The sequence below is a fragment of the Myxocyprinus asiaticus genome, chromosome 12 (genome assembly GCF_019703515.2).
Source record: "Myxocyprinus asiaticus isolate MX2 ecotype Aquarium Trade chromosome 12, UBuf_Myxa_2, whole genome shotgun sequence".
Lineage (NCBI taxonomy): Eukaryota > Metazoa > Chordata > Actinopteri > Cypriniformes > Catostomidae > Myxocyprinus > Myxocyprinus asiaticus.
In genome coordinates, this window is record NC_059355.1 from 15,036,549 (window position 1) to 15,108,637 (window position 72,089).

At 38.8% G+C, this 72,089-nt stretch overlaps 1 protein-coding gene across 6 annotated transcripts; it reads right to left on the reverse strand.

Moving 5' to 3' along the window:
- Window positions 1-5,809: 5,809 nt before the first annotated feature.
- On the reverse strand, window positions 5,810-53,275 carry LOC127449057 (activin receptor type-2A-like). 6 transcript variants are annotated; one of them, XM_051712165.1, is made up of 13 exons: window positions 52,995-53,275; window positions 52,461-52,580; window positions 36,067-36,274; window positions 29,365-29,468; window positions 28,691-28,845; window positions 24,587-24,610; window positions 22,476-22,619; window positions 20,866-21,009; window positions 18,893-19,038; window positions 18,676-18,790; window positions 15,338-15,476; window positions 15,121-15,251; window positions 12,560-12,932 (listed from the first exon to the last, which is right to left on the reverse strand). In XM_051712165.1, the coding sequence occupies exons 2-13, from the start codon at window positions 52,513-52,515 to the stop codon at window positions 12,615-12,617; spliced, it is 1,683 nt and encodes a 560-aa protein (XP_051568125.1). In that variant the 5' UTR covers window positions 52,516-52,580; window positions 52,995-53,275; the 3' UTR covers window positions 12,560-12,614. The 6 variants fall into 6 exon arrangements, with proteins under 6 accessions (XP_051568128.1, XP_051568129.1, XP_051568125.1 ...); XM_051712164.1 differs by having other exon boundaries at window positions 52,990-53,275; XM_051712163.1 differs by having other exon boundaries at window positions 52,697-53,275.
- Window positions 53,276-72,089: the final 18,814 nt, after the last annotated feature.

The window sequence follows — 72,089 nt, forward strand, 5'->3', positions numbered from 1 at the left end:
CAAGTATGTTTTAATTTTTAATTGCGAATGATTCAGCTGTCAATTGCCTAAATAGACAGTTGTCTTTCAAGGCAGCATCATACCTGGAACCTCAATTCACTAATTTAGAACACTGTACACAGGCAGCAACTCTGTTTGGCTTGATTTAATATATATATATATATATATGTATATGTATAATGTTAGCATGTTGCTAATCTAACAGCGCGAGACTCTAACAAGCAGAAAATGCATTTCGCACAAGTTATTTTAGTTTAATATTTTTATTATAAATTTAACATTTATACTGTCTGTTTAGTGTTCAGTGTTTTGTAAACTCCCATTTTTATAATGTAGAAAATATTTAACATGTAGTTTGTCTTAATGATAAATTTGATTAACAATAATATATGTTTTAAACTGCCTTTACGTTACACCTATGATATCTTAACATGCTGTGTACGTACATTTTAATATTACAATATTTAAAATATAGTAAGGTAATAATATATTTTATATATATACACACACACACACACACACACACACACACACACACAGTTGAAGTCAGAAGTTTACATACACTTAGGCTTAAGTCATTAAAACTCTTTTTTTTTTTTTTTTTTTAACCACTCCACAGATTTCAAATTAGTCGTTTAGGACATCTACTTTGTGCAGGACACAAGTAATTTTTCCAACAATTGTTTACAGACAGATTTTAATAACTTTTAATTGACTATATCACAATTCCAGTGGGTCAGAAGTTTACATACACTAAGTTAACTGTGCCTTTAAGCAACTTGGAAAATTCCAGAAAAAGATGTCAAGCCTTTAGACAATTAGCCAATTAGGCTAATTGTGGATGTATTTTAAGGCCTACTTTCAAACTCATTGCCCCTTTGCTTGACATCATGGTAAAGTCAAAAGAAATCAGCCAAGACCTCAGAAAAAAATTGTGGACCTCCACAAGTCTGGTACATCCTTGGGAGCAATTTCCAAAAGCCTGAAGGTACCACGTTCAACAATACAAACAATAGTACGCAAGTATAAACTCCATGGGACTATGCATCCATCACACCGCTCAGGAAGGAGACGCATGCTGTGTCCTAGAAATGAACGTAGTTTGGCGCGAAAAGTGCAAATCAATCCCAGAACAACAGCAAAAGACCTTGTGAAGATGCTGGAGGAAACAGGTAGACAAGTATCTATATCCACAGTAAACGAGTCCTATATCGACATAACCTGAAAGGCTGCTCAGCAAGGAAGAAGCCACTGCTCCAAAACTGCTATAAAAAAGCCTGACTACAGTTTTCAAGTGCACATGGGGACAGAGATCTTACTTTTTGGAGAAATGTCCTCGGGTCTGATGAATCAAAAATGTAACTGTTTGGCCATAATAACCATCATTATGTTTGGAGGAAAAAGGGTGAGGCTTGCAAGCCAAAGAACACCATCCCAACTGTGAAGCATGAGGGTGGCAGCATCATGTTGTGGGGGTGCTTTGGGGCTGCTAAGAGGGACTGATGCACTTCACAAAATAGATGGCATCACGAGGAAGGAAAATTATGTTGATATATTGTAGCAACATCTCATGACATCAGCCAGGAAATTAAAGCTCGGTCGCAAAAGGGTTTTCCAAATGGACAATGACCCCAAGCATACCTCCAAAGTTGTTGCAAAATGGCTTAAGGACGACAATGTCAAGGTATTAGAGTGGCCGTCACAAAGCCCTGACCTCAATCCGATAGAAAATTTGTTGGCAGAACTGAAAAATTGTGTGCGAGCAAGGAGACTTATAAACCTGACTCAGTTACACCAGTTCTGTCTGGAGGAATGGGCCAAAATTGTGAGACCGGGTTTTGGACCATTGTTACTCTCCGGGATGGCTACAAATCCCTCCCCCGCCCACCATTTGGCAAATCGGACCACCTTCTGTTCTTCTTCTGCCCGCTAACAGGCAGAAATTGAAACCGGAAGCACTCGCCCTCAGAACGATCCAGTGCTGGTCAGACCAATCATATTCTATGCTAAAGGACTATTTTTATCACGGGGACTGGGAGATGTTCCCGTCCGCCTCTGATGACAACATCGAGGTCTACGCTGATATCGTAACGAGTTTCATCTGGAAATGCACAGATGTAGTGCCGACCAAAACAATACGGATCTACCCTAACCAGAAACCGTGGATTAATTGCGATGTTCGTGCTGCACTTAATGCGCGGACCTCCGCTTTTAATTCCGGGAACGCGGAGGAGCATAAACAAGCCGGGGGGGTACAGTTTATTTTTATTGTATAGTCTTCTTATTTTGTGTATACTGTATATTGTATATTATTTTTTGTATACAGTCTTATTTTGTGTATATTGTATATTATTAGGTGTATATTGTGTTGTGTAAATCAGATGTTTATTGTAATTGTCATACTTCTATGTTGCTTGGAACTGCACCCAAGACTTTCACCCACCGTTGCACTTGTGTATAGGGTTGAGTGACAATAAAGGGATTTGATTTGATTGAGAAGCTTGTGGAAGGCTACCCAAAATGTTTAACCCAAGTTAAACAATTTAAAGGCAATGCTACCAAATACTAACAAAGTGTATGTAAACTTCTGACCCACTGGGAATGTGATGAAAGAAAGAAAAGCCGAAAGAAATAATTCTCTCTACTATTATTCTGACATTTCACATTCTTAAAATAAAGTAGTGATCACAACTGACCTAAGACATGGAATGTTTTCTACAATTAAATGTCAGGAATTGTGAAAAACTGAGTTTAAATGTATTTGGCTAAGGTGTATGTAAACCTCTGACTTCAACTGTGTGTGTGTATGTATGTATGTGTGTATATATATATATATATATATAATGTGTATATATATATACACACACACACACACACACACACACACACACATTACATTTTGTAAAGAAAATGTGAGTGGTGCTTGTCCGTGATTGGCCAAAGTTAAGTGCTGAAGTTTAAAATTTACGGTTAGCAATTTTATCAGATCAACGAAAGATAAAGGAATATAAAGAAAACGTTTATATTTATAAAAGAACAGCTTAATCACAAAAGTCATGAGTGAATTTGGGCCTGTAGACAGTAATACAAAGATTTTTATAAAATACACATCAGTACAACCTTATAGGAATCATTTCTTTATAAAGGACTGTTTTTGTTTAGTGACACCGAAAAAGAACAGAGCAACATCATGCTATTCTATTACTTTAAAACCAACAGTCATATTTACATTATTTGCTGTATGATGCAGGGGAATTATGGATTGATTTTAAAGCTTTTACAAGCAAAATCCACATTTCACCCAACAGTTGATGTTTTTCGTAACACATTCAGGGCAAAAACAACCTGTGTCTGTTTTCACAGTACTGCGAGTTTGTCACATTAATGAAATAAATATAAGTTTTGACTCCATATGCTACAGTTGTAATTGCTGCTGCATGTTGGTTGCATAATTGAGCAGAATCCTGCCTCCCTGAATACTGCTGTAGTGTTTCACAAAGAAAAATAAAGTTTATAGCAACAAAAGAATTGTACATTATATTGATTTCACAGCCCTGGAAAACAAGATTGTATGTGCAGAGTTTTATTAAAGGGGTCATATTACCACAGTTTTTTTCTCTTATGTTCATTTATGTTAGTTAAAGGATTCTTGGACCAAATACAGTTGTAATTTAGTAAGTCCTTTTATTTTTGGACTGAAAGGACATTTTGAGTTATTGAAGTTTCAGTTTTTTTTTTTTTTAAGTACAATGAACTCTCAAAAAGATCAAGGAACATTTTATATTGCATGATGTGACCCCTTTAAATGTTCTGTGAAAGAGCAAAAATGAGATTATACAGTTGAGATCAAGAAATGAACCAGAAATATTAATAAAGGCAGCAACACTTTAACAGTTACAGCTAGTGTGTTCTTGAAGCTGCTTTTCTTGCCTCTGTAGCAGCTGTTCAGAATTGGATGAAAGCACAAGAAATCAAAATGAGGTATAGCTGTTTAGGGAGGTTTATGATTATTTCAGCATAATTCCTTAATAAACCATTTGTGTGATTCAGCTGCTGTGTGGCAGACATTCAGAACTGTGTCGTATTGGCTTCAGGGCTGGGCAGCATTCACAACTGAACTGAGAATGCCTTTTAATTCAGTTCCTGAATTTGAATTGAGGTAGAAAACAGGATGCAGAATGAGGTGTTAAATTTGAAGTAGAATTAAAATGGGACAAAAGTTGAAGAAATGGTGTATGTAGTTTCAAAAAGAAAAATTCTCTCCAAAATTAACCATTAACATGTTATCATACAACACATAAGATGATTTTAATAATTAAAATGGCACCTTTAGAAATGTGTAACAATATTAGGGCTGTCAATCGATAAATATTTTTAATTGAATTACATGCCGATTAATTAATCCATTAATTGCAATTAATTGTGTAAATCATCATTTGCTGAGAAAGGCCCCCCAAATAAAGAAAATTCATATAAATAATGCATAATTCAAATATGTATAAATATAATATGTGGGGCCTATAATATAATATATAATATAATAAATATATAATATTAATTAAAAATCAGTTTGAAATAAATTGCATAATTGTGGCAGATGAATGAAGCATTGAGTAGACAAGACAAAAAGTGGTTTAAGGACTCAATATATTGTGTTTTTTCTCATTTCATTGAACAAGCCTACAGTTAATCGACAGCCCTAATATATATATTCTTTCATTTCATAGACTTAACACTTATTTTTGGTCTAATTTACTCAAATCTAAGATCTATTTGAATCAATAGATACAAGTTTCAATGTTAATATTTATTTTTATAAAGACATTTGAAAACAGTGTGGTGGACATTTTGTGGGGCTTATTTTAGAACTAGTTTAGAGAAATATGTAAAGTTGTTGAAAAAAATTTATTCCACATTTCTTAATTCTACATTAGGAATATGAAGTAAACATTAATTATGTAAATATATACTGTACGTATATATACACACCGATCAGCCACAACATTAAAACCACCTGCCTAATATTGTGTGGGTTCCCCTCATGCTGTCAAAACAGCATCAGCCCACATCTAAGAACAGCATTCTGAGATTCTATTCTTCTCACAACAATTGTACAGAGTGGTTACTGAGTTACTGTGGACTTTGTCAGTTCGAACCAGTCTGGCCATTCTCTGTTGACCTCTCTCATCAACAAGGCTTTTCTATCCGCAGAACTGCCGCTCACTGGATGTTTTTTGTTTTTGGCACCATTCTAAGTAAATTCTAGAGACTGTTGTTTGTGAAAATCCCAGGAGATCAGCAGTTATAGAAATACTCAAACCACCCCATCTGGCACCAACAATAATGCCACGGTCCAAATCATTGAGATAAATTTTTTTTCCCCCATTCTGATGGTTGATGTGAACATTAACTGAAGCTCCTGACCCGTATCTGCATGATGCACTGCACTGCTGCCACACGATTGGCTGATTAGATAATCGCATGGATGATTGTTGGTGCCAGATGGGCTGGTTTGAGTATTTCTGTAACTGCTGATCTCCTGGGATTTTCACACACAACAGTCTCTAGAATTTATTCAGAATGGTGCCAAAAACATCCAGTGAGGGGCAGTTCTGCAGATGGAAACGCCTTGTGGATGAGAGAGATCAACAGAGAACGGCCAAACTGGTTCGAACTGTAGTCTACGGTAACACAGATAACTGCTCTGTACAATTGTGGTGAGAAGAATATCATCCCAGAATGCTATTCTGAGATGCGGGTTGGCGCTCTTTTGGCAGCACGAGGGGACCCATACACAATATTTGGCAGGTGGTTTTAATGTTGTGGCTGAGCGCTGTATATATATATATATATATATATATATATATATATATATGTTTTCATTGTAATTATAGCTATGTTGCAAAACATTAGTTTAAATTTGTCAAATTACGTTGAATTGCAATTCAGTAAATTCTTCGTGTCATTCCAATTCAAAGTCCTGTGGGGTGTGGCTAATTCAATTTAAAATCACACTCTTGATTGGAAAGTGAGCAATTCTTAAATTCGGAATTTTGCCCAGCCCTGATTGGCATAACTGTAAAGATTTGCAGAACCAAATGCAGTCCCGAATAGTTTTGCCCTTTTTATACTAAAATAACATGAATGTTTTTTGTTTTTTCTTAGTTTCAGTTGTTTCTTAGAAAAAGTCTTTCTTTTATGCATAAGAAAGTTTTGGTGCAAACAGAGATGTCCACTACATGTTTTAACTCTCGGCTCTTGAGTTCCTCTGTGCATTTGAAACGTTTCTCCTCTTGTTTTGCATGTAAGGAGTCATTTGAAGTCTGTTTTGTTTCTGTATCAGTCAAGCGCTGCATTTCAATTGGCTGAGAGAACAGCATCATAGGCTGGACTCTTTGGGGGGGAAATCCAGGTTGGTAACCATGGTGATAACAGAGAGGATGTCGTCAGGGGCAATGAGGTTGGTGTTGCGTTGCATTGAGATAATGCGTTCCTCCACACAGCCGGCAGACAGACGCGCCTCGGCTTCATGGTCCCAACACTCTTCTATCGTCTCACAGAGCGTCGCCAAACCCTGAAATATTGCACAGACATAAAGCACATATTTGATAAAATGCAGCATTTTATATGTGCTGGCTGAACACAGTAAACAAGAATAAACATCCAAAATAAACACCATGCCACATCACCAGCCATTTCCTACTACTGTATATATTTATTGCATGGCTCTCTGGAATACTTGATTCAGATTGATCAAAAGTACCATCCTGCGGTCTGATATTAACTAATATCTGTATATTAAGTGATATCAGACCAGTAATATCTATCTATCTATCTATCTATATCTATATATATATATATATATATATATACACACACACACACACTCTACCAGTCAAAACTTTTGAAACACTTGACTGAAATGTTTCTCATGATCTTAAAAATCTTTTGATCTGAAGGCGTATGCTTAAATGTTTGAAATTTGTTTTGTAGACAAAAATATAATTGTGCCACCATATTAATTTATTTCATTATAAAACTATTTATTGAAATTGATGACTTGGACCAAATAATAAAGAAAAGCAGCCAATAAGTGCCCAACATAGATGGGAACTCCTTCAATACTGTTTAAAAAGCATCCCAAGGTGATACCTCAAGAAGTTGGTTGAGAAAATGTCAAGAGTACATGTCTGCAAATTCTAGGCAAAGGGTGACTACTTTGAAGATGCTAAAATATAACACAGTTTTGATTTATTTTGGATTTTGTTTAGTCAAAACATAATTCCCATAGTTCCATTTATGTTATTCCATAGTTTTGATGACTTTACTATTATTCTAAAATGTGAAGAAAAAAAAATTATAATAGTGACACACTACCGGTCAAAAGTTTTGAAACACTTACTCATTCTTTATTATAATTTTTTTTTCACATTTTAGAATAATAGTAAAGTCATATATATACATACGGTGGTATGAAAAAGTGTTTGCCCCCTTCCTGATTTCTTATTTTTTTGCATGTTTGTCACACTTAAATGTTTCAGATCATCAAACAAGTTTAAATATTAGTCAAAGATAACACAAGTAAACACAAAATGCAGTTTTTAAATGAAGGTTGTTATTATTAAGGGAAAACAAAATCCAAACCTACATGGCCCTGTGTGAAAAAGTGTTTGCCCCACCTGTTAAAACATAACTGTGGTTTATCACACCTGAGTTCAATTTCTCTAGCCACACCCAGGCCTGATTACTGCCACACCTGTTCTCAATCAAGAAATCACTTAAATAGGACCTGCCTGACAAAGTGAAGTAGACCAAAAGATCTTCAAAAGCTAGACATCATGCCGAGATCCAAAGAAATTCAGGAACAAATGAGAAAGAAAGTAATTGAGATCTATCAGTCTGGAAAAGGTTATAAAGCCATTTCTAAAGCTTTGGGACTCCAGAGAACCACGGTGAGAGCCATTATCCACAAATGGCGAAAACATGGAACAGTGGTGAACCTTCCCAGGAGTGGCCGGCCAACCAAAATGACCCCAAGAGTGCAGCGATGACTCATCCAAGAGGTCACAAAAGACCCCACAACAACATCCAAAGAACTGCAGGCCTCACTTGCCTCAGTTAAGGTCAGTGTTCATGACTCCACCATAAGAAAGAGACTGGACAAAAATGGCCTGCATGGCAGAGTTCCAAGATGAAAACCACTGTTGAGCAAAAAGAACATTAAGGCTCGTCTCATTTTTGCCAGAAAACATCTTGATGATCCCCAAGACTTTTGGGAAAATACTCTGTGGACTGACGAGACAAAAGTTGAACTTTTTGGAAGGTGTGTGTCCCATTACATCTGGCGTAAAAGTAACACCACATTTCAGAAAAAGAACATCATACCAACAGTAAAATATGGTGGTGGTAGTGTGATGGTTTGGGGCTGTTTTGCTGCTTCAGGACCTGGAAGACTTGCTGTGATAAATGGAACCATGAATTCTGCTGTCTACCAAAAAATCCTGAAGGAGAATGTCCGGCCATCTGTTCGTTACCTCAAGCTGAAGCGAACTTGGGGTCTGCAGCAGGACAATGATCCAAAACACACCAGCAAGTCCACCTCTGAATGGCTGAAGAAAAACAAAATGAAGACTATGGAGTGGCCTAGTCAAAGTCCTGACCTGAATCCTATTGAGATGCTGTGGCATGACCTTAAAAAGGCAGTTCATGCTCGAAAACCCTCCAATGTGGCTGAATTACAACAATTCTGCAAAGATGAGTGGGCCAAAATTCCTCCACAGCGCTGTAAAAGACTCATTGCAAGTTATCGCAAACGCTTGATTGCAGTTGTTGCTGCTAAGGGTAGCCCAACCAGTTATTAGGTTTAGGGGGCAATCACTTTTTCACACAGGGCCATGTAGGTTTGGATTTTGTTTTCCCTTAATAATAACAACCTTCATTTAAAAACTGCATTTTGTGTTTACTTGTGTTATCTTTGACTAATATTTAAACTTGTTTGATGATCTGAAACATTTAAGTGTGACAAACATGCAAAAAAATAAGAAATCAGGAAGGGGGTAAACACTTTTTCACACCACTGTGTATGTATATGTATATATAATATATATATAAAAGAAACACAAGGGGGACATACACAATATTAGGCAGACGGTTTTAATGTTGTGGCTAATCGGTGTGTATATATATATATATATATATATACAGGTGCATCTCAATAAATTAGAATGTCGTGGAAAAGTTCATTTATTTCAGTAATTCAACTCAAATTGTGAAACTCGTGTATTAAATAAATTCAGTGCACACAGACTGAAGTAGTTTAAGTCTTTGGTTCTTTTAATTGTGATGATTTTGGCTCACATTTAACAAAAACCCACCAATTCACTATTTCAAAAAATTAGAATATGGTGACATGCCAATCAGTTAATCAACTCAAAACACCTGCAAAGGTTTCCTGAGCCTTCAAAATGGTCTCTCAGTTTGGTTCACTAGGCTACACAATCATGGGGAAGACTGCTGATCTGACAGTTGTCCAGAAGACAATCATTGACACCCTTCACAAGGAGGGTAAGCCACAAACATTCATTGCCAAAGAAGCTGGCTGTTCACAGAGTGCTATATCCAAGCATGTTAACAGAAAGTTGAGTGGAAGGAAAAAGTGTGGAAGAAAAAGATGCACAACCAACCGAGAGAACCGCAGCCTTATGATTGTCAAGCAAAATCGATTCAAGAATTTGGGTGAACTTCACAAGGAATGGACTGAGGCTGGGGTCAAGGCATCAAGAGCCACCACACACAGACGTGTCAAGGAATTTGGCTACAGTTGTCGTATTCCTCTTGTTAAGCCACTCCTGAACCACAGTCAACGTCAGAGGCGTCTTACCTGGGCTAAGGAGAAGAAGAACTGGACTGTTGCCCAGTGGTCCAAAGTCCTCTTTTCAGATGAGAGCAAGTTTTGTATTTCATTTGGAAACCAAGGTCCTAGAGTCTGGAGGAAGGGTGGAGAAGCTCATAGCCCAAGTTGCTTGAAGTCCAGTGTTAAGTTTCCACAGTCTGTGATGATTTGGGGTGCAATGTCATCTGCTGGTGTTGGTCCATTGTGTTTTTTGAAAACCAAAGTCACTGCACCCGTTTACCAAGAAATTTTAGAGCACTTCATGCTTCCTTCTGCTGACCAGCTTTTTAAAGATGCTGATTTCATTTTCCAGCAGGATTTGGCACCTGCCCACACTGCCAAAAGCACCAAAAGTTGGTTAAATGACCATGATGTTGGTGTGCTTGACTGGCCAGCAAACTCACCAGACCTGAACCCCATAGAGAATCTATGGGGTATTGTCAAGAGGAAAATGAGAAACAAGAGACCAAAAAATGCAGATGAGCTGAAGGCCACTGTCAAAGAAACCTGGGCTTCCATACCACCTCAGCAGTGCCACAAACTGATCACCTCCATGCCACGCCGAATTGAGGCAGTAATAAAGCAAAAGGAGCCCCTACCAAGTATTGAGTACATATAGAGTAAATGAACATACTTTCCAGAAGGCCAGCAATTCACTAAAAATGTTTTTTTTATTGGTCTTATGATGTATTCTAATTTTTTGAGATAGTGAATTGGTGGGTTTTTGTTAAATGTGAGCCAAAATCATCACAATTAAAAGAACCAAAGACTTAAACTACTTCAGTCTGTGTGCATTGAATTTATTTAATACACGAGTTTCACAATTTGAGTTGAATTACTGAAATAAATGAACTTTTCCACGACATTCTAATTTATTGAGATGCACCTGTATATATTATACACACACACACACACACACACACACACACAACAGTTAGTTCCAGTCCTCAAATCTGATTGGATGGGAGACATTCCATGAGTACTGATGTCTCAGAACATCAGCACTCAGACGCATCACTGTTTGTATCACTCCACTTGTGTTCAAATCTGATTGGATGGGAGACGTTCCATGAGTACTGATGTCTCAGAACATCAGCACTCAGACGCATCACTGTTTGTATCACTCCACTTGTGTTCAAATCTGATTGGACGGGAGACGTTCCATGAGTACTGATGTTTCAGAACATCAGCACTCAGACGCTTCACTGTTTGTATCACTCCGCTCGTGTTCAAATCTGATTGGACGGGAGACGTTCCATGAGTACTGATGTTTCAGAACATCAGCACTCAGATGCTTCACTGTTTGTATCACTCTGCTTCTGTTCATGCCATTCTAAACTAAATTGTAAGAGCAGTGCAGACGTGTAAAGAGCTAGATGTGTCTCTTTACATATATTTTTGTGACATTGTAATTTTAGCCAGCAGGTGGAGACAAAAAAAAAAAAAATGTTTGTGTGTAAATGCTGAAGTGACATGCATTTAGTCACCGGCAGCGCTGTCACTCAGTTAGTTAGTCAGTCAGTCAGTCAGTATTTTCATTAATCGGCACTCTGTGATTTCCCAGATTACTACTACACTACTAAAGTTGGGAAATAGTTTTAAACTAACAACTTCAGCATTAAGGCTCATCACAGCTGAGATACACAACAGACTGATTAATTACACAAACTCAAGGCGCTTACCCCTTGCCGGAGTTTTCACATTGGAGAGGACATACTGTTCAAAATGGTGGAGGACATTGCGGTTTCTATAGTGAATGACTCTTGCACACATGGCTACCACTAAATAGGGAGGAATACCCCTGCTTTAATGGCTATTTTTCCACAAAGAAAATAGGATGCATTTGACAAAAATAAAATTATCTTCAGAAAGTTGACTAACACACTTCAGCAGCTCTGCTTGGGAATGGCAACAGATGCAGGTGATCGCACATGCTCTCTCTCTCTCTCTCTCTCTCTCTCTCTCTCTCTCTCACTCACACACACACACACACACACACACATCCATCCTTGTTTCTCCAATAACTTGTTAGCAACAGCCTAAGCCGTGATACTAGTCCTAAAGTGACATTTTTGAGAGGCTTGGTCTCATCATTTGGTTTGAACCAGCAACGGCAGATTCTGATATGTCGCATAACATGCACAAATTTACTTGTTAATTGAACTGTTGTATATAAGCAATATCACACTCGCAATCGTGCTATATGGCCCTAAATCAGCACTCGGCCTGCGGCTGAATCACAGCAGTGCTGATGTAGGGCCATATCACACTCTTGCTCGTGTGATATTGCTTTTATATATATATATATATATATATATATATATATATATATATATATATATATATATATATACACTGTGTATATATATATACACACATTAACTTTTATTTACATTTAATAAAGATATATAAATTTACTAACATTTGCTACATACATACAGTGCCTGAATTCTTCTATTTTTGTATATTTTTCATGCTAATTTGTTTTAGATCTTCAAACGAGATACAAAACAAAGGCAACCTGAGTAAACACAAAATACAGTTTTCAATTTTTTTTTTATTGAAGCAAAAAAGTTATACAACACCTATATCACCCACGTTAAAACTAACTGCCACCTTAAACTTAATAGCTGGTTGTGCCACCTTTTGCAGCAACAACTGCAACCAAATACTTCCGATAACTGGAGATCAGTCTTTCGCAATGCTGTAGTGGAATTTTGGCCTACTCTTTTTGGCAGAACTGCTTTAGTTCAGCCACACTGGAGAGTTTTCGAGCATGAACTGCCCGTTCAAGGTCCTGCCACAGCATCTCAATCAGGTTCAAGTCAGGACTTTGACTAGACCACTCCAAAACTTTAATTTTGCTTCTTTTGAGCCATTCAGAGGTGGACTTACTCCTATGCTTTGGATCATTGTCTTGCTGCATAATCCAGTTGCGCCTGAGCTTCAACTCACGGACTGATGACCGGACATTCTCCTTTAGGATTTTCTGGTAGAGAGCAGAATTCATCTTTCCCTCAATTATTAAGTCACCCTGGCCCTGAAGAAGCAAAGCATCCCCACACATCACACTACCACCACCATGCTTGACCGTAGAACTAATATATATATATATTAGTACTGTCGAAGTTAACTCATTATTAATGCGTTAAAGCAAAATTCTCAAAATGCCACAACATTTTTAATGCCGTTAACGTGTAATATGACCCTTTGAATAAACCGTAGTTTATGAGAAGTGAGTCAATTCATGCAAACGCCACTAATGTCACAAGCACTGACCGTCGGGAAAATAGATGGTGGGAGACATTATGCTGAGACCAGCACCAAGCATTTTATCTATGTAGTACAGCATAGTGATGGGAAGATCGGATAATTTTACTGACTTGAATCTTTGAGTCTTTTTCAAGTCATATAGTTCATTTCATCCATTTGAGCAGAATTAAATTAAAATGTTACATTTTCAATAGCCAAATCCCCCCAACACGTCTACTTACGCAAACTTTGATTATAGTCCCAATAAGGAAAAATGTATAATGCAGCCAAGGACAAATTATGAGAGACAAATGATTAGTTTACCTCTGGATTGAATCTTCTTGTCTGAGTCGTTCGTTCTTTTGTCATGTGACAGCCATATGTGAGAAGAGGCAAACTAATCATTTCTGTTTCGTGTGTGTGCGATGCATAGTGTATACGGCTGTCACATGACAAAAGAACAAACGACTTGGACCAAAAGAGTTGAAAGGTGAACTAATAATTTCTGTTTCCTGTAAAGCACCTATGCGGTTTTCACGTAACAAACGAACGGAGGTTGCGCAATGCACATGCATGGTCAACACAAAATGAACGAATCACTCTCTGAGACTACTCGTTCTTCTGAGTCTAAATGAATGAATCGTTCATGAACGACCCATCACTAGTACAGCGGTAGAACATGCCCGCAAAGCACAGATAGAGCTCCTAACATTGTAACATCATTGCAGCGGCAAGACAGCTGCCATTTGAACACCAGCCTTGCACTGTGAGGTGCGGTGCGAGCGCAAGGCAAAAGTTGCGAGGCGCGGTGCGAGCGCGAAGTGAAAGTGTGAGCGCGAGGCGGTCGTCTGTGTTCCGCGACTACTACCGGGTCCATGAATAACATATAACATGTGAGTAAGGACAGCCAGTGGAGTTTCTGGTGCCCCCCTAGGGAGTTGGTGCCTTACGCAGACTGTGTAATATGCGTATAGGGAGCGGCAGTACTGAATACTGACTAACGGAAACCCTGCTGCTGTCTCCAAGGTTCTGTCACAGCGTCTCTGTTTGATAGTGCACTAGCCAATGCAGAAGTTGGAGTTATTGCTGGAAACCAGCAGGTAATCTACACTGTCATTAACCCATTTAATCCCACCGGTAACAATTGTGACCGGGGTCTAAAAGGAGTTTTTGATGTATTTTGCACAGAGTTGTGAATTGTAAATGACAGTGTAGACTTTTTTGCATGTCCATAAAAAGAAGCAAGTAAATCCTGCCATAATACACTTACAACTATCATATTTTGTACATACTTTGAATTGAGTTGTGCTGTGTTCATTTTCTTTTGTTCAGCTCTGTTGGTGGGGTAGGTTTTGTGTGGATGACTGAAAAATACATCTGGATGAAGCATATTTTGTCCACTCGTGTTTATAAAGATATTGCGATTAATCGGGATTAACGGAAATAAATTTTTATGCGATTAATCGCGATTAAATATTTGAATCGTTTGACAGCCCTAATATATATATATTTTTTTACATTAATTAATTAATTTAATTAATTTTAATTTTCTTTATTTATCACACATTATACATTTGCACATATACAGTGAAATTCTTCTTTTTCACATATCCCAGCTAGGCTGGGGTCAGAGTGCAGGGTTAGCCATGATACGGCGCCCCTGGAGCAGATAGGGTCAAGGGCCTTGCTCAAGGGCCCAACAGTGGCATCTTGGTGGTGCTGGGGCTTGAACCCCCAACCTTCTGATCAGTAACCCAGAGCCTTAACCGCTGAGCCACCACTGCCCCTATACAGTATATACTGTGTTTTAATTAATTTTAATTAACTTTAATGTGTGTGTGTGTGTGTGTGTGTGTGTGTGTGTGTGTATATATATATATATATATATATTATATATAAATACCGTATGTGTGTACATATACAGTATATAGTGAGTTTCTCTGAGAGTACGCCTTTTGTTTGTGTGTGTATAGTACCGTATGTTTGAGCCAGTGTTCTCTAAATGTCGGTCTGAGTTTCTTGTGCACGACGACTTCCTGCATGTCCTCGAGTGACGGATGAAGCCCCGCCTCCTCTTCAAACGGCAGTGAGAACTTGTCCACTGGCCCTGCGACACAAACACACGGATCACACCTAAACACACGCACACTCGTGACAGTACACACTGAAGTGTGGTTAATGAGTATTTGTTACCATCGGCCGCTGTACAGCGTGTGGCGAGTTCCCACAGCACCAGACCCACAGCGTACATGTCGATTCTGAGAAACGCATCACGCTGGAAACTAATCGCCCCTTCTAACACTTCCGGAGCCATGTAGCGCCGCGTGCCCACCTTTAAAACACAACAACACTGTGAGTTCCTGCCAGTGTTACAAATTATCACCACCAGCCTCATCAACTTTAAATTAGTTTACTATTAGACTAAACCGTATAGAATTCCCATACTTTTCTTGTGTTACGTTGATGATTTTACTATTATAATTCTAAATATTTATGGTAATGCTTAAAATACCAACATGTGTGGATTTGTTTTTGATGACATTAGGTAACACTGGCTATATAAAAAAATAATATCTTACAAAAATATACACTACCTTTAACTAGGGCTGGGCGATGTGGCTCCAAATATTATTTCTAAATTTTTTTCAGCCTACTGACGATATTCAAAATATATCTTTGGTAAGACTTTACAATAAGGTTCAATTTGTTAATGCATTAGGTATCATGAACAAACAATGAACAATTAATTTTTAACATCCTTTATTAATCTTTGTCAATGTTAGTTTACAAAAATACAATTGTTTATTGTTAGTTCATGTTAACAAATGGAATCTTATTGTAAAGTGTCACCATATCTCACTGATATTGATTTGACCGTTTACAGTGTTTCTCATTACAGAATCTGGTAAAACGCAGCCGTCTCCTCCATTTCTGTGATACTGTGTTCTGTTTTTCGATTTGTATAACTTGTAGCAATTACAATTGTTTGGAATAGCGAGAATTGTGAACCTGCAGCACTTTTCACAATGCGTGTGAAGTGCTCTGAGAATGCTGAAAAAAGCATTTTATCATGAGCCCCGCGTGTGCGCACAGAACAGGGCGCCACCCATTTACTCTGAAGCACACACTAATTCAATTAATTTGCACCCTTTTGCTGTTTAATAATCGAACATTACCATATCACGATTTTGGTGTTATTTTGTTTAATTGTGCAGCCCTGAAGGATTGTGAAATTAATTTAATCTCTTTAGTAAACATAGTTGCCAAACAAAAAGATAATTAAAATGATTGCGATGATATTGTGAATATTCAGTATATCGGCCAGCACTACCTTTAACTGTTAAGGCCAATGCAATTTGGTTCTTTTTACATGACGTCACAACCGTGAAGTCAGAGCTTTTATTGAATTCCGAGTTTACAACTAGTAATTAGAGGTGAACATTTTGTACAAGACGGACTCTCGTAATTATGGTAATTCCATAATTATGGCAACAATATGAACGCATCATCACATACAGTTGAAGTCAGAAGTTTACATACACTTAGGATGAAGTCATTAAAACTCATTTTTTAACATGATTATCTCAAATATTAACTCATTACATATTAGCAAACTATAGTTTTGACAATGCTTTGTGCATGGCACGAGTAATTTTTCCAATTGTTTACAGACAGATTGTTTCACTTTTAATTGACTATATCACAATTCCAGTGGGTCAGAAGTTTACATACTCTACGTTAACTGTGCCTTTAAGCAGCTTGGAAAATTCCAGAAAAAGATGTCAAGTCTTTTTGCAATCAGCCAATTAGCTTCTGATAGGCTAATTGGAGTCAATTGGAGGTGTACCTGTGGATGTATTTTAAGGCCTACCTTCAAACTCAGTGCCTCTTTGCTTGACATGTTAAAATCAAAAGAAATCAGCCAAGACCTCAGAAAAAAAAAAAGTGGACCTCCACAAGTCTGGTTCATCCTTGGGAGCAATTTCCAAATGCCTGAAGGTACAACGTTCATCTGTACAAACAATAGTACGAAAGTATAAACACCATGGGACCACGCAGCCATCATACCGCTCAGGAAGGAGACATATTCTGTCTCCTAGAGATGAACGTAGTTTGGTGCGAAAAGTGCAAATCAATCCCAGAACAACAGCAAGGGACCTTGTGAAAATGTTGGAGGAAACAGGTAGACAAGTATTGAAATCCACAGTAAATCAAGTAAGGGCTGCTCAACAAGGAAGAAGCCACTGCTCCAAAACCACCATAAAAAAGCCAGACTACAGTTTGCAAGTGCACATGGGGACAAAGATCTTACTTTTTGGAGAAATGTCCTCTGGTCTGATGTATCTAAAATTGAACTGTTTGGCCATAATGACCATTGTTATGTTTGGTGGAAAAAGGGTGAGGCTTGCAAGCCAAAGTACACCATCCCAACCGTGAAGAATGGGGGTGGCAGTATCATGTTGTGGGGGTGCTTTGCTGCAGGAGGGACTGGTGTACTTCACAAAATAGATGGCTTCATGAGGAAGGAAAATTATGTGGATATATTGAAGCATCATCTCAAGACATCAGCCAGGAAGTTAAAGCTTGGTCGCAAATGGGTCTTCCAAATGGACAATGACCCCAAGCATACCTCCAAAGTTGTGGCAAAATGGCTTAAGGACAACAAAGTCAAGGTATTGGAGTGGCCATCGCAAAGCCCTGACCTCAATCTGATAGAAAATGTGTGGGCAGAACTGAAAAAATATGTGTGAGCAAGGAGGCCTACAAACCTGACTCGGTTACACCAGTTCTGTCTGGAGGAATGTACCAAAACTTATTGTGAGAAGCTTGTAGAAGGCTACCCAAAACATTTGACCCAAGTTATACAATTTAAAGGCAATGCTACCAAATACTAACAAAGTGTATGTAAACTTCTGACCCACTGGGTATGTGATGAAAGAAATAATAGCTGAAATAAATAATTCTCTCTACTATTATTTCACATTCTTAAAATAAATTAGTGATCCTAACTGACCTAAGACAGGGAATGTTTTCTACGATTTGTATTGTAAAAAGGAATTGTAAAAAACTGAGTTTAAATGTATTTGGCTAAGGTGTTTGTAAACTTCTGACTTCAGCTGTATCTAGTAACATTTTATAACAACAGCTGTAAAAATGTGTAACTAACAGTACTCTTTATTATTGTTTTTTTTTTTTTTAAACACCATGCCAGCTTCTATGGCTATTTTTTATAATGAAATCAGGTTAAAATATAATAATAATTTTAATAGTAGTTTTGGGTAAAAAACAAACAAAAAAACAACTAATTTGAAAGATATTTAAAATAGATTTTGAAAGAAAACTTGAGGAATACACCAGTCCAAAAAAAAAAAAAATTATTATACTACTAAATATTCCTATATCACAAACTATGTATTGAGCAATGTATTGTCAGATGAATTATATCTTAGATTAAAGCATGTGAATGACTGGAATATTTGTTTGCTTTGCTCTTGTTGTGAAACGACTTTCAAAACAAGAGTATTCCTCACCTGTCCGTGTGTGTCACCTGTCGATTTTCCTGCTTCAAATTTGAGCGCCAGGCCGAAGTCAGCAATACAGGTGGTTAAATCACTTTTCAACAACACATTTTTACTCTTGATATCCCTAAGAGAGAGAGAGAGAGCCTTAACCATGTGTCAACAAATAAGTGAAGACCACTAGATCACAACTGAAGACAGACTGTATTAACAGCCAATAGGATTGTACCTGTGTGCAATGGCAGGCTTGTGTCCATCCTTCAGATTGGGTACGTCCTCGTGTAAATACGCTAACCCGCGCACAAACGTCTGAGCGATCAGACACAGCTCATTCCAGGACACTACATTCGCCTTCAGGAAATCTGTCAATGAACCCTGAATAAACACAAAAATAACAGTAACACCTCAAACTGTGTGAATGGCTTATGTTTGGAATAACATAAACTCAGCAAAAAAAGAAACGTCCCTTTTTCAGGACACTGTATTTTAAAGATAATTTTGTACAAATCCAAATAACTTTACATATCTTTATTATAAAGTTTTTAAACAATGTTTTCCATGCTTGTTCAATGAACCATAAACAATTATTGAACATGCACCTGTGGAACGGTAGTCAAGACACTAACAGCTTACAGGCGGTAGGCAATTAAGGTCACAGTTATAAAAACTTAGGACACTAAAAAGACCTTTCTACTGACTCTAAAAAACACCAAAAGAAAGACGCCCAGGGTCCCTGCTCATCCGCGTGAACGTGCCTTAGGCATGCTGCATGGAGGTATGAGGACTGCAGATGTGGCCAGGGCAATAAATTACAATGTCTGTACTGTGAGACGCCTAAGACAGCGCTACAGGGAGACAGGAAGGACAGCTGATCATCCTCGCAGTGGCAGACCACGTGTAACAACACCTGCACAGGATCAGTACATCCGAATATCACACCTGCGGGACAGGTACAGGATGGCAACAACAACTGCCTGAGTTACACAAGGAATGCACAATTCCTCCATCAGTGCTCAGACTGTCTGCAATAGGCTGAGAGAGGCTGGACTAATGGCTTGTAGGCCTGTTGTAAGGCAGGTCCTTACCAGACATCACCGGCAATAACGTCGCCTATGGGCACAAACCCACCTTCGCTGGACCAGACAGGACTGGCAAAAAGTGCTCTTCACTGACGAGTCGCGGTTTTGTCTCACCAAGGGTGATGGTCGGACTCTCGTTTTTCGTCGAAGGAATGAGCGTTACACCAAGGCCTGTACTCTGGAGTGGGATCGATATGGAGGTGGAGGGTCCATCATGGTCTGGGGCGGTGTGTCACAGCATCATCGGACTGAGCTTGTTGTCATTGCAGGCAATCTCAACGCTGTGCGTTACAGGGAAGATATCCTCCTCCCTCATGTGGTACCCTTCCTGCAGGCTCATCCTGACATGACCCTCCAGCATAACAATGCCACCAGCCATACTGCATACGTTCTGTGTGTGATTTCCTACAAGACAGGAATGTCAGTGTTCTGCCATGGCCAGCGAAGAGCCCGGATCTCAATCCCATTGAGCATGTCTGAGACCTGTTGGATCGGAGGGTGAGGGCTAGGGCCATTCCCCCCAGAAATGTCTGGGAACTTGAAAGTGCCTTGGTGGAAGAGTGGGGTAACATCTCACAGCAAGAACTGGCAAATCTGGTGTAGTCCATGAGGAGGAAATGCACTGCAGTACTTAATGCAGCTGGTAGCCACACCAGATACTGACTGTTACTTTTCAGGGACACATTATTCCATTTCTGTTAGTCACATGTCTGTAAAACTTGTTCAGTTTATGTCTTAGTTGTTGAATCTTTTTATGTTCATACAAATATTTACACGTTAAGTTTGCTGAAAATAAAAACAGTTGAAAGTGAGAGGACATTTCTTTTTTACTGAGTTTACTCTACCATTTCTCATACTATTTTTGCACTATAATGCTGTGCACAGAATGGACACGCATTCCATGCATGAAATACCCTAATGAAATAAAAACAAAAAGTGTTGTTTTATAGAGCGAGACACAGTATTCCACAATGCTTGGCAATGTTTGGAATGGAATAAGCCTACTGTATACTGCTCAGTATACACTGAATACTGCCAATTATACACGTTATGCAACACTAAACATTTTAAAGAGTAGTATGTTACATTGTTTGAGTGAGTGTGTGTGTGTGCATTTCTGTACCTTCTCATGATAAGCTGTGATAAGCCAGAGTTCAATATCGACTCCATTCCCTCTTTTTTCTGCTCCGATGAAATGCAGGACGTTTTCATGTTTCATTCCACTCGCACTATAAATCTCATATTCATTCTGCCACGACTGCTTATTCTGTGAGAGATCACAATCAAACATGTGTAAATTTACATTTATTAAGTTCCAGCACTAAACTCTGATTGGATGGGCCACATTCAATGCTGTTGCAAAACAGTCGCTATATGCATACCCATGACCACACAGTTCAATTATGTTGGCTTGACAAAGCCAACATACTGTTACTCTACAAACTTGAAAAAATGTTTAGGGTTTTTTCAAAATCCCTTAACCGAAACCAAAATTTCTAAGATTGACGACTCCTAGCGCTTTAATGCTACATCCACCAAACTTGGTACAGACCTTCAGAATGTTCTGGAATAGTGTGCTACATCTTTTCTATCTGATCAGACTTACAGTTTTCACACAAAGTACGATCGACAATCTGAATAATTCCATAGAATTACATTGACGGAACGTTCAAACAGGCCCAAGGAATGCTTGTTAATTCAAACTCCAACTATCAAAAATTTAAATGTAAACAAACCCACAAAAGGTTTGATCTGCTTTAAATTGCTCTTTCTCTCTCTCTTTCTCTCTCTCTCTCTCTCTATCTGACTATGTGACAAACTTTTAAAACTAGTTTAAACTTCCAAACAAGGCTTTGTCAAGCCAACATCAAAGTTTTTCTAGTTCTATATTAATGAGCAAAGTTGCTAAGAAGCTTGTCAATTGTAAACAACCTCCACTTACACTAATGAACTACATGAAATGGGGGAATGATGGTTTATTGTATAATAATAATTATAATAAACACATGTAATTACTTATTGAACACTGGTGTGTATCTTTGTTACTACCACCATTTGATAAAATAACACACTGCTTAAATTTGTTGCATACATGCCTTAAACGGATAGTTCACCCAAAAATGGTCTCATCCACATGTTGTTCTAAATCAATATGACTTTCTTTCTTCCATGGAACACAAAACGAGACAAGGTTTATTAGCCATATATTTTAAGTAATTAGTAACTCCTGTCTGTCATGCTTTAAAAAGAACAAAAATAATACCACAAAACTATTGTAAAAGTAATCGATATGACTTATGCACTATATTCCAAATATTCATTGTGACAATATAAAGTATATAGGTTGATATTAATTTTCAAATCAAATCCTTAATAAAGTGCTGAAATCAAATATGGAGCCAATGTCGATAACAAACCTCAACATACCTGGCTTCAGAAGAATTGGAATACAGTGAATATTTATTTTTGTACCTTTTCCAAGCTTTTGTCCTTTTTAAAGATAAAAAAAGAAATAAAAAACTTTTATGTTCTATGGAAGGAAAGGCATATGGGTTTGGAACAACATGAGGGTGACCAAATCATGAAAGATTCTTTTCATTTTTAGGTGAACTATCCCTTTAATTCTGGTACAATGTTAGGCATATGCTATAATTGCTTTACAATTAATCTGTAAAAACTCATATGCTGAAGCTGTGACAAAAGTAAATGTGTTTTAAAAAATATCTCTGGTACCTGAACAGGGAAGATTTTGACAGCCACGTGTTCGTTCAGTAATTGTGCTTTCCAAACACAGCCGAAACGCCCCCTAGCCTTCACCTCCAGCAGCTGCAGCGGCTTCTGACCCAGTAAGGGGGAGGGAGGTGTCAGACAAGGATCCTTAACACAAGGAAACAATAAACAAAAAATTCAGAACACAGATTAATACTTTATATTTACTAGAGGTAGTACGACATATCGGTTTAACCAATTAAACTATGCCGATAGTTGCCGATATACTGTAAATATTTTTTTATTCTTCAGTGTTCCACAGTGTTGATTCTACAGTATATAACTGGCTGCTAAAGGTGAAATAAAAATTCAATTTCAAAATAAGAGTCTGTGGCTTTTTTTAAAGTTAAAATTCCTTCATTTTTTTCTGCTTATTATTGGTCATTTTTGTTGCACAATTAATTGCATCTGGGATTTTATTCATTTTAGACTCTTGAAGTGTATATATACAGATCAGCCACAACATTAAAACCACTGACAGGTAAAGGAATAACATTTATTATTTCGTTACAATGGCACCTGTCAAGGGGTGGGATATATTAGGCAGCAAGTGAACAGTCAGTTGTTGAATTTCATGTGTTGGAAGCAGGAAAAATGGGCAAGCGTAAGGATCAAGGCGACTTTGACAAGGGCCAAATTGTGATGGCAAGACAACTGGGTCAGAGCATCTCCAAAACGGCAGGTCTTGTGGGGTGTTCCCAGTATGCAGTGGTACCTACCAAAAGTGGTCCAAGGAAGGACAACCGGTGAACCAGCGATAGGGTCATGGGCACCCAAGGCTCATGGATGCACGTGGGACCGAAGGCTAGCCCATCTGGTCCGATCCCACAGAAGAGCTACTGTAGCACAAATTACGAAAAACTTAATGCTGGCCATGATAGAAAGGTGTCAGAACACAGTGCATCGCAGCTTGCTGTTTAGAAGCAGACCGGTCAGAGTACCCATGCTGACCCCTGTCCACCGCCTACAATGGGCACGTGTGCATCAAAACTGGGCCATGGAGCAATGGAAGAAGGTGGCCTGGTCTGATGAATCACGTTTTCTTTTAGATCACGTGGACAGCCGGGTGCATGTGCGTCCTTTACCTGGGGAAGCATGATGCACCATGTGAAGAAGGCAGGCCGATGGAGGAAGTGTTATGCTCTGGGCAATGTTCTGCTGGAAAACCTTGGGTCCAGGCATTCATGTGTATGTTACTTTAACATGTACCTCCTTCCTAAAGACTGTTGCAGACCACGTACACCCCTTCATGGCAAAGGTATTCCCTGATGGCAGTGGCCTCTTTCAGCAGGATAATGCACCCTGCCACTCTGCAAACATTGTTCAGGAATGGTTTGAGGAACATGACAAAGAGTTCAAGGTGTTGACTTGGCCTCCAAATTCCCCAGATCTCAATCCGATTGAGCATCTATGGGATGTGCTAGACAAACAAGTCCGATCCATGGAGGCCCCACCTCACAACTTACAGGACTTAAAGGATCTGCTGCTAACGTCTTGGTGCCGGATACCACAGGACACCTTCAGAGGTCTTGTGGAGTTCATGCCTCAACGGGTCAGAGCTGTTTTGGTGGCACAAGGGGGACCTACATGATATTAGTCAGGTGGATTTAACATTGTGGCTGATTGGTGTATCTGTGTTCATCATAATAAGGTAAGACTAAGAAATTTTCTTGCCATTCAATAAATAATTTATAAAAACTATTGTCTGATTAATCGGTTATCATCTTTTCCACCAGCTTAGTTATTGGTATTAGCAAAATCCACTACCAGTCGACCTCAAATATTTACATGTATTAGTTTGATGCTGTCTGTGACACAACCCCAACAAAAAATTCTAATAATTTTAAGACACAGCCTTTAACACACAAACATTGTTCTGACAAACACAGTTGTAATGCAGGAGAACTGAAATATTCATTCATGCGAGGTTAAGTGAATGACTTATGTGCAACAGAAGATGGCTGCATATACAAAACAACATCAAGCTACATCTCAATAACTCATTAAAAGAGGAGGATAATGAAAGAAATCCGATGACCATGAGAGAGATTTTCCTAAGTGAATAAAACTCTTACCTCTATCATGATATGAAAGGTGTGCTAGCAAAAGAGCAAGAGAAAGAATTTACATTTTCTAGCCAAAGCGGAACAAACAAACACTGTGGTGTGAATATGAAGGGATTAAAACCATCCCAAAATGAAAATGAGAGAGAGAAATATTGATATGCTGCATGAGCTGGTTTGGACACACATACACTTGGCATGCAGCTCCAAACAATCAAACCAAGGAACAGATCACTGTCACTTTCCAAAATGCTGAACAGCAATGAAAATGATATTAGAGCAAAGATTATCAAAGATAATTATTAATTATTAAAATCAATAGGACATTGAATAGAATCAACATTAGCTTTTTAATCCTATAAATCAACAATCATCAAAGAAAACCATCAATTATCAAATTCAATAGAATATTAGTTATTATCAAAGATAATTATTAATTAATAAAATCAATAGAACATTGATTTGAATTAACATTAGCTTATTGATCCTTCAAATCAACAATCATCAAAGATAATTGTCAAATAACAAAATCAACAGAAAATTCATTTAGATTAATATCGCCGTGGCACCACCCTGGAATCAGGGACTAATAACCAGACAGTAAAGCAGTCTCACTATAGGATTGTTCTCTTAGGAAAATCGACGTCCGGAGAACATCGGCATTCAAAAGGTAAACAATGAAGGCTTGAATCTGAGCACTGACATCCCCTGCCAGCCGCTGACACTGGTGCATGCAGAACAATACCAAAACACTTCTCTTTAAAGTATAACAAAGTTTATTGATGCAGTAATATCAATTAATAATCAATACAATTCAGTCAATAAACTTCCGACTTCCAACTACAAACTAAACAGTAACATGATTAGCCTATAATACATGAGAGGAAGGTATATGTGTGTGTGTGTGTGTGTGTGTGTGTGTGTGTGTGTGTGTGTGCGTGTGTGTGTGTTTGAACGGCTCATAATCCTTCCGTTGCAGTCGTTGGTTCTTTAATGGATAAACTCAGTGTGTCGGTCTCACCCGCGATGGCGGATAGGCACAAACAATCCAACGTGGTTGGACAACAACACAGCAAATCTCATTCGTGGTAACAGTATATTACAGTAATACCTTGAGTATTATTAGCAGCAATGAGTGGACTCAGCAGTCCATAAACTGCACAAGCAATAATGATACACAAGAATAACACACTATAATAATCTCTGCCCAGATGTAAACCTCTTACTTGGTCATGTGAAGACGCGGGTAGAATGTGTGTTCGTCCGTCGTTTGACTCCAACTTGGTTCCTCGAAGCTCGAGTGATGACGGGAGACGGCAGTACGGCAGCTGATTCTCAGCGGGTCGGCGGAGAAAACCAGCGAAGTCACCTCGGTTGAAAAGGGAAGAGAAATCTTCTTTCTTCACTTCTGCAGGCAAATGGGTGAGACCCGGATTGCTCGGCGGTCTCCTTCGGATCCTTTAGCAAGCTCGGTGGAACACACCGAAATCTAAACTCGTCCAACGAAATGGAGATCGTATGGCCAAAGTTTCAGGTATGTATGTTACTTCCTTGAGTAACGAGGCTACACCTGGGATCAGCAGGGCTACATCTAGATGCGGCACATACTGTCGCTGGAAGCAACGGCCAGAAAGATCTCTGAGGTTTTTATACTCCCGATGATGTCATGGTTGAGGGACGCGTTCTGTCATGCGCCTCATCCAACAGGAGTTGAGAGTTCGATCCTTCAGAATTTCACACATAGGTGTAAAGTGAGCAAGGCGTCATGGGATCTGCAGTCTGTTTTGGACTCCCTTTGTTTGATTTTGGCATGGTTGTTGTTATCAGGCTTTATGACTGTATGTAGGCCTCAGTCAGGCTTTATGACTTTATGTAGGCCTGCTTGGTCTCATATCTGAATAAATGAGGCCCAACACCATATAATTAAACATAACACTATTACTGGGCTGGCCTACAGTCAACAGAAATCCATTTTACAATTCATCAGTCTGTCCAAGGAAGATTTTCTCACAGGAAACATTCTTGCATTCCGTCTGTTCACATACATCCGTTTTTGAAGTGTCTCACTGTGGTTGCGTTGCATTTTTAACATCTCTAGCCATAAACACCATGATTTTAGGAAGCTGGGTCAAGTTATACGTAGCTTGAAACCTTTAAATAGCGTGTCATGAGACCCCCTCACTCTCTTAGATCAGATGTTGGTTTGTTACCTGTACAGCTGCACGTTGCACTGACTGCCCTCTGCTGACTGAGACTCGCAAAAAAATAAAGGTGCCACTTTCAGCTTGAATTGCTCCATTGGAAGAAAAATTTCTTATTAACGTGGCGTGATTAATTGCGTAAATTGTTTTAACATGTTTTTTTTTTTTATAATTAATTGCACTGATTAAGTGTGTTAAATTGACAGCCTTAAGCCCTATTCACATAGGATTAGTTTTATTTGGGGACGTGGGTTAATGTAATAGTTGCCAAAGCTTCTCAGTCATTTTAATCCCGTGCGAATTGGTCAAGTCAGTCATTTTTCCGGACTTTTAATGGAGTGCACGTTCCCGAGCCAGTAAAAATTACAGCATGTTTTACCTACTATAATACGGCCTGTAAAAATAACCCCTGGTAATATTAAACTGTGCAAATTGAAATGTTGGTAAAAAGCCCATAAATCTGCACTTTCCAGCCCTTGAGCACTTTAAATATCTCTGTTCCTTAAATTCTCCGAGTGTCTAAAGTGGATATTGGTCAAGAGAAGACCCCAGAAAATGTAAGACGCGCCTCACAACTTCAGATAACACTGACTGTTGCATTTGACTGAACATGTTTTTCTCAAGCATTTTATGATGTCAAGAGTTAATTTACTCATGTTAAAAGAAAAAAGAAACGAGCATATTTTCTAGTGGTTAGGATAATTAGAAAGGTAAACAAGCACATAATTTTTTTATGATTTGAGCAGAGTGAGTGCAGGAAACTGTGTTAAGCCCCGCATTTTGGAGTGTAATATAAGATTACAGGTTTGTTAGTGTCACCAGCTCTATTGTATTTAGCCAGATATTTCAATATATATCTTCTTATAATCACAGATACAGTATATGATCATGTTAAATATTTCCTGCATAATTAATCAGCACAGTATACATGTGCTAATAGGTCAGTTACGCATGACAGCAGTGTGTTAATGGAGTAGACACATCTATCTCTGTGATTTTAAAAGACATCGCTCATCCCATGCGCATCAACAGTAAACATAACGTCCGCAGTAATAATTACTTTACAGACATATGTTCAGAAAACTAAACACATCTGAATAGTGCTTTTAAAAACATTAATATAAACTGTATATACAGCTTTAGAAATTAACTTGATTCGTGCCACTTTGAACTACATATGAAATCGCTTGCAGAGAATGTCTTGTTTTGCTCTGACTGCTGGCACTTCACACGTAATTGATACTTCATCCGAATCGTCCAAATTTAAAGAAAAATGTACGTATGCGTTAAATATTTTAAATTAATCGTATGTGTTATTGCGTGAATTATTCTTTAAATTACGACAATTCGTATTAAGTACAATTTACGTGTGCAGTGCCAGCTCTGAGAGCTAAACAAGACACTCTCTGCAAGCGCTTTTCATTTGGAGTTCAAAGCGAATCATGTACTGTAAATGCAGCTTCACGATTGCTGTAAAAAAAAAGTGGATAGCCACTACTAATATTGTGGAGGATGAGGGTTTAAGATATTTAATGCCCATTGCAATGAAAATGCAAACTACAGGGACTAGATATTTCAATTAGTCAACCTCCAACTTAGATTTTGGGAAATGTTTAATGTTATTGGTTCTATTTTAGTGCATTTATATTTTTATACTGTGGAATGTTTTGTTTGGAAATTGTTAACAAAACATTATTGTTACATATTCTTTTCTTTTCTTAGAAGGAAATATTTTTTTTTTTTTTTTTTTACAGGAAAAGAAGTATACAGAGAAAAATTCCAGTACTTTCAAAATCAGTGATTAATCATGATTAACTATATATGATTAAATATATATATTTCTCTTGAAATTCACACAACTGATACATATTCATTCATTGATTAGGAAGGTTGAACACACAGTGTTTGTAGATACCTGTGACGGTACGAGTAGAGGCGGGTACGACAGCTTCAGATGACGATACATCCAGAACGAGATGAAGAGAACGACAGTGACAGCCATGATGGGAATCAGAGAGTATAGCAGTGTGGGAAACAACTCCGGCTGAGGGGTCACAGGGTTTGATGTGGCTGCAGAGAGACAGTAAGACATTTGATCTTCAGATCTTTTATTCAGCAACTCTACAATTCAACACTCAAGATCACAGATTTAAAGTGCCTTGTGTTCTATTACAGCTAGACATTCTTGTACTGTCAGATAATCCCAGTAGTATGTAGTTAGACACTATCGAAAGAGGCCAGATTCACACATGCCGAGTCTGTAGTGTGTAAGCAGCGCACAGTGTAACTGCAACAGCAGGTTATTTACATGAGGAGGGCCATCACATTTACATCTAAATGAAACTTAATTTACACAGAACCTCTAACTGTAGCTATAAAATGCTTAAATCGTCTGGATTCAGGGAAAATTTAATGAATATAAAGTGTTTGTGTGCCATTGTATGCGAGTAATAAAAGCCTCTATTGTAAAAGTTTGTGTTGATAAATAGATTTATAATGAATTTTCACTATCTGTAAAACCTGAGACGCCTTGAGCTTCAATATGTTTTAAGTGTTGCATTAAAGTGTGTTAAAGTGTGTGTAACTCACTCTCAACTGTGTCTGGACTGTAGAGAAACTTTTCGTTGCACATGTTTCCCTCACAGCAGCAGAAGAAGACCTCAAGATTCTGTTTATGCTCCACACACTCACTACTGCAGAGACAGAAATTAAAAGTGAACATCTCAAAACCCTGAGACACATGCAAAGAAACAATGTACCATAACACTCTTAAAAATGTAAAAGTTTTGAAACAAAAAAACTCTGCAATCAATCCTGACTGACAACCGTTAATTATTTGTTTTAAAATAGATTAGAGGGGTCGTGTATGCTGTGTTCATTCATTTTTTTTGTTTCGTAATTGAAAAACAACATATTTATAGCAAGTTTTGGTAGCTTAACAAGCGATAGAGAAGAAATGTTAATGTCCTTGTAATTGAAAAACTGACTAATTTATCAACAGAGCTGTTTCATGTTGAATTCTTATTGTCATGAACATGACTGAGACAAGACAGATGACAGGGCAGGTTGACCAAGTGCACTCCATCCACACGTGCAAATCAAATATTGAAGCTGTATTTTTATTTTATACCCATGCGCAATACAGATGAAAAATTAAGCTGATTTTTTTTTTTTTTTTTTTTTTTTTTTTAACACACCAAATTATCAAAAAACAAGCTTTTTTAAAAATAATTATTTATAATGTACACCAATATTATAAGCATGGTTTGTACACAAAAAATATTCTAGCCTATTTTTAAGATTTACACATTTCAACTTCATAAAAAATTCCATTAAAAAAAAAAAATAAATAAAAATAAAATTAGGGCTGGGTATTGATACAGATTTCCAAATTCAATTCGATTCCGATTCACAAGCTCTTGATTCGATTAGATTCTGATTCGATTCAATATTGAATCATATGGGTTTACTTAAGTTATAATGTTCCTTTTGCTTACATATAAAATTAATTGTCTCCCAGCTAATGCTGTTAATTTATTCATTTACAGGGGACCTTTTAACTAGGTACATTAGGAAAATATTAATTTTTCTAATTATATTTTATAATTTTTTCAACATTTTGGTGACATTTTGGCTTTTTACAAATAAATGTATTCAATCAGTAAGTAAGATGCTTTATTTCATATGTTATTTTTGTTACATATTTATTGTTAAATTGCATAATTTGTACTATTTGCAAGTATTTAATATTTACATTACATTACATGATTTGTTGAACACGTGCTAAAACTGGTACCGTCTCTAACAAAAAATGGCATTTATGTAAATAGTGCCTTCAAATGAGCACATTAACGAGAGAGGACTCGAATGGCTTTACCTCATCTGTGCGATGCATGATTAGAATTAAACAGTTTTTTTTTCTTTTTTTTTCAAAAACTGACAGTAAAGAACAGAAAAGGCATTAAAAGAGACATTATTCAATTACAAATTGGTTACATGAGACATTATTCAATGACAAATTGGTTACATGGATCACGTCTTGGACACACATTACACGGAACAACTTTTACTCTCAACTCGCTGTGAAAGGATCTCACTGCTGAATACTACACTACACAATTACTGGTGAGTGAAATGTAAACCTTTACCAGTCAGTTGCCAAATATATTCACTTTAGTTGCATAGCGCGAAATTTGGTTGCAAATGCAAGTGATTTCCTCTTACTTTAGTAGAGGGTTGCGCATTGAGTGAAAGATCAATCTTGGGATTTAAGAATCGATATCAAGATCGTTCAAATGAAGATTGTGATTAATCGGAAAAACAATAGTTGTACCCACCCCTACATTAAATATTACATCTTTTTGGAAGATTACTCAATTCAATTTGATAGAATTTTGTTATATAATGGAAATGTGTAAAATTATTCTTTGAGTGTATTTAATTTTTTAATTTAATGAACGCAACATACACAGACCTTGCAGGGGCTACAGTATATCATGGATTTTTTAAATATATATATATATATATATATATATATATATATATATATATATATATATATATATCCCCCTGAGTTTCACTAATTACGTTAAAGTTTCTCGCACCCAAAAGTCATAATTTTGTTTAAATGACAATTTTCCACACTCTTTCTGAACTTTACAAATAAACAGGCTGTTTTTTGCTGCTGTGTCTTTAAGACTTCTATGTAAATGTCCTCTTCACATGTGAAATGAGTAACAGCGTTTTCCTGCATTCACACATGAGCTGCAGGTTTCCTCTTGGGTTTAATAAAGTTTGGAGCTGCCTTTTCAATGACAGCTGCATTAATTTGTGACAGATTCATAAAACAATCTGTGCTCAAACGGTTCAGATCAGACTGAAATGATCAGGGATCTTGTTAAACGTCTCCGTTACACACGTAACCTCGGTTCCCTGAGACGAAGGGAATGAGACACTGCATGCTAACGCATATGGGGAGTGTCCTTCCACACGACCTAGTTAAAACCCCTCTACAATAACACCAATATTTGAGTATTGGCTATGGTGTTTGAGCCCTGCCTTTTCAGGTGCGAAGCTGTCCGCTATAAAAGCAGGTGCACAAACACCATTCCTCAGAACTTTCTGACTGAGGGACAAGGAGCGCATCGCCCGCACCTCAGAAGAACTCTGAGTCTTGTAGTGCAGCCAATGTCTCAATGTCTCATTCCCTTAGTCTCAGGGTACCGAGGTTATGTATGTAACCGAGATGTTCCCTTACGACTCAGTACACTTGACATTGCGTGCTAATGCATACGGGGAACAGAATCCCATCACGCCGCACTACATGACATAACCTTCCAGAGAGGAAACATGACACTGCAGTCCTGCGGGACAGCGACCGACATGAGTATGCCGCAAGTGAGTGACCCTCATGTTGGGCCAGGAGGGGAGTACTCAGAATTAATTTATGAACTATAGTCATATAGTTTGAATTAACCCCTTCACGAACCCAGTTGGGAAGAGAGGTTATTTATAATGAAAGTGCTTGTGACTTTATGGTAAATTACAATGGCCTGATGCAGGCAGTTGTGTAAAATGATGAGGAGCCCGTAATTAAGGGGAGGGGCATAAGTATTTGTTTGGCAAACGAAATAGCAAGCGCTCTAAACAGAGAGGACTTGTGAAGAGAGAGACATTACGTCTAGGTTGTAAACCCTTGCGAATGTGTTTTGAGAAGACCATCTTGCTGAAAAACATATGTCTTTTAAAGACACACTGTTCGTCCATGCCCATGTGGAAGCCAGGGCAATCGCATCAACGATCCAGTGAGAAAGTCTTTGCTTGGAGACGGACATTCCTTTCGTGCATCCTCCATAGCAAAGAGCTGATCAGACAGTCTGAACTGGCAGGTGCGCTCAACGTATAAGTGTAGCACTTGCACAGGGCATAACAAATGCAAGGATTGTTCCTCATCCGAATTAAGTGGAGGAGGGAAGAAAGTTTGAAAGTGAACCACCTGCGCTATGAAGAGCGTGGTTAGAACCTTAGGCACATAGCCTTTTCTGGGTTTGACGGTGGTTTTTGAAAGACCGGGGCCAAACTCCAGACATGAATTGTCAATTGATAGTGCATGTAAGTCACCGACCCATTTTACTGAGGTGGATTTAATCGTCTTGCCCTTTTAAGGAACTTTATGATTAAATCATGTTTGCCTATAGTAGCGCCGGCTTCAGGTGCGTGATACACAGATATAGTCACCACATACATTTTGAGGGTTGACGGAGTACTGCGTCTAATCGCTCTTTAAGAAATATGAGAATATCATATATGGGGTAGTTTACTGGGTCTTTGCCATGTGAAAAACACCAATCAGTGAACACATTTCATTTTAACTCTGGCCTGTAAAATGGTGTTCATGACTGAATGCTGAGTTCTGGCACATATAGTGCCCTCCATTCAGGGGCCACACATGCAGGTTCCACAGCTTGGGCTGGATGCCAGATTGTGCCTTGCGCCTGAGAGAGGAGATCCCTCCTCAGCGGTATTTCCTATGGTGAGCTGTATAACATCTCTATCATTTCCGGAATCTATGGATGATTGGGCCATTTCGGTGCAACCTCTCAGACTTTGCATATGACAGAATGAATTAGGCACACCGGGGGAAATGCATATTTGCATTTCACCAGCCATTTATGGGCCATTGCGTCCGCTCCCAGTGGGGCTTGGGACTTCGAGTACCAGAGGGCACAGTGGCCGTTCTCCACTGAGGCAAATAGATTAATTCCTGCTTTGCCGAACATTTCCCAAATCCTCAGAAGAGTTTGAGGATGAATTCTCCATTCCCCCGGTATCACCCCTTGGCGTGACAATAGGTCTGCACCGTAATTCAGACGGCCTGGGACATATGTCACTCTCAGGGAAAGGAGATGACATCAGTCTCATCAATGGCAGTGAATGAACTCTGACTTGGCGGTTTATATACACCACCACTCTCATGTTGTCTGATCGAACCAGAACATGACAGTTCGCTATTTCTGACTGAAAAGGTTTCAAGGCTAGGAATACAGCCGATAGCTCTAGGCGGTTGATGTGCCATGCCCTCCTCGCACCAGTCCAGGTGCTGCAAGACGGGCGTCCATCGCACACCGCCTCCCAACCTGTGTTGGAAGCAACCATAGTCACCACTTTCTGCCTGAAAATCTGCCCCAGCGTGACACCTCGCTGGTAAAAGGCAGGAGCTGTCCAATGTGCTAGAGGAGCTGTACAGGATGAGCCAGGATTTTGACAGTTCGTTATGAACTTCAGGGAAGAATGGGGCAGATCTTTGAGACGCGGTCGCTTGACGGCGTCCGGACTGCAGGAACCATTCAAAGCGAGATTGTGTAAGTTCCTCTGGAGGAGACCACTATATATCGAGCTCTTCGTCCGCCCTTGAAAGGACGCGAAGCATCTCCTTGTCAGTGGCACGTACACGCTCCTCGCCCTTGCTGGGGGGAGAGGCAGTAGCATCATCCACTGACCACTCACCTGATGCAGCGAGAGACATGACAACATCATCATCATCATCCACAGCCTCAGAACCGCAGAATGAGACGAGGCTGTGCACTCCTGCAGAGGGTCGGAGCTTGTCATGCACATAATGTATCAGCATAGACGCGTTGCATGGAGATTGATGGGCTCGCGGGGCGTGTGCCGGCACGAGGCCCTCCTCAAATTCATCCTGCTCGAACTTGCGGCCCCGCCGTGCCTCCTCGTGTGACCCCTTGGGTATCAAAGAAGAGGCGGGTGGGAGGGCGTGGGAGGTTGAATCATCCCTCAGAACGAGGACGATTTGCAAGTACAGCGTCTTAAGACTCATGCCATCGCAGTGAGGGCAGTCTGTCTCAATGAGAGCTGACTCTGCGTGGGCCCGCTCAGACAGAGAATGCAGCTCTCATGCTGATCTGATGGTGGGATGTGCCACTCGCACAAGGAACACTTACGGAACAACATCTTTAAAAAGATGCGAACACATAAGCGACTCTATGTATATATATTTATATATTTATACACACAATATAGAATATACAATTGCTTTATAAGGATACACAACTCCTGCCGAAGCGCTGCGAGTAATCAGGATGCTGAAGCGGCCCGTTCACAAGCGAAGTATCAAGCGGCGAGGCGGAGTGATGTTCGCCAGATCACTGCAGGGGAGCGGAGTGTCTTCTCGTTGCCGTGAAGATTCCGCCCACTGACTCGATGTAGTCGACGGCAAAGCAGTAGAGGGTGAATCACTGTCTTGAAGGAAGAAAATTCTGAGGAATGGTGTTTGTGCACCTGCTTATATAGAGGACAGCTTCACGCCTAAAAAGGTGGGGCTCAAACACCCTAGCCAATATTCGAATATTGGCGTAATTGTAGAGAGGTTTCATCTAGGAAGTGTGGTAGGACACACTCCATATGCATTAGCACACAATGTCAAGTGTAATGAGTCATAAGGGAACTAACGTTAGGATTCTTCCGAATGATCTGCAGAGCGGCAGGTGCTACACATTAACACAAACAGCAGAAGCTTTCACACACATCACAACATTTTACTTTTATTTTATAGAATAATAGTATTTCTATCCTGTTGAGTCCTTATTATCTCATGCATCATTGATGTGTAAATGTGGGAAGGTTATATGTTAATGTGTAAAGATTTCAGAATGAGTTGTTTTTGCTGTTTAGTTTCAATAAATGCTCTTTTTGAACTGGGGAGCAAGTTCAGAGTTGTGAAAGTTACAGTATGTTTTCAGAATACAATTTACTCTTTTTTCAAAAGATCATGACTACCACCCCTGGAGTCGCGAGTTCGAATTCAGGGCATGCTGAGTGACTCCAGCCAGGTCTCCTAAGCAACCAAATTGGCCCAGTTGCTAGGGTGGGTAGAGTCACGTTGGGTTAACCTCCTTGTGGTCGCTATAATGTGGTTCTCGCTCTCGGTGGAGCACGTGGTGAGTTGTGCGTGGATGCGGAGAATAGCGTGAAGCCTCCACACGCGCTATGTCTCCGTGGTAACGTGCTCAACAAGCCACGTGATAAAATGCGCGGACTGACAGTCTCAGACGCGGAGGCAACTGAGATTCGTCCTCTGCCACCCAGATTGAGGCAAGTCACTACGCCACCACGAGGACTTAGAGCGCATTGGGAATTGGGCAGTCCAAATTAGGGAGAAAAGGGGGAGAAAAGAAAAAAGAAAGAAAGATCATGATATACAGAATTCCTTCATCCTTTTATGTCACAGAAAGCAATCTCGAGGCCCGTGAGTAAAGGCCCACCTGCCCATACCTGTCGTAGCAGTTGACGTCATCAAGCCAGCAACCCTGTTTGACCATCTCGATGATTCCGGAGCGATTCTTCCACGTGGAAAAACAGTGTCGCCGTTTGTCCTTCTCTCCGTAACACAGCTCGATTCCGCTCTGGTTTGTTCCATCTTTCTCCCAGTTGGCATTATAAAACGCACACTCCTGCGTCTCTGAGCGACCGAGAATCGCACCTGAATAACACAAAAACTAGATATTACTATGAGGGGTCTATCTGCACTTACAGCTGCTTCTTCTTTTTTCTTTTTTTACCTGTTTTCCATGAAACATATCAAACTGAGGTTCTTGTAATGTTAGAAACACAAATTCTTTGACAAAATTGTTAAGAAATCACACAAACTTTTTAGTATACTCTATTCATTCTACTTCTAGAAGAACAAAAGATGTGCAGTTAAAAATCAATCAACTCAAATGCTCTGCACTTTTACTAAACTGCACAAACAATATGAACACACAAATCACCACCTAATCCATAAGACACAAGATTTAAACTCAACAGCACTGCTAACCCTAACAGCAAACAGATTTATGCTTAAAGCTGACAAGAAAATAAAGAAATAATAATTAAGTGACATTTAATTTGTTTTTAACTATTTACCAGTGGGGTAAGAAACTTATTTTTAATTCAAGATATTCTCTGAAAACAAGTCTTAATGGGATAGTTCACCCAAAAATGAGGCCATCACAAATATTCTTCTAAAAATCTTAATTTGTGTTCAGAAGAAAGAAAGTCATGCACATCTGGGATGTCATGAGGGTGAGTAAATAACCCCTTTAATATCTCATGAAATGCATAACTGCAAAATTCCAGAAAACCCACCTCAACTTAGTGCATGCATTTTTATGTGAATTTTGCAAGTTTCTGTGCATACCAAGTGTTTCTATTCAGGTTTTCTCAAGTGCATATTGGAAACCCAGCGTATGACGCCTTAAAATGCTGCCTACGTAGACAACTTAAAAGGATTTGGTACGGAGCCCAAGATTCATATTTCACTTTTAAGAGCTCATTGAGGGGCAGGAATGTTGGAAAGGTGAGACACTGAGCTATCAGACATTTCTGCTGACAGATGTCTTTGACTGCTCTCAATAATTCAACACTCTGAACACAGATTTCATTCATTGTAGAACATTGAACATTCGCCGAATTCCATTGAAGCGTCGCTCGCACACAAACACTGAAAGCTTTTATCAGGCTGCAGGGCAGAGACGGTGTGATAAGAAAACAATTATAAGCTTTCAAAATTTTCAAAAATCACAGTAGGAAAAAGCCCAACAACTACTGATCTTTCATGTTGTCACCAGACTTGTTCAGTTTTCAGATGCTGGAAATATTTCATAAATATTTAATTCTTAAATGTCACTTTGATTCTTCTAAAGTCTCGAGTGAGTTCATAGACTCTTAATGGGTGTATTTATGCCTGTAGAAAACCTTCTTAATTCCAAACATGTGTTTACAGTCTCATTAAGATATCTTCTCATTACTAAAATCTCTACTGAAATGAAAGCAAAGTCTCGAGCTTTTATCAACCTCTTTAATTTTTTCTTTTTAAAATCTGAACATGAAGATAAAATCTTTCATAATTCCTTTAGAATTCTTAATTCATGTTCCTGGTCATTGTGAACAATTCATCAGTGTGTGTTATTCTAAATAAATATTTGTCTTCATAACCATAATCCCTCTACAATGGAATAACTTCAGGAATTCTGCGCACTGACTGTATCTGGATTTCATGGTTCACCTTTAATCACCAGAACAGCTTTGGCCTGTAATTGATAAGTTAAGAGTATAATTGAGCTCAAGTTCCATTCTCAATTTAGTGGTAACCAAAATGTGATCTGCAAAATGCTCAGGAGCTGATCACACAGAAAGTGTTTTTGCACTCGTCTGCACTGTTTAATTGTTTTTCTGTTACATGCACTAGACGGTTGGCTTTGACCAATGTTACGCATCTTGTGCAGGAGTAGGGCCGTCACGATAATGATTTTGGCTTTCGATTAATTGTAAAACAAATAACTGCAATATGATGATTTATTTTATCTCTTTAACACTGGTGGTTTTTTTGCCTGCATGTGCTTGCAATTTTTCACATCCAAAATTAAAAGCTCAACTTACACACATACAGTGAACAATTAGCAAAAAATGTGTCTTATTTCACAGACCCCCCCCAATCATTCAAAGATCAGACACACAAACACACACACACACAGCAAACATGAAATACATTCCAACATACAATAGTATTTGCTTACAGATAATAAAGCATATTTTTAGGTTTATTACAATTGTATTTTTTGCATTGTGTTATTCTTTTTATGATAATTAAGCATATTTTACCACAAAATTGTCATTACAGTGATGGAGAAAAATGTAATTCTCATAACTGTAATATTAAAAAAATAAATAAAAACAAACAACTTCAATTGTAAGCTTAATACATCACGGTAAAAAGCCTTTGATTTATTTTATTAAATAATATTAAGTAATATTTTAGCAAAAACGTCTGACTCCAGAAGTAAAAATCCCATTCATTTTCTCCATAAGGGAATTGATTTTTAACGATAACTTATAAACCTTTAAAGACAGACCTACCGTGAGCTCTGGGGTTGTTAATTGATAGTATACAGCATGCTTCTGTTTAAGTCATCAGTGTGCGTTATTCAACTAACGCATTATCATTTTCAATTAGATTAAGTCATTTGCAATGCTTCATGGGATTGTAGTTCATTCCCTCATTTAAGACATTAAGTACACAGTCTTGTACCTTTGTCTTTTGGTCAGATTTTCAAATACTGTTAGATTCAAATCAAAGTTTGAAATGTTGCGATTCACCTCAGATCTGGTTGGATTGGGTCATGTCTTTCAACACTTTAATGAAGGATTTTATTAAATTTCTATAGAAAAAAATAATAATGGGAAAGATACTTCAAGACAGCTAAAAATATAGACAGGCACTTTTGCGATACAGTAATGTGAAACTAGTGGGAATCACCACTGAGAATAAATAATAATTTTAAAAAAACTTTAATTTTCTTTATGAAAACTTTTATTTTAATTTTTTTGGAGGTGAAATGTGAACTGGACATCAACCGTTTCGTGGCTGTAGAATGATTTTCATCAACTGTGACCCTTGCGTGAGGTTTGTTGATGAAGGATTTGCTCAGTGGCTGTAACCTTGGCATAAGTCTACGTAAGCACTACAGGCTTATGTTAAAGAGGATGAGGGCTGCTCTAGACCTTTGGCCTATTTCAGGACTGAGAGAGCAAAGAGAGAGAGAACAACGCTCACAATGCATTTAACCAGAATGTGGTAAACAACTTCACCATCCATTTAAAAAAGTAAATTGTTTAGCATGGCCTCTAATGTCACATGACTGGAAAAAACTTGCACAAAGCAACATAAAGTTTCAATTTCAGCACCACTAGTGTCACTATATATACAGTACATTTATACATATGTGTGTGTATATATAATATATATCTCTCTCTCATCACCGATCCTCCACCAAATTTCACAGTGGGTGCGAGACACTGTGGCTTGTAGGCCTCTCCAGGTCTCCATCTAACCATTAGACAACCAGGTGGAGGTTCGGTGATGATCTGGGGGTGCTTCAGCAAGGCTGGATTTGGGCAGATTCGTCTTTGTGAAGGACGCATGAATCAAGCCACGTACAAGTTTATCCTGGAAGAAACCTTGTTACTTTCTGATCTGACCATGTTCCCCAACACTGAGGATAGTTTTTTCCAGCAGGACAATGATTCATGCCTCACAGCCAGGTCAATCAAGGTGTGGATGTAGGACCACCAGATCAAGCCTCCTCACGCGCTTGAATTTTTGCACCAGGAGTGGCATATGGTCACCCAACAGCAATGTGAAAGACTGGTAGAGAGCATGCCAAGACACACGAAAGCTGTGTAAAAATCAGGGTTATTCCACCAAATATTGATTTCTGAACTCTTCCTAAGTTTAAACATTAGTATTGTGTTGTATAAAAATGAATATGAACTTGTTTTCTTGCATTATTCAAGGTCAGAAAAAACTGCATCTTTTTTATTATTTTGTCCAGTTGTCATTTTCGGCAAATAAATGCTCTAAATGACAATATTTTTATTTGGAATTTGGGAGAAATGTTGTCAGTACTTTATAGAATAAAACAAAAATGTTCATTTAACTCAAACACATACCTATAAATAGTAAATGCAGGGAAACTGATAATTTTGCAGTGGTCTCTTAATTTTTTCCAGAGCTGTATGTGTATATATACAATTGTGCTCAAAAGTTTGCATACCCTGGCAGAAATTGTGAAATTTTGGCATTGATTTTGAAAATATGACTGATCATGCAAAAAAATGCCAGTCAGTACTGTTCAATCACTTATTAAGAAGTGGAAAATTTGGGGATCTCTTGAAACCAAGCCAAGGTCAGGTACACCAAGAAAGATTTCAGCCATAACTGCCAGGAGAATTGTTCGGGATACAAAGAAAAACCCACAGGTAACCTCAGGAGAAATACAGACTGCTCTGGAAAAAGACTGTGTGGTTGTTCCAAGGAGCACAATATGACAATACTTGAACAAAAATGAGCTGCATGGTCGAGTTGCCAGAAAGAAGCCTTTACTGCACCAATGTCACAAAAAAGCCCGACAACACCTTGACACGCCTCACAGCTTCTGGCACACTGTAATTTGGAGTGACGAGACCAAAATAGAGCTTTATGGTCACAACCATAAGTGCTATGTTTGGAGAGGGGTCAACAAGTATTGTGCTCCTTGAAACAACCACACTGTCTTTTTCCAGAGCAGCCTGTATTTCTCCTGAGGTTACCTGTGGGTTTTTCTTTGTATCCTGAACAATTCTTCTGGCAGTTGTGGCTGAAATCTTTCTTGGTCTACCTGACCTTGGCTTGGTATCAAGAGATCCCCGAATTTTCCACTTCTTAATAAGTGATTGAACAGTACTGACTGGCATTTTCAAGGCTTTGGATATCTTTTTATATCCTTTTCCATCTTTATAAAGTTCCATTACCTTGTTACGCAGGTCTTTTGACAGTTCTTTTCTGCTCCCCATGGCTCAGTATCTAGCCTGCTCAGTGCATCCACGTAAGAGCGAACAAACTCATTGACTATTTATACACAGACACTAATTGCAATTTAAAAAGGCATAGGTGTGGGAAATTAACCTTTAATTGCCATTTAAACCTGTGTGTGTCACCTTGTGTGTTTGTAACAAGGCCAAACATTCAAGGGTATGTAAACTTTTGATCAGGGCAATTTGGGTGATTTCTGTTACCATTATGATTTAAAAAGGAGCCAAACAACTATGTGACAATAAATGGCTTCATATTATCACTATCCTTAAATAATTTTTTTTTTTTTTTGCATGATCAGTCATAGTTTCAAAATCAATGCCAAAATTTCACAATTTCTGCTAGAGTATGCAAACTTTTGAGCACAACTGTATATATACTGTATAGTTGTGCTCAAAAGTTTGCATACCCTGGCAGAAATTGTCTGCCAAAATGACTTGCCAAAACTATAGTTTGCTATACACTCCACAGATTTCATTTTAGCAAACTATAATTTTGGCAAGTCATTTAGGACATCTACTTTGTGCATGACACGAGCAATTTTTCCAACAATTGTTTACAGACAGACTGTTTCACTTTTAATTGACTATATCACAATTCCAGTGGGTCAGAAGTTTACATACACTAAGTTAACTGTGCCTTTAAAAAGTTTGGAAAATTCCAGAAAATGATGTCTAGCAATTAGCCAATTAGCTTCTGATAGGCTAATTGGCATCAATTGGAGGTGTATGTGTGGATTTATTTTAAGGCCTACCTTCAAACTCAGTGCCTCTTTGCTTTGCATCACGGGAAAATCAAAAGAAATCAGCCAAAAAATATTATGGACCTCCACAAGTCTGGTGCATCCTTGGGAGCAATTTCCAAATGCCTGAAGGTACTACGTTCATCTGTACAAACAATAGTATGCAAGTATAAACACCATGGGACTATGCAGCCATCATACCGCTCAGGAAGGAGACGCATTCTGTCTCCTAGAGATGAACATAGTTTGGTGAGAAAAGTGCGAATCAATCCCAGAACAACAGCAAAGGACCTTGTGAAGATGCTGGAGGAAACAGGTAGACAAGTATCTATATCCACAGTAAAACAAGTCCTATATCGACATAACTTGAAAGGCTCAGCAAGGAAGAAGCCACTGCTCCAAAACCGCCATTCAAAAGCCAGACTACAGCTTGCAAGTGCACATGGGGACAAAGATATTACTTTTTGGAGAAATGTCCTGTGGTCTGATAAAACAAAATTTAACTGTTTGGCCATAATGACCATTGTTATGTTTGGAGGAAAACGGATGAGGCTTGCAAGCCGAAAAACACCATCCCAACCATGAAGCATGGGGGTGGCAGCATGTTGTGGGGGTGCTTTGCTGCAGGAGGGACTGGTGCACTTCACAAAATAGATGACATCATGAGGAAGGAAAATGATGTGGATATATTGAAGCAACATCTCAAGACATCAGCCAGGAAGTTACAGCTCGGTCACAAATGGGTCTTCCAAATGGACAATGACCCCAAGCATACCTCCAAAGTTGTGGTAAAATGGACAACAAAGTCAAGGTATTGGAGTGGCTATCACAAAGCTCTTCAATCTGAAAGAAAATTTGTGGGCAGAACTGAAAAAGCATTTGCAAGCAAGGAGGCCTACAAACCTGACTCAGTTACACCAGTTCTGTCTGTGAACTGGGCCAAAATGCCAGCAACTTATTGTGAGAAGCTTGTGGAAGGCTACCCAAAATCTTCGACCCAAGTTAAACAATTTAAAGGCAATTCTACCAAATACTAACAAATTGTATGTAAACTTCTGACCCACTGCGAATGTGATGAAAGAAATAAAAGCTGAAATAAATAATTCTCTCTACTATTATTCTGGCATTTCACATTCTTAAAATAAAGTAGTGATCCTAACTGACCTAAGACAGGGACTGTTTTCTATGATTAAATGTCAGGAATTCTGAAAAACTGAGTTTATATGTATTTGGCTAAGGTGTAGGTAAACTTCTGACTTCAACTGTGTGTGTTTATATATACATATATACACATATGTATGTATATATGTATATATATATATTGGGTAACTCAAGATGGCACCGAGTATGGCTGCTGCGTTGCGAGCTCCGACACAACATTGTAGTGTTTTGTTTGAATTGTTTACAATTCTTATGTTTTTTTGTCTTGGATGTTGTCTGCCTTATTGTCTACGACAGACAAACACTTTTGGACATTGGTTCTGCAATTACACACAGTAAACCGGACTTCAAATTCCTCAATGCCGACCCGCTGTTTACAAACACACCAGCGGAGCCCTTTGTCTGGGAAACGCAAAAAAGAAAAGGGGAAACAGAGCCGGCGTTCTCATCAGAGTAAGTCGTCGTGCAAATCGACCCCCGCTACCCAGTATTCTACTGGCAAATGTTCAGTCTCTGGACAACAAGCTCTGCGAGCTGAGAGCGCAGATCTCTTTCCAACAAGAGACTGCTGCATTATCTACCTTACGGAAACTTGGATGTCTGCTGAGATTCCAGATTCAGCCATTGAACCCGCGGGGTACTCCGTGCACCGAGCGGACAGAGCGAAAGACCTCTCAGGTAAAAGCAGAGGTGGTGGTGTATGTTTTATGATCAACAAATCCTGGTGTGATCAGAGGAACGTACATTCTATCAAGTCTTTTTGCTCTCCTGATCTGGAATTTCTCATGCTTCTGTGTCGACCATTCTGGCTACTGAGGGAATTCACAGCGGTCATTATCACAGCTGTGTACATCCCGCCACAAGCCACACAGCCCGGGCACTCAAGGAACTGTATGGGATTATAAGCAAGCAGGAAACCGCACACCCTGAGGCCGCATTCGTTGTGAATGGGGACTTTAATAAAGCCAGTTTCAAATCAGTCCCACCAAAATACCACCAACACATTAGTTTTAACACACAAGGGGACCGGATTTTGGACCATTGCTACTCTCCCTTCCGGGACGGCTACAAATCCCTCCCCCGCCCACCATTTGGCAAATCGGACCACTCTTCCATTCTGCTTCTGCCCGCTTACAGGCAGAAACTGAAACAGAAAGCACCCACCCTCAGAACGATTCAGTGCTGGTCGGACCAATCAGACTCTATGCTACAAGACTGTTTTGATCACGCGGACTGGGAGATGTTCCGGTCCGCCTCTGATGACGACATCGAGCTTTACGCTGATAGCGTAACGTGTTTCATCAGAAAGTGCGTAGAGGACGTCGTTCCAACCAGAACAATACGGATCTACCCGAACCAGAAACCTTGGATTAATAGCGATGTTCGCGCGACACTTGATGCGCAGACCTCCGCTTTTAATTCTGGGAACGCGGTGGAGCATAAACAAGCCAGTTATGCCCTCCAAAAAACTAATCAGAACAGCAAAACGTCAGTACAGGAACAAGATTGAAGGACAGTTCAACACCACCAACTCTAGAAGCATGTGGCAGGGAATTAACATCATCACGGACTTTAAAGGGAATAAAAACTCCGCCGTGAACACCGCTGCCTCTCTCCCGGATGAGCCAAATACTTTTTATGCTCGTTTCGAGGGAAATAACACCGCCCTCGTGGAGAGAGCTTTCGTGGCCGACTCTACAGAGGTTAGTTCACTCTCCGTCTCTGTAGCGGATGTAACCCGATCCTTCCGACGGGTGAATATCCGCAAAGCCGCGGGTCCAGACGGCATTCTGGGCCACGTCATCAGAGCATTATGGACATTTTCAACCTTTCCCTCTCTTTGTCTGTAGTCCCCACATGCTTTAAAACGTCCACCATTGTGCCTGTTCCAAAGCAATCCAAAATCACTTGCTTAAATGACTGGTGTCCTGTTGCTCTGACCTCCATCATCAGCAAATGCTTTGAGAGACTAATCAGAGATTACATCTGCTCAGTGCTGCCTCCATCACTGGACCCACTGCAGTTTGCTTACCGCAACAACCACTCCACTGATGATGCCATTGCATCTACAATACACACTGCTATCTCCCACCTGGAAAAAAGAACACATACACTATATTGCCAAAAGTATTCGCTCATCTGCCTTTAGACGCATATGAACTTAAGTGACATCCCATTCTTAATCTGTAGGGTTTAATATGACGTCGGCCCACCCTTTGCAGCTATAACAGCTTCAACTCTTCTGGGAAGGCTTTCCACAAGGTTTAGGAGTGTGTTTATGGGAATTTTTGACCATTCTTCCAGAAGCGCATTTGTGAGGTCAGACACTGATGTTGGACGAGAAGGCCTGGCTCACAGTCTTCGCACTAATTCATTCCAAAGGTGCTCTATCAGGTTGAGGTCAGGACTCTGTGCAGGCCAGTCAGGTTCTTCCACACCAAACTCGCTCATCCATGTCTTTATGGACCTTGCTTTGTGCACTGGTGCGCAGTCATGTTGGAACAGGAAGGGGCCATCCCCAAACTGTTCCCACAAAGTTGGGAGCATGGAATTGTCCAAAATCTCTTGGTATGCTGAAGCATTCAGAGTTCCTTTCACTGGAACTAAGGGGCCAAGCCCAGCTCCTGAAAAACAACCCCACACCATAATACCTCCTCCACCAAACTTCACAGCTGGCACAATGCAGTCAGACAAGTACCGTTCTCCTGGCAACCGCCAAACCCAGACTCGTCCATCAGATTGCCAGATGGAGAAGCGTGATTCGTCACTCCAGAGAACGCGTCTCCACTGCTCTAGAGTCCAGTGGCGGCATGCTTTACACCACTGCATCCGACGCTTTGCATTGCACTTGGTGATGTATGGCTTGGATGCAGCTGCTCGGCCATGGAAACCCATTCCATGAAGCTCTCTACGCACTGTTACTGAGCTAATCTGAAGGCCACATGAACTTTGGAGGTCTGTAGCGATTGACTCTGCAGAAAGTTGGCGACCTCTGCGCACTATGCGCCTCAGCATCCGCTGACCCCGCTCTTTCATTTTACGTGGCCTACCACTTCATGGCTGAGTTGCTGTCATTCCCAATCGCTTCCACTTTGTTATAATATCACTGACAGTTGACTGTGGAATATTTAGTAGCGAGGAAATTTCACGACTGGACTTGTTGCACAGGTGGCAACCTTTCACAGTACCACGCTGGAATTCACTGAGCTCCTGAGAGCGGCCCATTTTTTCACAAATGTTTGTAGAAGCAGTCTGCATGCCTAGGTGCTTCATTTTATACACCTGTGGCCATGGAAGTGAATGGAACACCTGAATTCAATTATTTGGATGGGTGAGCGAATACTTTTGGCAATATAGTGTATGTGAGAATGTTGTTTGTAGACTACAGCTCAGCATTCAACACCATAGTATGAGAAACTCCGGGCTCTGGGCTTAAACAGCTCGCTGTGCAGCTGGATCCTGGACTTCCTGTCAAGCAGACGCCAGGTGGTTAGAATGGGCAGCAACATCTCCTCATCACTGAGCCCGCAGGGCTGTGTTCTCAGCCCACTCCTGTATTCCCTGTACACACATGACTGTGTGGCAACACACAGCTCCAATGCCATCATTAAGTTTGCTGATGATACGACGGTGGTAGGTCTGATCACTGACAATGATGAAACAGCTTACAGAGAGGAGGCGCACACTCTGACACACTGGTGTCAGGAGCACACCCTCTCCCTCAACGCCAGTAAGACAAAGGAGCTTGTGGTGGACTTCAGGAGAAGAGATAGAGAACACAGTCCCATCACCATCAATGGAGCACCAGTGGAGAGAGTCAGCAGCTTCAAGTTCCTGGGTGTCCACATCACTGAGGAACTCACATGGTCCATCCACACTGAAACCGTTGTGAAGAAGGCTCATCAGCGCCTCTTCTTCCTGAGACGGCTGAGGAAGTTTGGAATGAACCGCCACATCCTCACACGGTTCTACACCTGCACTGTAGAGAGCATCCTGACTGGCTGCATCTCCGCCTGGTACGGCAATAGCACCGCCCACAACCGCAAAGCACTGCAAAGGGTGGTGCGAACTGCCAGACACATCATCGGAGGTGAGCTTCCCTCCCTTCAGGACATATACAGGTGCATCTCAATAAATTATAATGTCGTGGAAAAGTTCATTTATTTCAGTAATTCAGCTCAAATTGTGAAACTCCTGTATCAAATAAATTCAATGCACACAGACTGAAGTAGTTTAAGTCTTTGGTTCTTTTAATTGTGATGATTTTGGCTCACATTTAACAAAAACCCACCAATTCACTATCTCAGAAAATTAGAATACATCATAAGACCAATAAAAAAAACATATTTAGTGAATTGTTGGCCTTCTGGAAAGTATGTTCATTTACTCTATATGTACTCAATACTTGGTAGGGGCTCCTTTTGCTTTAATTACTGCCTCAATTCGGCGTGGCATGGAGGTGATCAGTTTGTGGCACTGCTGAGGTGGTATGGAAGCCCAGGTTTCTTTGACAGTGGCCTTCAGCTCATCTGCATTTTTTTGGTCTCTTGTTTCTCATTTTCCTCTTGACAATACCCCATAGATTCTCTATGGGGTTCAGGTCTGGTGAGTTTGCTGGCCAGTCAAGCACACCAACACCATGGTCATTTAACCAACTTTTGGTGCTTTTGGCAGTGTGGGCAGGTGCCAAATCCTGCTGGAAAATGAAATCAGCATCTTTAAAAAGCTGGTCAGCAGAAGGAAGCCTGAAGTGCTCCAAAATTTCTTGGTAAACGGGTGCAGTGACTTTGGTTTTCAAAAAACACAATGGACCAACACCAGCAGATGACATTGCACCCCAAATCATCACAGACTGTGGAAACTTAACACTGGACTTCAAGCAACTTGGGCTATGAGCTTCTCCACCCTTCCTCCAGACTCTAGGACCTTGGTTTCCAAATGAAATACAAAACTTGCTCTCATCTGAAGAGAGGACTTTGGAACACTGGGCAACAGTCCAGTTCTTCTTCTCCTTAGCCCAGGTAAGACGCCTCTGACGTTGTCTGTGGTTCAGGAGTGGCTTGACAAGAGGAATATGACAACTGTAGCCAAATTCCTTGACACGTCTGTGTGTGGTGGCTCTTGATGCCTTGACCCCAGCCTCAGTCCATTCCTTGTGAAGTTCACCCAAATTCTTGAATCGATTTTGCTTGACAATCATAAGGCTGCGGTTCTCTCGGTTGGTTGTGCATCTTTTTCTTCCACACTTTTTCCTTCCACTCAACTTTCTCTTAACATGCTTGGATACAGCACTCTGTGAACAGCCAGCTTCTTTGGCAATGAATGTTTGTGGCTTACCCTCCTTGTGAAGGGTGTCAATGATTGTCTTCTGGACAACTGTCAGATCAGCAGTCTTCCCCATGATTGTGTAGCCTAGTGAACCAAACTGAGAGACCATTTTGAAGGCTCAGGAAACCTTTGCAGGTGTTTTGAGTTGATTAGCTGATTGGCATGTCACCATATTCTAATTTTTTGAGATAGTGAATTGGTGGGTTTTTGTTAAATGTGAGCCAAAATCATCACCAAAGACTTAAACTACTTCAGTCTGTGTGCATTGAATTTATTTAATAAACGAGTTTCACAATTTGAGTTGAATAACTGAAATAAATGAACTTTTCCACGACATTCTAATTTATTGAGATGCACCTGTATACCAGGCGGTGTGTGAAAAAAGCTCGGAGGATCATCAGAGACTCCAGCCACCCGGGCCATGGGCTGTTCTCACTGCTACCATCAGGCAGGCGGTATCGAAGCATCAGGACCCGCACCAGCCGACTTCATGATAGCTTCTTCCCCCAAGCAATCAGACTTTTGAACTCTTGATCTCCCACGATCAAAATACATCAGCACTGCACTTTATTACTCTTACTCTTATATCTCACACCGGACTGTCATAAATTATATTATTATATTATATTCTCTCTTAACAACACACTGGCAACTTACTATCAACCGACAGCCTGAATGTCAATACAATACAACCTACTGTACATTTTATTTATGCTATATATACTTTTGTATTGTATAATGTGTATTCTATTTTGTGTGTATTGTATACTGTACATTGTATGTTATTATTTGTATATTGTGTTATGTGTAATTATGTGTATATTAGATTTTAAATTGTGTTGTAAATCTGATGTTTATTGTAAATTGGTATATGTCTCATCACTGTCACGACTACTATGTTGCTCGGAACTGCACCCAAGAATTTCACACACTATTGCACTTGTGTATATGGTTGTGTGACAATAAAAGTGATTTGATTTGATTTGATTTGAAATATACACACCGATCAGCCACAACATTAAAACCACCTGACTAATATTGTGTAGGTCCCCCTCGTGCCACCAAAACAGCACCAACCCGCATCTCAGAATAGCATTCTGAGATGCTATTCTTCTCACCACAATTGTACAGAGCAGTTATCTGAGTTACCATAGACTTTGTCAGTTAGAACCATTCTGGCCATTCTCTGTTGACCTCTCATCAACAAGGCATTTCCGTTCACAGAACTGCTGCTCAATGGATGTTTTTTTGTTTTTGGCACCATTCAGAGTAAATTACAGAGACTGTTGGGTGTGAAAATTCCAGGAGATCAGCAGTTACAGATATACTCAAACCAGCCCATCTGGCAAAAAATCATGCAGATATGGGAGCTTCAGTTAATTTTCACATCAACCATCAGATTGGGGAAAAATGTGATCTCAGTGATTTCGACTGTGGCATGGTTGTTGGTGCCAGATGGGCTGGTTTGAGTATTTCTGCAACTGCTGATCTCCTGGGATTTTCACACACAACATTGTCTAGAATTTACTCAGAATTGTGCCAAAAACAAAAAACATCCAGTGAGCGGCAGTTCTGCGGATGGAAACACCTTGTATTTTTTTTTTTTTTTTTTCCCCTCCCGTCGTAGTGCGTGGAGGCTTCATGCTATTCTCCAAGGCATCCACGCACAACTCACCACGTGCCCCACCGAGAGCGAGAACCACACATTATAGCGACCACGTTGAGGTTACCCCATGTCACTCTACCCTCCCTAGCAACCGGGCCAATTTGGTTGCTTAGGAGATCTGGCTGGAGTCTCTCAGCATGCCCTGGATTCGAACTCGCGACTCCAGGGGTGGTAGTCAGCGTCAATACTCGCTGAGCTACCCAGGTCCCGGAAACACCTTGTTGATGAGAGAGGTTAACAGAGAATGGCCAGACTGGTTTGAACTGACAAAGTCTACAGTAACTCAGATAACCACTGTACAATTGTGGTGAGAAAAATAGCATCTCAGAATGCTATTCTGAGATGTGCGTTGGTGCTGTTTTGGTGGCACGAAGGGGACCTACACAATATTATGCAGGTGGTTTTAATGTTGTGGCTGATAGGTGTGTATAAATATATATTTCACCAGATTAGCTTTATTGATGAGGAATAATAATGATAAAACATTTTTTTTTTAAAACTATCGGCAACTATCGGCATAGAATTTTGCAGATAACCGCTCCAAAAAGCAACTATCTGCATCGCATAATCTGTAAAACAGATATATCGTTCAAGCTATATTTTCAACATCGATCTACAAATCTGCTTTCAAAAGCAAAAACACAAGAACATTATCTCAACTCATACGTTATACACAAAAGCAACACACAAGTGAAAACTCTATGAGCACAACAGAAATACACATTATACTTGTCTTTAATGGCATTAGTTCGATTCCTGTTTTTGCAGTCTGTAATCTTGAGCTGCAAACCTCTCGGACATCTTTAAAAAGAATGGTATAGTGTCTAATCTGAGCGACCAGCTGACCAAAGTCAGCATAATTTAAACTGGTAGTCAGATGTACAGGGACAATGTTACCACCCTCACTGTTACCGGAACTCACGTTATATTTGCCCCAAACATTTTTATCCTGAATGTCTACCTGTCTAACTATGCATCTACACTTGTCTGCATATGCACGACAACAAACACCAAACCTCTCTCAGTTCCATCGGAGATGTTTTATTAGGCTGATCACAAGCAAAGCTCCACCCACCTTTATAATAATGAACCAATGAAAATCAATTGCTTTAATGCGCAACCCAGATACACTGATCTTGATTTGTTCAAAACAAAATCACGATGCATTATTGAACAGTAACCTCAATCAGCAGATCTGTCTGAGCAAAATTTGAAGGATAAAGTTTTTAAAAGTTCCCCCCCAATAAAAAACAAAAACAAAAAACAAAGCTCCCAGACTACCACATATTCACTGCATATTTTAAACAAAATTCACAATGTACTCTTTCAGAAAGATTCTTAACAGGATTGTGTAAACATCAGCGCTTACAGCAGACAATTGATTAAATCATCAGAAATGTTTTCGTTGTGGCACCTTAAATTATTTATCAAATAATCTTTATGAAATTATTCAGATCATAATTTTGCAGAAGGCATTTTTGCAAATCTATCTATGGAGATGCAAACTCAGAATAAGTCAACAGTGTGATGGTTCATTCTGATATGTACACATTACGTCAATGCCATGCAAAACCAATATGGGTTTTTCAATGGCCGATTCCGATATTTAGAGAGCAGGATGGCTGATATAAATGACGATAAACATAATAAAAAATGAACAAGAGCAAATCAGATGTACACAAAATTACTAAAGTGAAAAACAATTTTTTATGCAATATTTTCTTAAATTCGCAAAACCTTGAAAACAAAAAGTGTTGACTAGGAAAATCTATTGGTGGATTTTGTAACTGACACACGGGAAAGTTAACACTTCTGTTAATCGGCCAAACGAACATGGTTATCTGCCGATAATTGCTAAATGGCCAAATATTGGCAGATATATCGGTTTATCATTACTCCAAATATATTGTTGCAAATCCTGATTTATAAATGTATAAAATTAAATTCACAACAATATATTCTGGATTTTTAATTAGGCTATATTTTCAGATTTTCTACATATTTCTAAATGTATCTATATACAAATAAATATTTAAAATAATTAACTGCAGAGTATAACTGCTAAAATATAGTTTTGCTCTGACAAACATAATGTATATGATACTGTACTAGTACTGTCATCTTACACAACTAGTGTTACACCAAATAACTTATGTAACATGTTGCACACAGCCACATAAAAGTAGTAACAAGCAGCTCTCTGTGTTCAATGTCAAAACTTGAAATTAATCCAACACAGCCTGAGAAACATTACACACAATCCATGACCAATGCTGGGGTCAAACGTGTGTGTGTGTACCAGCAGGCTGCAGTTCTATATGTTACATAAAACACACATACTGTATATTATTATATTATGTGTAATGTAGAATACCCACCTGATGAACAGGATACGAGGAATATGGCCAAGGCCAGTTTGGTGTCAGTCCTCATTTTAAGTGCAGATTCTTGCACTGCAACAAATCCCACCAACACTGCAGGATGATAATCCTTAATCTCTGAAATTAATGTTTTAATATTGCCAAAAGCATTTATTTGTGAGCAAACAGTCCCAGATCAATGTGTAAAGTCTTTAAGAGAGGTTTAGAGTCAAACATTAATAATAAAAACATACTGTTATAAATAAAATCGTGGTGGACAGTGACAGTACCCTGACAACATGTCCATGATACCCATGCACCAATAATGATCAATAACTATTCATTTTGTTTTCAATTATGGACATTGAAACAGCTTTCATGTTTAATCTATGTTCAGATGCATGCTGAAAATCATTTTTTTTAATGGTACAGGTTTATATAACCACATTCATGATCTTCATTCAACACGCGAATATAAATCCAGCCCAGGTTTTTGAATGCATCGAAATCAAAACAAACGTCAAAAATTAACTAAAAAGAGGATTACTTTACTGCCACATAAACTGTATATTCCCCCGTAAAATTCTCAATGCGCCTTTGAAACGCTTTTTTTTTTTTTCGTCCGTACGTCCAAATTATTCCATATCGGTCTGTGAGACTAAACCAGATCCGTTAATCCCATTCCGGATGATATCATGTTCATTGCTGCCCTTTAAATGTTCTGTATCCAGACACGCACTGAAATAATTCCTCAAATGTGTTCGTATATTCTCTCATACGTGTTAGACGGGTGTCCTGAACACAACATGGCGAACAGCGCCGAGTGTTTTGGTTTTTTCCTCTCCTCCTTTCATCCACTCCTCCTCCTCCTTTCTATTCCATCAAAACGGTTTATTATGGTAAACAAAGTGTTGTCCTCTGGAGGGCGCTTGGTGGCCCAAAAATCCGAATTCTTCATTGAACCACATTCAATTCTAAGGATTTTTTATTTTATTTTATTTTTTATTTTATTTTTGTCTTAATGGGGACATTTATTCATTGAGAGTATAATCGTTTAAACCTAAAAATTAAACGGATTTATACCAGACATGCAGATTATATGCACCGCAGCACTATCTACAAAATGGTTAAATAATAAAATACTTATCTCAATATCGAAATTGACTGTGATTGGTCCAACCTTACCAGTACTGAGAAAAGTAACAAGTACCATGTGATCAACGTCGTCAATCGACATTATTCACAGCAGCGCCATCTTTGATTTTTGAGGAATAGAAGTACAGTCTCTTATGCAGTTGTTTAAAATGTTTTTAGATCGTTCCACCAACGAAACATTGGAAAAATATCTTCCAAGAAATTTCAGTAGACAAAAATCTCCAGACAACATGAGTTGTGGAAAATTTGATGTGATTTAGAAGCTTTCTTATTGTTTTATACAGCGCATGTCATTGAAGAGCTATCCCTTACAGCCGCATTTTCATTACCGTCACAAATCAAAGATGGTGCTACTGTGAATAAGGACTGTTTTTCACCTCAGCAGTGGTTTGCTCCAGGGGGTCAAGTATTAACTGGTTAATAAGTTCCAGCTAGCCCCTTCTAGCAAAAACATGTTTTCCCATTGACAGCCATTCAAAAGTAGCCATGTTTTCGGACAAAAATTTTTTGTTCCAAAAAACATTTAAATCTAAATTATTTCGTTACATTAATATATGTTTGAAATAGACTTTTTAATCTTTTTTATTGAAAGATTCATTAACAAGCATAACACAACATATTTTCTCTATCTGATAGCATTGACGAGTGATCAGTCACGTGACAGCCAATCCCGGAACGGAATGCCCATGAGCAAAGATGGCAGCCTCCATTTCGCAGGGAACCAGTCGTGTCTAGAAGGTATCCCTCCAGTTGCTAGAAGTCTCGCAAAAGTCTCATGCGACATTCACGCACAGTATTTATTGTGTCTATTTAGAGTCCCACAGAAACCCTACATCAAACCAAAACTAACCTTAACTTTGCCCCTAAATCTAACCCTTACCCTAACTTTAGTAACAACGAATGAGACTCTTGTGAGACCTTGCCTGCTGGAGGTTTACCTTCTAGACCAGTGGTTCTCAACTGGTTTTGCTTTGGGACCCAGATTTCACACTGGACATCAAGTGGCGACCCACCATAATAAAGAACAAAACTGTATTTAATGTATCCTGCATGGGTCACATTTTCTTTGAACTTGCATAGTTTTGTTCATGGTTTTCAAGTATAAATGTATCAAGTGACATTATTTTTGTTGTTGATGTCAAAAATAAAAAGTTCTCTCCCCCCTTTTAAGAGTCGATGAGCATATTTATTTATATGAGACCATTATATTTATTATCCAGCTTAGTTCCTAATATTAAACATCATTCTAACAGAACATATTACATAGGAGGAAAACTTTATTCATAATTTGTCCCGGTCTTGGAGATCAAGACTTTAAAGCCCTTTATGTACTTGACCTTATATATATAGTGCAGTGACATATGAGCACAGGTTACTGTTACTACTGTAAAATCATGAAAGATTTTGTAAGGGTGATGATGTGTAATTTTAAAAGGAAAACAATAACTTTATTTTGGCACATAGCACAATGTTGCTATGTTCCACCTCACTGCTGTTTGGGCTGCCTGTTTGAGAGGTTTGACTTTCTCCTTAGCGATTTAAACTAAAAAAATGATAAGGTTACAACTGTAACCATGGTTCCCTGAAATGAGGGAACAAATGCTGCATCATAGGCACTATGGGGTTGTCCCTGCAGGCGTAGCCAATCTCTGAAACTCTTTCAAATCTTGCCAGTTTTAATTGGCAGATAACGCTTTATCCTCTGCCTCCCCCATGCGTGTAGAGGGCGTATATAATGGCAGTGCACAGCGCAATCTCTTTAGAATATTCGACTGAATGGTGCAAGCAATACTCGACCCTTGTAGCAAAGATTCAGTAGTGCGGCCAGCTTATGTAGCATTCATTCCCTCATTTTTAGGGAACAATGGTTACAGTCATAACCTTATTGTTCCCTTTTAATTCAGTCATGAATGCTGCATCATAGACACTATGGGGAATGTAGACCATTACGCCGTGCTGCTGATTCGCACATGTAATGATGCCTACTAGCCAATGGGATAGTAAAAAGCACCGACAGAGTCTCCTCTTCACATTGCAATAAGAAGGGAGAAGCAGAATGATGAATGGATGGACATACATGGTGATGACGTTAACCGGTTCGGGTAGCGCAGTCATAGCAGGATGAATTAAATCACTACCATTTGTGAATAAGTATATATAAGGGACTAAACAAATGGGTAGTGAAAACTTATATGTTAAAACCTGCAGTTAGGCAGATGTCTTCAAGGGAAACACCATTAGACAATGCCCCTGAAGATGCCATGCGAGCGCAATGGCATCCACTATCCAATGTAAAAACCTTTGTTTGGAGACAGCCAACCCTTTAAAGCAAACTGTGACACAGACAAAGAGATGATCTGAAAGCTGCATTTGCCTCATGGGATCGGTATATGCACACAGTGCTCTTAAAGGTCACAGTGTGTGTAGCCTCTCCACTTCTTCCAAAGCGAAGGGAGTGGTCAAAACGTTCCGCATGTAGCCTTTCCTGGGTTTAAGAACCACTTTTGATAAGCCTGGTCCAAACTCTAAGCAGGAGTCGTTGGCCATCATCGCTTGAAGGTCCCTGACATGTTTTACTGAAGCCAAAGCCCGCGTCTAAATGTTCTTGTAGAAAGTTTAGAAAGTTTAGGCTGTATGTTGCATTTTACAGGGTCCTCGTCCCGAGAGGAACACCAATCAGTGAAAACTTGCCATTTCAACATGTATAAACATCTTGTTGAAGGGGCTCTGGCCTGTAATATGCCATTGAGCACCGGTTGCTAGAGCCCATGAGCATCAGTCGGGCACCATTCACCATTCATTCGGGCCACACATGAATGTTTCCACAATTCTGTATATGGATACCAAATCGTGGTATCCCCCAAGAGCTCTGTTAAATCTGGGAACCATGGGCGGTTGGGCCATTCTGGTGCAACCAACAGTACCACTTCCTCGTTCTCACGAATTTTGCACAATATTTGGTGAAGTAAGTGGACAGGAGGGAATGCATAATTGCGTCCTGCTGTCCATTTTTGGGCTAGAGCGTCCAGGCACAGTGGGGCATGAGTCAGGAAGTACCACAGGTGTCAGTGTGTTGTCTCCAGAGATACAAAATCACATCTAATTTTCCACAACTCATGTTGTCTGGAGATTTTTGTCTACTGAAATTCCTTGGAAGATATTTTTCCAATGTTTCGTCAGCTTCCCCGAACTGATCCCATATCATCAGAACTGTCTGAGGACAAAGTCTTAGCTTGATCTTCTTACTGTGCTAAGAGCAACCAGTCATCGAGGTAATTCATAATGTGAATGCCGCTCAGCCTCAGCGGAGCGAGCGTCACATCAACACATTTCGTGAATGTGCGAGGAGCCAGGGATAAGCCAAAAGGCAGGACTTTGAACTGGTAAGCAGTCCCCTCGGAGGCAAATCTCAAGAATGGTCTGTGATGAGGGGCTATGTGTACGTGAAAGCATCTTTCAGGTTGATCGATACAAATCAGTCCATAAAACGAACGTGAGACAGAATTAGTTTTTGAGTAATAATTTTGAACGGAAACCTTACGAGCGATCGGTTCAAGCGTCTAAGATCCAAAATGGGGCGTAATCCTCCGTCCTTTTTGGTGACTAGAAAATAGCGGCTGTACTGTCACAATACACAGTACTGTCCACTGTGGACATCGTCCGCTGATACCATCTCTATCGTGTCTTTTGCGGCCGCCTCGCGAACTGTAACACATACCCTTGTTCTATTGTCCTCAACAACCAACTGGAAAAGCCCGGAAGATGGCACCATGCATCCGAGTGATGAGTCAGATGACAAAGGAGCCTCTCTGTGTCTGGCTGCATGCCGCTCGCCCTCGTGGAATGGTCGCGATGTGTGTATTGTGCTGATGTATGAATTAGGAAAGAGCTCTTTATTGTGAATATTTTTGTGCCCCGAGCAATTGCATCAGGGCTTGCATTCTTTACTGGTTTGTGACACACTCTTGGCACGAAGCTAACATTATTGGAAACATAAGCAAAATGTTCTTGTCTGGGAGAACAACTGAAGCTCTGCGGGGACTCAGCTGGACGACCCGGGTCTTTTTGGCTGCTGGAACGAACACGTCTGTGGGCTCTGGGCCCCACTTCATGCCAGTGACGTTAGGAACGCTGCTCCGGTTTAATAATAGTTTTATTAACCAAGGTTATAATAGTTTTAAATTTTGAATTTAGTTTTTATTTCTATTTCATTTTCAATTTTTCACTCCAATTTAGTTTAGTTTAGTGAGTGGACATTGTTATATTGTTTCAGTTCTCTTTGTTTTAATCTCATGCTTTGACAACACAGTGAACAGCCATGCCAATAAAGGTTAAATCATAATAAATAGTAATTTATTGGATGTTGCATACATCTTCAGACCTGTTTTTCCCAAACTTTTTAAACTAAGGCAAACTTTTATGGTGTCAACACCCCCCCGTCAACATGAGCGCTTACACGCAGACATAATCCTGGTTTATAATCGACACAGCAGCTTGTTCGTGAGCTTGTGTGCTGCAAAAATTACATCATCGTGGCACTGGCGGAAGTGCACACTCCAGTTTTTGTGACTGCATTAAAAAATGATGAACGCATTTCAATGTAAATGCATTACAATGTCAATTTTATAAGCATTAAATACAAGAACAGTGCATTCAATCCCTTGAATGTTGCAGAGATAGACTGTTGCATAGCTCTTTACATTTGAATTATTTTGTAAAGTTTGTGTGGAAAACTTTATAAGAGTATTAAGTCAAGAAATATTCTATAAGGATTTTTTAAGGAAGTGTTTTAAGGCATACAATAATTTGTCAGGAGCATTTTATTGTGTTCTGAGTAAAAACTGATAGACTGAAGTTTGAAACTTTTATTTAAAAAAAAAACCTCATAGGTTAATGAAAATTTTGTCAATTGGCCTTAGTCATGACATGAGCAAAACACACTTTTTCTTTTTTTTTCTAAATCATTATTAAAAACCATTCTTGCATAAATTGCCCCGTTCATTTTAATGAGACAATTTACATAAGAGTGTATTTACACAAATGTTTTGCTATTGTTTCATGAATAAGCAGTCACTGCACTGCATATTTTAGTTTGCATTTCTATAAGATTAAATATGGGTGCAAGCATTTTAATGCATATTTTATAAGCAGATTAAAGTTTTATAGTAGCAGTGCCTTACCTTGAATGTTGCATTGACTAGCATTGCTCTTTAGTTTTAAATTGTTTTGTATAGTTTGTGAAAATATTGTAGCACATATACATGTATAATTTTATAGAAGTATAAGGTCAAGAAATTTACTAATATAAGCATTTTATGTTTTATATTGCACCATATCTATATGCTTGATGTCAATAAATATACTATTAGCATTTTTAAGTTATAAAATACAAGTATTTGTTCGGTGCCTTTTATTGGATACTGAATAAAAACAAAAAGGTTTGATGCTTTAATTACAATATTTGTTAAGGTTTTTACAAAGCTAAATAAATAAAAGTAAAAAAAAAAAATTGACATATAGATCAATGAAATTAATGATCCACCATCCAAATTAAGCAAATACACTCGGGACACCATTCTTGTTGTTTTTCTGGCAAACCAATTCTCACTGTTCTTCCTGCTGATTCAGAATACATTTTCCCTCGACCACCCCGTCATTTCACAGAATAGTAAAATTGTGAGCACGTCAAGTATAAACGGCTCTAGAATTTGGGGAGGTGCACGTGCAGTCGGCGAAGCATTGCGCTGCGGTGACAGGCGAAAGTATAAAAAAGGCTATATGCATTTGAGCGGTTGAAAGAACACGGGTACAGAATTTAGTCAATGGCAGTGTTCGGTACTGCCAGTACTTTTAACATCGGTTGCAATTAAAATATTTAACTGAGCGTAGACTCCAAGCCAGTCGTGGAGGCCCCACAGGGTGTGTTACCGCTCTGTTGCTAATACAATAAGGTCAATAGGCTGTCTACTATCACCGTCTAGTGTCATCTTCATGTTATGGTAATGGCGGGTTTAAAGGTCTAAAAACATATCGCAACAAAAATGTTGCAAAAACTAAATATTTTTCAAGATTATTTTTATTTAATTTCATGGCTTAATTTAAGCCATGAAAATCTGTTTTAGTTTAGTTTCAGTTTTACCAATAATGCTATTTTAAATTTTTATTTCAGTTTACATCAATGTTTTTTTAGTTTTGTCTTCAAGCGAGCACTGTGATGCGGTGAAAGCAGCGAAGATGTCTCGTCCTCCCACTGGTGGAAAAATTCCAAAACTGCTGTTCAGTGGTGAAGGTTAGTATGCGCTATCGCCGGAGCACCACAGGGGTTAGAAGAAAACTCCAATCCACCCGCTGTGAGAGGTACAGTCTTGACAGCGATTCTAGTAGAAGTAAATCCAATTTATGAGTATGAGAGAGAAATTATCGGCACCCTGATGGAGAAAATTTTCAAGAGATAGCGCTGTGCACCGCCGTTATATATGCCAGCTCCACGTGCGAGTGAGGCGGAGCACAAAGCGGTATCTGCCAATTAAAATTGCAGAGATTTTAAAGAGTTTCAGAGATTGGTTATGCCTGCAGGGATAACCCATAGTGTCTATGACGCAGCATTCATGACTGAATTGAAAGGGAACTGGAATCTATCACTAGAATTCATATGGGCATTGATGCGCGTGGCAGAGATAGGCTACAGTAGATTAGAGCAGATCATTGTCGCGAGTTGTTCTGTTACACTCGCGAGAAAAACAAACTTTAAATGCTCCGCAAAAATATAGCGTTGCAGATGAAGCCTTTTGCGTGTATAAAGCGCTGAACGCGAGATTATCATTAAATTGGCTTCGGCAATCCTAAATTTCACTTGGGTGGCCACTGAAAAATTTTCAATGGGGGAACCATGGCATGTTCTTTCTTTGCTGTCCGCGACCCAGTCCGAACAGACCTACGACCCACTTTTGGATCACGACCCACCAGTTCAGAAAAACTGTTCTAGAAACAATCTGAGTAACCCTGCGCTAGATTAGCAGCACTGCAACAGAGATGAAAGGGGGTGGTAATGGAAAAGTTCTCTCAAGGTGTTTAAGAGCTCCTTTGGTCTGGACAATAATGTACATCTAAATATTGATATGGAGGAGTTTTTATAGCCATTGAAATGGGAAAACAAGATCAAAATGACTATTTAAACACTTTGTACCTTACAAGTTAGAGGCAACCTCCAGGCCGCGAAGCCACACCCATTTTAACAAACTTAAAACTTGGCCATTCTGTCCACTTATTCAATTTCTGTGTTTCCACACAAAAAGCTGAGTATAGGTCTTTGATATCTCACTGCGTCAAATGGAAAGAAAGGAAGTCCCCACCCTAGGGTTGTCCCGTATTTAAAAATGAAATGATGCGTCCCGTATCGAATCAGTACGGGATGCAATTTGTCACGTATTTAAGCTGGTCAGATGGCGTCACGGTGAACTTATTCCAGATCACTAATTTAACACTGATATAAGTTAAAATTTAAAATTTGCCTATGGTGGGTAAGGGACCGTCTGAAAAGTCCATACAGTGTGCTATAACGCCTTCATACTGTGGAGGGTGTGGTAAGGGACCATCTGAAAAGTCCACAAATGGTGCTTAAACTGTGGTTAAAAAAAAAAAAAAAAAAAAAAATTCTATATAAATGTTCAATAAGATCAGACAATGTATGAATACAATCACTGAGTCTGAAAGACAAGTACAGGTGAAGGAAAAAAATAAACAAATAAAATAAAATAAATAAATTAAAAATTAAAAAAATACATATAAACCAACCAAAGTGTATACATGAATAAGATAAAGAATAATTGAAAAAATAAAATAAATATATTTTTAACAAGATGTATTTTTTTTATAAGTCATGGGTCAGGAAAGTTCTTATTTTGGCATATAAGAAAGGATATACAATTTTTATTAATAACGCATATTAACAACGCATTTTTCCACCAAGTTCCTGCCCTGATCTGATCATTCTATGCTGCAGTTATGGACACCTTAACTGTCCAACCACAGGCTGCTTGTAAGTAGCTAGCCAATAAGAGTAAAGAGTGATCAGTTCAAGGCCAGGATTGAACAAATGGAAAAGAACTGTTCAGCTGTGACTTCACTTTGTAGGCAAACCAGGAAGGCTAATTCGTCATAGGTTCCCTGAGGAATTTCCTGTTTTTTTTAGAATATGGATTTTCGAATTACAATTAACATAAATTTAAAATTGCTTAAAGAGACTCTCATGTTTAGTTCTAGAATATTACACACAGTCATACCTCAATTGTGTATTTTGTAGTCATTGTGTCATTTAAAAATGAAGGTTGCTAACCCGTCGCTAAATGAGATCTACAACAGTCATCCATTGCATAAAGCATGTAGCTCACATGCTGAATTAATGCTGTCCTTATTTAGCATTGTGTTTTCTAAAACACATTAGCTTCAAAATTAACCTTTGAGGTAAGACTGTGTTACGTTCTAGAACAAAACATGAAAGTCTTTCCAAGTAATTTTAACCACAGGCCTTATTTTACTCATATATCTAAAACTGCCATTATAAAAACCCCTAGGAAATTCCTTAGGGAACCCCTGGCTCAAAAATTTTAATTATGTAATGCTAATGAATAATTATAATAATGAATAATAATAATAATGATAATAATAAAATGCAAATTGCAAAAGCATTTTTTAAATTTTAGCAGAGTTCATAAATATAAGTATTAATATACATTTGAAGAAAAAATACTATTTACATTTAAAAATTACATAACAGAGAACAGAACATAAAGTGAAAAAAACCCAAAACAATTAATTTGCAGTTTCTTAAACTATGAACTGTGAACACATATAATGCTACTAGTATTGCTCATATAATCTATTGTCACATGCGGTATTGGGCGGATTACTTGTGAACTGTAATAAGGTACTGATTACAAATTACATGACAAAAATGCAATCAGTAACTTAATCTTGTATATTACATTTTTGGGGTAATCTAATCAGATTACTTCTGGATTACTTTCAAAATAATTCTATTTTATTTTATGTCACATGCATTTGAGTAGGATAATCATTTTAACATAACACAAGAGGAAGAAAATGTATTTCATTCTTTATTACTAACAAAAAGAGTCTCACAAAATGAGCTCCTTATGACATTTTTAAAAAGTGCATTAAATATTATATGAAATAAACATTAGATCTAACAGCAATGACAGTGCATGACCAAAGTTTATAATTCAAAACACTGAGGCATCAAGTTTAAGTTCATGAAACAATAGCAACATTACGAACATTAACGACCATAAAATCAACAGCAGTGATGCTTGGCCAAAGCTTTCATCTAAAAACACTGAAACACTTTTAACCCTTACTGCTTACTGATATCCTCCTGTTCCAAAGCTGAGGTGCAAGATATTATCTTTTGAACAGCATGGATATTCTAAAAGAGCATAATATTTAAAAACAGCAGAGTTCCACTGAATCACACAAGGAACAACTGTGTCAAGTTTTCTGTCAAGTTTCATGCAGTGGACTCCACTGCATCAGCAGCAACAGTAGAGTGATGGGCTTTGTTTCATATTTCTGCATATTTCGCAGTTGAACTACTGTGTACCCTGCAGGCAGGACCCTTAGATATGGCATCCACTAGATCATTTGAAGCAATTAAGTTCAATGTGTGAGCAGCACACTATTGGTGTAATTTCATTCTTAAAAATGAAATTATCTCTATAGGTCCAGTGGTTAAATGCTGAGGTAGACCACTCCATCTTCACCTGGCTGGATAGTAGCGAGTATCAGTTCTGAGTACAATACACACAACCCCTTGGTATATGTTACCAAACATATATCAGAGGTGTGCTGATTTAGAATGAAATACGTAAAAGATTAAAAAAAAAAAGAATGATTAGGATGATCAATAAATTAACAATTTACTGCCGTTGCCTTGTTAATATGTAATCTATAAAATAATAACTTTAGTCTAATTACAAGTATTCTAAAATGTAATTTAATCCAATTACAAGTACTAAATGTTTGTAATCTGATTTTGTTATCCAGATTACATGTAATCCATTACTTTCCAGCACTGGTTATAAGTAACATATCAAGTAATTTATTTTGAGCGATTTATTTTATATTTGAAATTTCAGTTTTCTTAATACTGAGAAAAAAAAAAGTTTGACAACGTGGTCTAATTGGCTGCGTTGCTGTCAGTCAGCGTGCAGTCAAATGACAGTTGTGCTGGGGATCAGTGCTAAATAATCTCTGATTCGATTCATTCCAGTGACTCCAGTCTTTTGAATCTGTTCATCAAAGAGATTCATCCAGTGACCATTTATGCAGACCTATACGCCAGTATATGGTGACAATTACTGTCTTTTTGTATTATGAGTGAATCATTGAAAGTCATTTACAGGAGCCTGGGTAGCTCAGCAAGCAAAGACGCTGACTACCACACCTGGAGTCGCAAGTTCGAATCCAGGGTGTGTTGAGTGACTAATGTCAGGCTTCCTAAGCAGTACATTGGCCTGGTTGCCAAGGTGGGTAGAGTCACGTTGGGTTAACCTCCTCGTGGTCACTATAATGTGGTTCTTGCTTTCGGTGGGGCGTGTGGTGAGTTGTGCGTGGATGCCGCAGTGAATAGTGTGAGCCTCCACATACGCTAGGTCTCTGTGGTAACATGCTCAACAAGCCACGTGATAAGATGCGCGGACTGACTGTCTCAGACGCGAAGGCAACTGAGATTTGTCCTCTGCCACCCAGACAGAGGTGAATCACTACACCACCATGAGGACTTAGAGCATACTGGGATTTGGGCATGCCAAAATTGGGGAGAAAAGGAGAGAAAATCCAAAAAAAAGAAAAGGAAAAAAAAATCATTTACAACCGTAACAATGGAAGAGAACGAGAAAGAGTTGTTCAAACAAAACACTACTAAACAACTGTTTAGAATGTTTTAAAGGGCAATGGACAACAGAATTAGTAAAAATGGTACTGAACATCACCATGAAGTGCGCTAAACAGAAAATCTTTCTTCGAAAGGACAGAAGAGGCCCTCAATAAATGGAACTCAAAGGAAGCAATTCCTTAAATGCAACAGAGCCCTCAAATAACAACAGATGCACGAATCTTTGAAATGGGCATCGACTCTTTGAACAGTGATTAAGAAATTATATTCAATGTCAAGACCGACGCATTCAACTTTACTATGTAGGCCTCTCAAGCAAAAATTATATGTTAAAGGTAGGCCAAAGGTTATTATAATTATTATATGCCTGCCAAGGCATTTGTTTTTATATTTAGTGACAGAAGATCTGGTCTTTGTCATAAATTGTGTTTTTGTTGGGTAGATATCATCGTGCCTTTTATAATCCATAAAAGTTTTATATATTGCGATTTTGTGTTTTTGGTGGTTGTGGCATGCCGGTGGAGTTTCTGGTGCCCCCGTAGAGAGTAAGTGCATTAAACAGACTGTTTTATATGTGTATAGGGAGTGCCAGTACTACATTGAAGAATGAATAATACCAAGAAATTTATTCAGATGGTCCCTTACCACATCCTTCTCAGTTTTAGCAATAAATGCTTTTTGAATTATTATTAATAAAAAAGTGTATATCCTTTCTTATCTGCTGAGAACTTTGCTGACGCATGACTTATAAAAAATATTATTTTTTATTTATTTGATTATTTATCTTCTTTATCTTCTTTATGTATACATCTGTGTTGATTTGTATTTGTACTTTTTTTATTTACTTATTTTATTTATTTTAATTATTACTTTTTTCCTTCACCTGTTCTTCTTGTCTTTATGACTCAGTGATTGTATACTTACATTGTTGGATCTTACTGAACATTTATATTGAACCTTCTGTTTTTCAATAATAAAAAAAAATCCACAGTTTTAACTCAATCTGTGGACCTTTCAGACAGTCCCTTACCACACACTCCATAGTATTAGCACATTTCAGCACAATGTGAGTTTATCGGGAGAAACTGTAAATAGGGAATACAGAGGGAGGAGGTGTGGAAAAACGGGAGCAACCCGGTAAAATCGGGAGTGTTGGCAGGTATGAACATGTACCGGTAGTAGTTTAAATATTTGGCATTATTAAAGGAATATTCTGGGTTCAATACAAGTTAAGCTCAATCGACAGCATTTGTGGCATAATGTTGATTACCACAAAAATATTTTGACTCGTTCATCCTTTTCTTTAAAAAAAGCAAAAGTTGATGTTATAGTGAGGCACTTACAACTGAAGTCAATGAGGCCAGTTTTGGAGGGTTTAAAGACAGAAATGTGAAGCTTATAATTTTATAAGAGCACAACATTAATTCTTCTGTCAAAACTCGTGTATTATTTGAGCTGGATCATTGTGTTTATGGTCATTTTAGTGTTCATAAATTTTGTAAAAAAACATTGTTTATGTCTTGTGGCTTTACTTTTGAAACAGTGAGTATTTTAACATTTACAGATTAGCCCCATTAACCTTCACTCTAAGTGCCTCACAGTAACCCAGATTTTTGCTTTTTGTTTTATTTATTTTGTATTTTATTTTATTTTTTAAAGTAAAGGAGGGATGAGTCTAAATATATATATATATATATATATATATATATATATAGAGAGAGAGAGAGAGAGAGAGAGAGAGAGAGAGAGAGAGAGAGAGAGAGATGTTTCGTGGTGTTTTCTTTTAGGTGTTGTAACACAAGGTGCTTGCAAACATTTGGCCCTGACTGTACTAGATATTTCTGGGAGAAATATATATTGCCAACATCACTGACTGACCAGTGCTGACAGGCAAGAGTTATTTCTGATGTGTGTTTGTGTTTAATAGTGCAGGGTTATGAACGGCACTCCTGAAGTCACAGAGGTTACATAGTTCACAGCTCATTTTGATGGATTATATACACACACACACTTACAGTTCTACATATATCCCTGACTGAGGTCTGGCGCTCTTAACTCTAAAACCGCTGGCACGTTGTATTGTCAACAGAGATTTGTCATGTACTTGTGTTGTTTTCAGTCTTCTCATTTTAACAGAAGGTCATGAATCCATCCATCTCTGCAGGATTAAACTGCTGAAATATGAATAATGAGCCACGTACAATTCTGCACATGTCAGTTCAGCTGGTGTTTACTGTTCACTCATAAATCCAGTAGACTGGACAACACAGAGAGTCTAGATCACTGCTCTTAACAATTCACAACACAGAAAACCGGTGAAGTGGGATTGTTATTCGATTCAGTTAAAATGCATCATAACCTTCCTAGGGTGCAGTTGTCTAATGATGAAAGATGTGGGCATGCTAAAACAAAATTAGAGGGAGGATTCCAAGTGGAGATCACAATCCTGCTCTTTTGCCACAGACCCTGAAGCCCATGACTTTAAGTCATTTGAGATGAAAAACAAATCTAAGGAGGTGAGCTCTGAACGGACGTAAAATCAAAGATATTTAAAGATATTAAAGATCAGATTTTCTCTTGGCTTTTCCAGAAGACTGGCCATGTGAATGTGGTAATGTTCGGATCAAATGAGAAGCATTTAGATTAGAGGTTTCAGAGTCCAATCACAAGCAGTATCAGGGTCTAACGTAGGCTACACGGTCCATACACGTGAAGTTGGTTTATTACATAAATGCAGTTAATTAATATTTAATTATGTAGGTGCATATCATGTATACATTGTATGTGCACATTATTTTTGATTATCTGTTAATCTGGATCATTTAGAATTTGACTGTTTTGTTTTAATTTAAAGGTGCACTCATTAATTTTTTCCTTATTAAAAAAGTTTTACACCTAAAGAAATGAATTGTAATTTTGAAATATTTGTATCAAATCATGACTACTCACATAAGTTGAAGACTCCATTCATATCATTTACCTTATAAAAGCTGTTTTATTCTACATGGAGAGGGTCCCCTCATGGGGGCTGCCATGTTAAAATCGCATGACCAGCCGTATACAACTCGCTTTTTCTCAGTAACCAGCCTGATATTAGAAACTTTCAATCATGGATTAATGTAATCAAAGCTTACTGTGAATAGTGAATTTCTATAATGGTATCTGAAACTGAAAACGAATGATTTTGAATGATGCTACATCCAGGCCACTAGTTGTCAGTGTAAGTCCAAAACAACACACATAAAAATTACTGCGTGCTCCTTTAAAGTCAAGTCAAGTCAAGTGGCTTTTATTGTCATTTCAACCATATACAGATAGTACAGTACACAGTGAAACGAAACAACGTTCTTCCAGGATCATGGTGCTACATAAAAACAACATGAAACAACATAAAACAAACACAGAACTACATGAGACTACACAGAACTAAAAGACCTTCACATTTCTACATAAAGTGCATGTGCAAACATGTGCAAACAGTACAAGACGGTACAGTAATTGCTGAAACAGGACAACAGGCACAGTAAGAGACAGTGCAGTGCCGACCAGTACACAGTTCTAGTGTCAAGGTGTCAAATGAAACAGGTAGTGCAAAAAGATATTACAATATAATAGAAAATGCTGTGAATGTAAACATAACATACTATGACATTGTATTCAGCAGATAAGCTTATACAATATATGGACATAGCAGTTATTGGGGTTGCAGCCAGGTAGAAGTACAATATTTTATGAATACAGTAGCAGCATAGAAATTCTGGTAGATAATACAGAAATGTCCAAAACTGCAAAGGGAGTGTTCAGTTGAGTGTGTGTGTGTGTGTGTGTGTGTGTTGTCAGTCCAGTCTCTGAGTGTTGAGATGGATTGAGGGAAGTAACTGTAACACAGTCTGGCCATGAGGGCCCGAATGCTTCGGTACCTTTTCCCAGACAGCAGGAGGGTGAAGAGTTTGTGTGAGGGGTGCGTGGGGTCATCCACAATGCTGGTGGTTTTGCGGATGCAGCGTGTGGTGTAAATGTCTATGATGGAGGGAAAAGAGACCCCAATGATCTTCTCAGCTGTCCTCACTATCCTCTGCAGGGTCTTGCGATCCAAAATGGTGCAATTTCCAAACCGGGCAGTGATGCAGCTGCTCAGGATGCTCTCGATAGTCCCTCTGTAGAATGTGGTGAGGATGGGGGGTGGGAGATGAGCTTTTCTCAGCTTTCACTGAAAGTAGAGATGCTGCTGGGCTTTCTTGGTTATGGAGATGGTGTTGAGGGACCAGGTAAGGTTATCCACCAGGTGAACACCAATGAATTTCATGCTCTTGACGATCTCCATAGAGGAGCCAGTGATGTTCATTGGAAAGTGGTCTCACCATGCTCTCCTGAAAACAACAACCATCTCCATCTCCAACATGGGAAAATCCAACTAAACTAACTTGATTTAATTAACACCTGCCAGTCATAATATTCTGACTGAACATTAATACAGCACCTTACTGAAATTGGACTGTGCTTTTACTGAAAATGTTGGTTCCTGCTCAACAAATATTTATACTTTTTATTAGGCTCTTATTTGAATATCTAAATGCAAACATTCCCGGTTTGTTTCCCAATATCAAACATCATTCGATGATGAACAAACAGTATATTTCATAGGAGGACAATTTTTCACGTAATTTGTTTGTAATTCATCCATAAGCCCTTTATTCTACATTCTGCTTACCCTTATGTCTACCATAGTTCTTAAACACAAGACATGGATGGCTCATCATTACTGTGGAAATGAGTAAAATAAAATATACATAATACAATTAAAAAGTCTTAGATTCTCCCTGGTTAATGGTTTGTTGTTTAAAAACTCTTTATTTTAGTGCATGACACTGTATTGTGGCTGGTTTTCTCAGTGCTGTTTCTGAAGAGCTGTTTTCATCAGTAGTGATTAGAATGTCAGGCTGTTTAGCCTTTTGAGATGTTTGACTTCTTCTGTAGCGCTTTAAAGTACTGTAAAAAAAACTTCTCAGTAGAATTCAAATGTGTCACGCAAGTTTTGTGGTCTGTGCCGCAGTATCGAGAGAAGCCGACTTGAGTAGCGCGAGTGATACTGCTCTGCACTCTCCTGTCTCTGGAGCACAAATATCGGGAAGCCTGCTGGACTCGCGCGCACCTGCATGCTCCAGATATAGCACAGATCATATCATATCATTGGTGTGAGTGATTCTGTGATGGCTCACGCAAAACCAGGCTTCAGTAGCACAGATGCGCTTGTCAGACGAGAAGCATATTTAGCACTTATGAAGCGCTAAATGTGAGATGAATATAACTGAATTCAATCGGTGGCCCATTTTTTTTTATGCAGGAAAAACCCAGAGTTCGATACGCACCTGACTCATCTTTAAATGTTTTATGCCATGAATCCAATAAACAGTTCATCGCAAAAACCTGCAACTTATTTACCAACCATTCGCAACCCTTTTTAGCAAGGGACTAAATGCGCTGAAATAGCGCTGCGCCATATTTAATTTAAGTAATTTAATTTAATTGCATTTCTGACCTTGTATTTCTACAGTAGCCTATGCAAATTTGGGGAAATTACATAAAAATGCTGGATGGAAACAGCTAGAAGCAAATAAAATCTGCAAAATACGCATGAACTTGTCCGCTCGCTTGAGGAAGAATTTTTTATTTTATTGAGTAAGAGGACATGTGCACAAACTACAATGTAAACACATTTAGGCTACTGAATACAATCTTAGTTGTGCATCAAAAATGTCATGTGATTGAATTACTCATAACTGGACTAACCAGTGGAACGATATCCTTGCACAGCATCTTAAATGTTGCTCTGAACATTCGGAAATACTGGAGCTAAAGCCTGTCAGTCTGTACTGTGGGCCCCCTATCTCATTGCAACAGTAAACATTTTTTTTATCATAAACATAATCGTTTTTAATAAATTAGAACATAAGTTTGATTGCACATATAATAAGAGACACTAAAAACAAGTTTGAGTAGTTTATTAAAATAAGTGATAAAAAGAATAGAAATACCTATATATAAAAAAAATTGACATATATATATATATATATATTATACACAATATATAGCAGTGGCGGGCCGTGCATTTAAAGTCTAGGCTTTCAGTGTCATTCATGCCATTAAGAAAACACAGTTTCACAATGAATAAGACACCCTATGCCTTTGGGCATCATACATTATGTCACAGCTAACTAGTAATACTAATTGACATTTTAAAAACACGTCCACTCACGAAAGCAAGAACTTGAAACGACACTTAACACTCAAGCAAGCATAATTTTCACTGCAACATGACTGTTATTTTTAAATGAACGTCTCCCGAACAGACATTCAAAAATCATAATTTTTCATATGAATCTACCAAGGAGGTCTATATTACCAGGAAAAATCAATCTAATAATATTTGCGATTTAAATGTCGCTTGCAATAAATTTAGTTCCGTCAGGGTACACGGTTATGCTGTATTCCATTTGAGGGCAGTGGTGGCCAGAAGATTGGGGGTTCAAGCCCCAGCACTGCCAAGATGCCACTGTTGGGCCCTTGAGCAGTTTCTGCAGGTGTTTGTTAAACAAGCTTTAATATCATGTAATGTGGAAACGAACTCATTTATCGATATTACTTAATAAAGTGAATGTTTATCACTTACTTTTTATATCTCCCTGAGTGTCGACATGTTTGTGTGACATCATGCTCCTGAATCTCGGCAAAATTTCTGCACGAGCCTACAAGTTGTAATTCTGACTTCAAGATGCATTCCATTGCACTTTTCCTAGTAGGAAGTTGTAAAATCAGACTTTCCGAGTTGAATGGAACGCAGCACTACTTGCGTTCAAAACTTGATCCAACACTGAATGCTCAAGCAGCCTAATTTACACTTTGAAAACTCCTGATGTTGCTATAACAATGCAAAAAGCACTTACCAATTTACTTGAAGTGAAAATCAGTCCTCCTTTCCTGTTTAATAAATTAATTAATCACACGGTCATGCAGAACATCTCGTGTTTTTAAATCCATAAGGATCTCCTTCTCAACGGCAATACCAGCAGTGATGACAGCCGACTCGTCAGACAGCTTGATCTTACGCTTTTTGCTCTTGAATTACATACATCACTTAAAGCGTGATTGGTTTACTCAGGGCCAGCTAGAAGGCCTCAACAGGGACATATCCTATAGATCACACCCACCAAGAACAAATAAATCAATCTGATTGGCTGATGAATCTGACAATCTGACTTTAGTTGCTCATTCATTTGCACTGTTGAGGGATTCTGCAGAAATTCTGAAGGCCTGAGGGGGTGGAGCTCAAACTCATGTGCTGCTTCGGCTTTGGGCATGCGATTTGTGAAATGGTTGTCACACTTTGCTTGTAAGCATCAAGGAATAAATTCTGACTGGATAAACTTTTTGTTTTTCTCTATTTGTTTGTAGATTAATTAAGAGTGGAAAGCGATTAAAAATACATAGGCAAAAAGGTTATTGAGAATGAAAGGACGAAAAATATTTATTTATTTGGCATGTTAGGCCAGCAGAGAAGGCTTTGCTGGCCCTGAGAATTT

What these genes read in the sequence shown, in the direction of transcription:
- LOC127449057 (XM_051712165.1), bottom strand. Translation starts at nt 52,515, where the DNA reads ATGAGGACTGACACCAAACTGGCCTTGGCCATATTCCTCGTATCCTGT. An exon ending in CAGTCCAGACACAGTTGAGA is followed by an intron (nt 28,846 to 29,364) that starts GTGAGTTACACA and finishes GTCTCTCTGCAG; the next exon opens with CCACATCAAACCCTGTGACC. An exon ending in CCTTTCATATCATGATAGAG is followed by an intron (nt 22,620 to 24,586) that starts GTAAGAGTTTTA and finishes CCTTGTGTTAAG; the next exon opens with GATCCTTGTCTGACACCTCC.